Source organism: Dipteris shenzhenensis, chromosome 15 (assembly GCF_047967505.1).
Source record: "Dipteris shenzhenensis isolate YYH24624 ecotype China chromosome 15, Dip_SZ_1.0, whole genome shotgun sequence".
Classification (NCBI taxonomy): Eukaryota; Viridiplantae; Streptophyta; class Polypodiopsida; order Gleicheniales; family Dipteridaceae; genus Dipteris; species Dipteris shenzhenensis.
The window spans coordinates 29,711,843-29,783,931 of NC_141610.1; the positions used below are offsets into that span (position 1 = coordinate 29,711,843).

General features: G+C 42.6%; 1 protein-coding gene and 1 pseudogene across 1 annotated transcript; both read right to left on the bottom strand.

Annotated features, from left to right (window-relative positions):
* Window positions 1-5,950: 5,950 nt before the first annotated feature.
* LOC147893658 (mitogen-activated protein kinase kinase kinase YODA-like) lies at window positions 5,951-50,650 on the bottom strand. Its single transcript, XM_087385536.1, has 12 exons — window positions 50,028-50,650; window positions 48,958-49,873; window positions 42,822-43,385; window positions 42,652-42,739; window positions 41,488-41,550; window positions 40,510-40,670; window positions 33,910-33,985; window positions 24,562-24,621; window positions 24,228-24,338; window positions 8,409-8,615; window positions 8,101-8,183; window positions 5,951-7,841 (listed from the first exon to the last, which is right to left on the bottom strand). The coding sequence occupies exons 2-12, from the start codon at window positions 49,545-49,547 to the stop codon at window positions 7,268-7,270; spliced, it is 2,577 nt and encodes an 858-aa protein (XP_087241662.1). The 5' UTR covers window positions 49,548-49,873; window positions 50,028-50,650; the 3' UTR covers window positions 5,951-7,267.
* LOC147893659 (uncharacterized) lies at window positions 34,234-35,103 on the bottom strand (annotated as a pseudogene).
* Window positions 50,651-72,089: the final 21,439 nt, after the last annotated feature.

The window sequence follows — 72,089 nt, forward strand, 5'->3', positions numbered from 1 at the left end:
TAACTCACACTAACCATGGTTAGGTTTAGGGTCAAGATTGGTTAATATGCCACATCACTTACAGTGCCACCTAAGCACAAAGGCCCTTGTGAAGCACAGTTTGAATTTGCATGTGAATCCTTGTGCCACATCATCAAAGGTCCTCTTCTTCACAAAAACTTCAACAAGCAGTAACTTGCAATCCAAGAGGAATTTGCACACGCTCCAAAAAGAAAAAGTCATCGTCTTTTTGAGCTCTATGCGCGTGTTAGATCAAAATCATTATTAGCAATTAGACACTACCAATATTGAAAGAAATCAATTGGTAAGACCTTTGCAATAAATGGAAAAGCAAAGCATGAATGCACAGATTGGTGTAATAAGCATGCCAAAAGCACAAGTGCATGAGATGACCATAGAACAGGACATGGCATCCACACATAAAGCATTAAGGCACATGGAAGAACAAAGTGTCATGCATCAAGTTACATCAAACAAAGAAGACAACGACATCGTCAACATGTATTAAGAGGCAAAAACCTTACCACTTTCATCCCATATGTTTGTAATCAAGCCTGACCACCTAAGAGTAGCTATGAAAGCACCCAGGGGAGGTATTAACATGTAGAATGTAAAACTAGTCAAATTGGATACAAATGCCCAAGTTGTCCATGGAGCAGAGAAACCGATATGGAAATCCAACCAACCCACCTCGAGAGAGTAAGTCTACTTCTATTTTCTTCAATGAGGATATGCATAACAATTTTCCTTAGCTTAGAACACATACACTCATTAGCTTCCTTTTAATCCCATGGCATTTGATTGCTCAAGGGGTTGACTATGTGTAAATCCTCTATATCACATGTGTTCAAGGCCTAATGTAAAAGTCCCTTATCTATGAATTTTCCATGAATAAAACACACCCTTTATACAAATAGCACCCTTTGGTAGATTTTTTGTTTAAGTGTAATGAAAATATTTTTTTAATCCCTTCTGTTAAACCCATGTGCTATGCTTACACATTTGTGAGTGAACCCCCCCCCCCCCCCTCCCTAGAGCTTGATTGCTCTCATTGAAACCTAGGTAACAAACTTTTTGATTAGCAACAACGGAGGTAATGTGAGAAATGTTAGGTCTCTAAGAAAGGTGCACTATGTTTTCTTGTTTGCAAGAGTTGATATGGCAAGACGAAGGTCCTTCACCAAGGCCTATGAACTCTAAGGAATCAACCTCTCTAAGAAAGGGGCACTATGTTTTCTTGATTGCAAGAGCTGATATGGCAACATGAAGGTCCTTCACCAAGTCCTATGAACTCTAAGGAATTAGCCTCTCTATTTAGAGAGTTGGTATTCCAACTTCACTCTTGAGAGGTTGATGTCCACACTTGTCCTAGTCGAGGTAGAGCTTCTTGATCCTCCTTTGTCATTTTAATTTAGGATGCAAAGCTACCTAAAGAACCAGATGTGATGTTAGAAGTTGAAAAAGAATAATTTATAAATCAAGAGAAACCCACAAGCATGTATTCAACTTGCTCTTGCTGAGGATCTTCCAAGTTTTTTAGTAATTGTTTCTAGAAATATTAGGTTTAGAAATAGCAACATTTGATTTACAAAAAAAATTCTAATTCTTTGTGGCATCTCTAGTGACACAATTAAACATTTTCCCTCATGGAAAATATTAGGCATCTAAAACAACCCAGCCCTCTAAGAAGATATGGGTTCTCTATTCCCCTATTGTCCATCCATACTAGAAAGAGGTTGAAGAGAAAGTTGGTGGTAATCAGCCTCCCCAAATAACTCTTTCTCCAACTTTAGGTGAGGGATAAGAAGAGGTAGTGAGAGCCACTAATATCTTTCATTATTCAACCACATCAATCATGATAATGATGTAATTTTGCTATATCTAAAGAAATATTTTATGGAGGAGCGTGGGTATGATACAATATTGCTTAGAAGTGGTTCAAAGAGTTTGGGGATGACATGATGATATGATTAGATATTGCATTAAGGAGGAATCTAAAGAAATGATGTAAGTTTGATATTTATGAAGAAAGATTTTATGGTGCAGCGTGGGTATGATGCAATATTGCCTATAAGTGGTCCAAAGTGTTTGAGGATGAAATGAATGAAGAGGATCTGATAGATTGTATTAAGGAGGAATATAAAGAAGCCCAACCCATCTTAGATCCAAGCTCTAGAGGTAGTCAAAGATTTTGTTGTCATTCCAAAAGCACAAGGCACTATGTAGAACAAAAGAAAGATTTCTAAGTTTGGGATTCCAATGCAATTGAAGAACCCTCAGGCTGGCAAAACAATAACAAGAAAGGTAAACAAGCCTATCTCTTATTTGAATTTAAATGTTAATAGGCCCTAAAACAAGGCTAGAAATATCTAGGTGGTTAACAGCTAATGTTTTGTCTCCTATCTCCCTAGCCCTGGTCATAGTTGTTGATGATGTTTTAATGTAGAGACTCACCTTGGTACCAACTCTCTACTTTGCTATTAGAGCAGGCTGCACCTTCCTCTCCCACACCTTGCTCTCTTGGGTGACCAGTAGGTATATGCACAACCAAAAGGCCATTCACTAGTATAGCCAGTAAAACAAACTTTTAGATATTTGCAACCCGAGCATGCCTCCTATAGTTAGTTAGTAGCAGGCGCCCAACCTAAACTGCTAGAATATTATTGCTATCAAAATTTGCCAACCAATCTTTGGAGACATCTTTCCTCATGGTGGGCAATAGGTTAGGAAACCATCTAGGATTGTTTTATGTTGAGCAAGGGGCAAGATCTCAATTCCTTGCAGTTGATGATAAAATGGGTTGGTGACAATGATGGTAGATAGTCCACCAATAGAAAATGTTTCTTTCCTAGCAGCTCATGAAGATATTTGTTGAGCAAGAATAACAAACTATGGCCACCTCTTCATGTGAGGCTAAGAACAAAGCAATCTTGAGAACTATAGTTGACTATGTATGGCTCGAGAGACTAATGCCAGATCTTCATGGGGTTTAAAAGCCACCCACTCGTATTCTCACTAAGAGTCAAAGTGGAATTACAGTAACACAAAATCCTATGTTTCATGCTCACTTGAAACACATTGAGGTACATTATCCTTATGTTTTCGACAGACATTGCATGTAGAAGAGATTAGTTTGATCTATTGTCCTACATACCAGAATGTGGTAGATCTTTTCACAAAAAGCTTTCGGTAAAGCTTTAGCCTTATTTTCATTTGGTGATTGATTTCACAACTTGCACATCATGACACAATCACTACAAGGGGATGTTGAAAGTATTAAAATATTAAGGTAGTGTCAACAATTGGAATGTTAGGGGCATCCTTTCCCTTATCTATGGATTTTCTCCTAACCATAATTAGTAGTTGAGTCAATAAGTGTGTGCATGTGTGCTCTAATGCTAGTTGGGTGTAAATTAGGGGGACATACCTTCTATTAACTTCTTCTTCATTCTAAATATGATGAGTTTCTAGTCTATCTCCTCGCATTCTTGCATAATCGCCTCCATTTGCCTATAGTTTAAGCTTGTGAATAGCTTCTAAATCAAAAAATCCTTAAAATGAATACCAACACCATCATCTACTAGCACATGTACGTTCACATAGGAGGAGAGTACCTTGATTATGTAAAAGTAATCAGATTGAGATGAAAGAGCTTGGTTGGCAATTAATCTCATCAAGTTTTATGGCAAGGATATTGTGATACCCATTATCAGAGATAAGAAGTTAATTATAGATGCTAGAAAAGAACTAGAGAATTGCATGTACATTACCGAATTAACGTCTTTCCATCATCGCTCTTAGATGTATATATTTTGTTTTATTGTGACACACACTCAACCTCTCGAAGTATTGTGACACACTCTACCTCTCCCAAAATTTCTAGGAACTTACCATGTGTTGCTAATTTGTACTTTCAAATAAATCGACTCCATAAATAGTTCTCTTTTTGTAATTGGAAAACTTAAAATGATAAGACCTTGGAAATCTTGGAAAGTTTTGAAGGACTTGTATGCAATAAGGAATACTCCAACGATTTAGCTTTTGAAAAATAACTTACCTTAACAAAGAGACATATGATTATGGAACCACCTAGATCATGGGGCTTCTAAATATTATAGAAAGAAGGCTGATATAGACGTAGGTACTTCTGCAACCAAAGGCTGAGGCAAAGGTAGAGGCAGAGGAAGAGAAAGAAATGCACCTACTGGTAGAATAGTTTTAAGCCAAACGTTATGCAAATGAAGAAACGCAACCACACTCATAGCACATCTTTTGCTCTATGTACTTGACCTTTAAAAAATGTGCTTTCCATAACAACATGGTTGGCATACTTTTTTTACTTTCTCAATCACATGAGGCAAGTCCCTACACCATGAGTTCCTTGTGTAACTTGGCTAAACTCTCCAAGTCTATATGCCTAAATCTCTTATGACATAGCCAAATCTTTTCGTCATTCTCAAAGTCACTTGCACTTGTTGTCATAATGCAAGTGTACAATCTGCACAAGTAGCCTTGTCTCACATCTTTTGCACTTACCTTCATATTCTATAGCTCGTTCAAGATTACACATTCATCACTACCAAAATCCACCTTAATTTGTTGTTCTGAAATCTGGGTAACAAACAACAAATATGCGCATGAACCTTTTAACATAATTCACATTATGTATATATCAAGGGTTGCCATTAGGCAAACTAATGGGAATTTCACCAATTCCTTTAATTACCTTTTGATCGTTCCCATGTCAGTTTTCGATCGTCAATATGAACATTTGTATGAATATCCATATGGAGATTTGTATTCAAATATGTGAACCAATCCTTTCTGGGTGACACATTGCATGAGGCTCTTGATTCCACCAACTAAGAGCCAAGACTAGAAAAGAATTTTTATTTTAAAAGAGCGTTCAGTATGATTATAACATCTCTAAGTTAAACTCTATGCAACAAGTAATTGCATCCCATATTCCAAATCATTTGTATTCCTTCATCTCCTCCTTCCCGCTCTATCTGAACATCTCTCGAAAGAGAGAGAGAGAGAGAGAGAGAGAGAGAAAGAGAGAGAGAGAGAGAGAGAGTGCATACCTAAATTATGGGACCTTTGGACGTCAAGTCTTTGGGCGACACACATTACTTCATCACTTTCACAGATGATTTCCCTAGGCCAACTTGGGTATACAAGATGGAACAAAGTGAGATGCTTTGTATTTCTTTCAAATGTTCGAGGACGAACTTGGGTATACAAGATGGAACAAAGTGAGATGCTTTGTATCTCTCTCAAATGTTCAATATTCTAGTGGGAAATCGAACTAGAAGAAATATGAAAATTCTCACGTCTAACTTTGGTGGAATGTACAAATCTTCAAAAGAGGTCGAAGTTTCACTTCATAAAGGAAAAACTTGCATGATCTTATCTTTGACACGACAAATCAACAAGATACTGACATTTTTACAAAGCCATTGGGTGGCATGACATTTCAATGATGCAAAGACATGCTTGGGATCCAAGATATCAATTTAAACAAGAACAAAGAGTTTGAGGCTAATGCTCATTTTAGCAGGGGGGAAACCTAAAAACATAACCAGATAAAGTATTTGTGTCTTGTTCTTGTGAGCAATTCTAACATGCATATGTCGTCCCTCTTCAATCGTGTGGGTTCAATCAATAGAACCCAACCATATTTGAATTTCCACTTGCCCCTTAACTCAACAATGAATTTAAAAGCGTATGAAAACAAAAGAAATATGCATTAAAATCTACACTAATATAATTCCCTTGCAAGAACAAGCCATCTATTTCTCCTTTATCCTCAACACAAATTTCACTAAGTTGTTGCATAACTGAGACTGCTCTCATCAATAAGAAGTCCACAAATAAAAGCTGAACTAATCAAAATGGTTGTTCTCGCTGAATAATTGTCCTTTATAAAGCAATCTTCATGCCTCTCCGCAGTGCATGAGCAAGTTTTTTAAAAGCAGAGCATGAGCATTGAAAGAATCACTACTTAGGATACTTTTGTTGATCCTCTGGAGCAACATCTCTCTCTCTCTCTCTCTCAAATACATGGATGTACATGCATCCATGTATGTGCAAGACATCCATCCCCCCACACATGCTCGGCCTGGGCACACAGTATCTCTTTTCACCCGAGCTTTCCCAAAAGGAGACATTCTACATCTACTATCTGTACCGATGGCTAGACTCTTGCCGCAGGAAGTACCTTACTAGAATGTAAATAACATGGCAACTACTTTGAGTGCTTCAATGCAATACAAGCCATCATTCAGCTGCATTAGGATACAATGGTATCATCCCTTCTCTTCAAGATGGTTCAAAAATGACGCAAGATGAGAGAAATCAGGAAGGAATGACGAGTTCAACAACTCTACCTATAAGACTTCAGAAAACGTACGATATGCCAGCTAGCTGCAACATGGACTTGCATCTCAAGGAAATCTGTGTGCCATCAAATATGGCACAATGTGAAGTCAATAAAGAGTACAGTTATTTCTCAAAAGGTACCATCAAAATGTACATAGGCATTGGATCCCAAGGTATATTAGACTTGAAGGCAATACAAACTTTCTCCATGTCCCATAAATGTCCTACTATTGGGATTGGTTGTCAGTGATGTGACTTTGTATTGTGTCCAAGGTACATGCAGTCTGTGGGCATGTCATACAATATAGTTGGCCACCATTGGAAAGGTTCATAAAGCCAACACCTGTCAGATTCACCATTTACAAAGATAAACCTTGCATGAGGAGTTTTCCCTAGTTAACCCTCAAAAACATGCCCATTAGCCATGCCAACGCCAGGATAGGCAATATATGGGGAAAAAGTTAACCGAAATGTTAGATTGGAACTGCAAGAGCAACTAAAATACAGATGAGACAGATGGTACCAAAAGCTGTCCTTGTACCGCAGAATCATTCAACCCAAAACTTCAAGTAAGTAGGTATGTCACCTTTCACCATTCCTTCAATGGATTGAGCCAGGGTTTAAATCTGATGCTCCCAATCAATCTCTATCAGAAAGAGATATGGCATACTAAAAAGCATTTTGCAGTTTTCATCCAGCAAGCTCTATAGAGGCAACTTCAATCACTTGCCAAAATATGCTTCATCAACAATGGCATGCTTCCTTCTGCAAGCCATTCCTATCAACCACCGTTCTATGTATGTAATGCCAACCGCATCAGTTTGCCTCACTGCAGTGTTGCTCTGGTGGAGATATTCACGACCTCAGAAATTGACGTCAAGCCACTTCATAAGTTCAATTCATGGCTGCCAGAACGACTAATTATTGTCGATCCACTTGGTGACCCACGCCCATATTTTGGGCTCTGAGGTGGTCTTTTTAGAAGCTGCTGAGTCACTTGCTCATCCAGTTTCCGTGAAGGCCCATTTTGTTGCCTTGAATAGTCCAGTTCCACCTCTCTGGGTCGTCTGCCATATCCAGAATTAGCAAAACCGTTGTTTTTGTGTGCGTAGTTCTGTGGCATTTGCCTCTTCTCAGAAACCATACCCCATTGAGAATCATTCCCCAGATTTCCATTAACCATGACATGCAGAGAAGTTGGGAGTGCATGTCTCACGTTTGATGACCGTCCTGACCTTTTGGGGGGCCCATTTGGCTGACTCCCATAAGTTCTATACAAGTCCAGTCCTGTGGCAGGCAAGCCTCCAGGACCTCCTGTTGGTGGTGTGGAGAATCCAGGTAGCAGACCTGCTGATCGTGTAGGAGACAACCCGCTGAGTGCTTGATGTGATGAGCGTGGTGAGACAGGCGCACTTAGGGATGGATATATTCCAGGTCGAGCTGGAACATGGAAGGATTCACTGCACAGATACCAATGTAAATTGAATATCCAGAGTATTCCCATAAATGCAGTGAATTACACTAGAGCAACCATGATAAGTCACACTGCTGCATGCACTCTGGACTAGTAGCAATTTAAAGCCATGGATTAAACCTGGGTGGCTTGCCAAGGGTTGAGTCTAGCAGTCAACTGTAAGTACTTGGCACTCAATAGCCCATGGACTAGTAGCTTACCGATCCTACAAGCCAACAAACAACTGGCAGCTTACTGATCCTCACCTAATATTTGATGTCTGTGGTGCAGTTCTTCTATGGGATACTCTGCCCTCATTATCTTGACGCATGCTCCTTTCTCCAATATCCTGAGACCAATCGAGTGAGTCAGTGAAAGAATTTCTCAAAACAGCACAAACAAATTTCATTCTAGTGCTAGATTTTTCAAATCGTTATAAGTGTGTTTGTTTGTGAAACTTCCCATCGACACAGAATTTTTTAGAGCTAGAAGTACAGCACTTGTCAGAGTAGTAGACCAGTGGAGAACACAGAATCCTGGCCACTGGACCTGTACAAAGAACTGAAACACTTACCAAGGCATCCAGAAAGTGGAGGTGCACCATGGGATCAGGACAATCAGTTGGAATCTGCACAAATGGATGTTCCAGGAGAAATGCTGCAGAAGGACGATCAGCTGGATTTCTTTGCAGACAAAGCCTGACAAATGCTCGTCCATCAGAGGACAGAGTTTCTGGGATTGGAGGAACTTCTGCTCTGGTAACTTTAAACATCGCTGCTACCTGAATAATACATGACACAAATGTTAAGCCACAAAATTACCCCTGATGTCATGTTTGTGATGCATGTGATGCAGTAATTGTAAGGAATTTGAGAGGTATTGTTATTACGCTCTCGAATTCAAACTAGTTCAAAATCCAGGCTATAGCAAAAACCTACATCCCACGCCTGCTACACTAATATGAAGCAAATACAGCCAGAAGCATCTGAACGCAGTTAAAAGATATACAGATACTTGAAGATGACATTCTGGATAACAAACAAATCTCATTTTCTGGTAATGGACGAGACAAGCTGCATGCATAAACGATATTAACATGATTTAGAACATGAACACGTTTTTTTGGAAAGGGGGAGGACCCGTGGGGGAAGGTGTTTGGTCATCATAGATTTAAATAGGCAGGAAGACACCACAAAGTAGGAGGTACAGACTAATGAAGCCAGGTGTGTCTGTATGCTGAACTATTCCAAAAAGAGCCTAACTCATGCTTTTGGAACTTCTATATAGACCTTCATAAGACTGGCATATATCCAATCATACAAATTAATTTTTGTATATAACAAGCGGGAGAACAAAGGAAAGAAGAGAGTTTGTAAGCAACTTTAAACAAAATTATGAGTTAATGAGAATTTTAAAATTGAAAAGAAAAACTTCAAAAGCAAAGCTACTCCTATGTTCCTCATCAGTACCCAAGCATAAGATGCCATCTGGAGTTGGAGTTCAGCATCTCCTGATGTATCATGTGTACAGTGGGATAAGGGCCTGTGTTGTGGGTGTGCCTGCCCCTTGTGAGGATAGTGTAGGGGAGGGTTGGATGCATACCTGGGCATGTTGCCTGCCAGGGTCTTGTGCTGGAGCCAGCCACCTCTGGGGCAGATCTGGCTGTCTGGAAGGGAGCAGATCTGTGCGGACCAGTACGGCACAGTTGAGACAATGGCTCGAGGCCCTGTGGGCATGTTAGCAGGCCACCTTGGAGTTGCACTAGCTGCAGGTGTTTCCAGGAGGGGTATGGGTCGGATCCGGGCTGTTCAGGGCTCGTATGGGCCTGCTTGCTGCCGTTATAGCAGCCCTTTTGCTGTTCATTGTATGACCCAGTATGGGGGGGCTGTGTGACTACCCCCTGGACACCAGACCCGACCTGATTAGCCAGGTTTCCAGAGCTCAAAACCAAGGGCAGAGGCAGGGTGGACCAACTCTACTGGTAGGCCACCTTTGGTAGCATGGTCGTCCTCCTTGGGGAAGGCTGGTCGGCCCACAAGAGCAGGCCGACTGAAGGTGGTGAGGCAATATATAGCCCCCCCCCCCCCCCACGCCACCCGCCGATCCCTTCTCTCTCTCTCTCTCTCTCTCTCTCTCTCTCTCCAGTGTTGCAGTTTGGTTCCAGTGTGTGTGCTCTTTCCTTTTTGTTCAGTTTCTGCTGCATTCTCACAACTTCCCACATTCTGGCTTTGAAGAGGCAATGTTGCCCTAAAGAAATCTTTGTAGATCAAAATGAAAGCATTTTTTGAAACACATCACAGGAAAGTACGTGGCTCCAAGCATAGACATGAAAGATTTTGTCAGTTAGAGCTCGGGAATAAAATGCTTTCTTCCCAATTAAGTAATTTGTCTTTACCTCTGTCAATATTGTTACTGCAATGCAATATTTTCCCTAAACCCGTTTGCAGGCGGATTTTCTGCTGCTTCTTGTGGCCCCCCCAGTTCACGATTTCCACAGGGCCTTCGTCAGTAGTTCAAGCTCTTCTGAGCTGCAGTCGGTGTGTTCCAGCGGCCTGGAGGCAGCATTCGTACTACTCTTTAATCACCCGCCTGTCTTGGAGATCCTCCCAACTTTTGAGTGGCTCAAACGAGCTTCTTGCTGGCCGGCTTGAAGCCTCCTGCCAGGCTGCTCCTGCCCTGGACATATCCCATGGTTTGGACCGAGGGTTTGTGTTGAGCTCCTTGCACATTCAACTGTGCAGGGGTCTTTTGTTGCAGTTTCTTGGAGGCACCTTCAATGTTCTGAACTCGGAGCTGCCTTATGCACTGGTCTTTTCTAAAGTGCAGGGCTGAGTGGCCTTTTTGCCTTCCCTCCTTGAGGTGGTTTGAGGGAGACTGCAGTCATAGCCTTCCTTTTTCGTGCTCTTTCTTGGCAGCACTTCTCAGCTGCCTTTAGCTTTTTCTTTCCCCCTTTTCCTCCCCTTCCACCCTTTGAACTTTCTCTCCTCAGTTAGCAGAAGCAGTGCTTTGGTTTGTCCTTTTGGGGGTGCGCTTTCTAGGTGGTGACCGCTCTTTGGTTTGTCCAGAGGGCGTCTCGTAGCAGCTCCCTCTACTCTCACTTCCGCTCGCCCCAAAAGACAAACAGCAGTTGAAAACAGCATGATAGGGCCGTGGTGGGATGCATTGTTGGCCTTATGGCCACAAGAAGTCAGGTGCATGATTGAATTCAGGTGAGCTTAGTCCAGGAGCATGACCACATTCAAGAGGTCACAATCTATGGGAGAAGAGTTCTTCTTCAGCTGAGCTCCCCCACACTTCCCAAGCTTTGGTAGAGTAGTGTACCACCATGGGCCACACTTGGTTTATTTCATCCCTTGGTACCATTGATTTACAGTTGATGATATGGACTCGACACATCATGTGCCTCGCTTTCTGTTGATGGTCTGCTTCTTGGTGCTCCCAGAGGCGTATCAACCCATTCTCCCCTCCATTGGGGAATGTTTTAGCACGATGCTCGAGTCCCCTCCACCTTCAGCAACCTTAGTTGTAGCAAATGATGGGGTTGTGAGGGAAAAAGGGGGGTGGAACGGTAGGAGACAGTCGACACTAGGGAGTGTGGGTGTGTAAGAATGTGTTGAGCCACACCACAAACTCAAAGGTTTTATTAGGATTAGGTATTCACCCTATGACTGTCTTAAGACAGTCATAGCGGTCGTAACATTTTAAAGGGTGGCAATGTGCCTTTACCCCAACAACCTCCCACCTAAAGGCCAATGTGCCTAAAGGGGAGAAAAGAATAAAAATTACAACAATATACAGTCACTAAATACAAGACCATAAAATAAGAATGGTCTCAACCTAATCCCATGATGCGGCGACAATGTGCAAACCGCTCTGTAGGCAAGCTCTTAGTGAGCAAATCTGCAGGATTATCATTAGTATGCACCTTCACAAGCTCAAGCCGCTTGTCTTCCAGTACCTCCCTAATGAAATGGTATTTCACATCTATGTGCTTGGTCTTCTGATGAAAGACCGGATTCTTTGCCAACATGATAGCACTCTGACTATCACAATGCAAAACTGGCATATCTCTTGTAATGCCCAAATCTCCCACCAGCCGAGTAAGCCATATTGCTTCCTTGCAAGCCTCAGTGGCTGCAATATATTCAGCTTCAGTGGTTGACAGTGCAATGCATTTCTGCAACCGAGACACCCATGAATAGGACCTCCTGCAAATGTGAAAATATAACCGGTAGTAGACTTCCGGTTATCTGCATTCCCTGCATAGTCTGAATCTGTAAAACCATGCACCAATGCATCCTGCCTACCATAGCATATGCACAAGTCTTTGGTACCCTTGAGATACCTCAAGACGCCTTTCACTGCTTCCCAGTGCCGCTTGCCTGGATTTACCATATACCTGCTGATGACTCCCACCGCAAAAGCACTATCCGAACGAGTGGCAACCATGGCATACATCAAAGAACCAACTGCAGATGCATACGGAACCTTGGCCATCTCAGCCTTATCATCATCTGATCTGGGGCTGTCCTTACTGCTGAGTTTTAAATGAGGAGGCAACGGGGTACTAATAGACTTCCCCCCCTCCATTTTAAACCTCTGCAGTACCTTGCCAATGTACTCTTCCTGTGAAAGAAACAAAAGTCCCTTAGACCTATCACGAGTAATCCGCATACCTAGTATGTGATTTGCATCACCCAAGTCTTTCATGTCAAAAGACTTATGTAGTTGCTTCTTCAAAGCAATAATCTCCTGCTGAGATTTGCTGGCAATCAGCATGTCATGCACATATAGAATGAGTAGCATCAAACTGCCATCCTTTTCCCGTTTGGTGTACAAGCAGTGATCGGTCTCACACCTATGATACCCTTGGGACTGCATGAAGGCATCAAACTTCTTGTACCATTCTCTTGACGCCTGCTTGAGTCCATACAAGCTCCTCTTGAGCTTACACACAAGCTGCTCTTTCCCTTTAACAGCATATCCCTCTGGCTGACTCATGTAGATCTCATCATGGAGATCTCCGTGAAGAAAAGCAGTCTTCACATCCATCTGACATAAATCCATGTCCTCATGAGCAACAAGAGCTAACATGGCTCTCAAAGTAGTCATCTTGACTACAGGGGAAAAGATCTCATCAAAGTCAATAACCTTCTCCTGCTTAAATCCCTTGGCAACCAATCTGGCCTTATACCTCGGTAAAGCGTTTGAATCCACTTTGACTTTGTAAACCCACTTGCATGGCAAAACCTTTCTGCCTGCAGGTAGCTGCACCAAATCCCATGTATCATTATGAAGTAAGGAGTCCATTTCTGACTGCATGGCTTTCTCCCACTTCCTTTTCTCTGTTCTTCGCATAGCTTCCCTGAAGCTGGAAGGCTCACCACAATCTGTCACCATGATAAAATCAGCCACATTATTGGCTCCTGGAACAAACCTGTCAGGAGGCCGTTGTACACGATTGCTCCTCCTTCCAATTTCTTTATGTTCAGCATTGAGGATTCACTTCCCCCTGATGCCATATTAGACAAGGAAAGTGCCTGACTCCCTGTAAGTCAAAAAATGACTAAATAAAATTCTGATTTCTCAGAAAACCTGCTCTATCAAGAGCCAGGAGCACTCACAATAGTGCTGTTTTTTACTGTCAAAAACCTGCAGCAAAACAGAAAATTTTCCCTCCAGTCACTGTACCTTCTGACACACTGTACCGTGCTCAAATAGGCATAAAACAGTAACTACAGAATGCTGCAGCTGTTCCACAAGTGTTTTATCAGTGCATCATCATCTGACGAAGCACAAAACACTGCTGTCCTGGACACTTCTCCCACCTCAGATGAGGTATTGCACTGGTTTTATATGCATAAACCACTCGGCATACACTGTTTTGTCCACTAAAAAAAGCTCCAAACACCTCAGCTTGTCACAAACCTGCAACAAAGCATGGGACAAATCCCAACCAATCACCCTTCTGCCAAGGGGATAAAAGGCATCTGAAGTTCTCAAACAATAACTCAAGTGCTCACAAGCAAAATCTGGGCAAAAGCCCCTTGATTTGACACCTGTACCAAGTGAAAAACACCCTCAACAATGAGGTAGCATACAAAATTCAGCGCTCTCCTGGCACTTTTACCTGACAATGTAATGCATAAACTGCCTGTGTGCACAGTAACAACACAGATCCCAACGTACAAACACCGAAAAGAAAATCTTTTGAGCACTGTCAACGATGGACAGTTAGGGACCGAGTAAACTCGATGCGCCCTGGCCAAGCGTGGCTCAACTGAGATTTTCTAAGTGCCGTACACAAAATGTGACCTGCAAAGAAATGTCACTGCATACACTTCCAGGCAAAAGCCCTTTGTAATAGTCACCCGAAAACTGAGATTTGCACTCAGTGTAAGCATAAAAGCCCTCTGCAAATCAAGGCATCTGACCTTCCCGAAAAATAACTGTGCAACCACCACACACTGTGGCACTAGTCACCTCAAGCACGAGGGACACGAGTGTACTTGCTGTACCTCAAACACACAGTTTTAAAACTGAAAAAATTCCGAGAATACATCAAGGAAAAAAAACTCGTTGTACTTCTGTACCTACGTGTACTTGCAAGTACCACGCAAAAGAGCAGAGTGCTCTCACTTTTTCCTTCTTCCCCAAACAAAGTCTGTTTGTGCCTGTGCAGCTGTACCTTCTGTACCTGCGAGGGCACGGATCCCCAAAAAAAATGTCGAAATTCTCAAAAAAAAATTTGCACTCGAACCTTGGCTGAGGGTACAGCCGGTACGGCTGTACCTGTACGTGCATGCGTCCCGAGGACGCTGCTGAACAGGAGATCTGTGCGTGGCCGGTTTGTGCACGGCTGTTCACAGCCCGCTGATGGAGGTCGGCTGCCTGTGTGCAGCCGGCTGCTGCTGGTCACACGACCCGGCAGCTAACAGCTGCACGGCCGGCTGCCTGTCGCAGCTGGTCGCGGTCGCGACCAGCTGCCTGTGCAGCCTGGCTGCGCGCGGCCGATGCTGCGCGCTGCGCGCGCTGGCTGCGCCCGCCTTGGAGCTGGCGATAGGCGAGCTGAAGAGCTCGCTGCTGCCCTTGAAGAACCGCGTGCTGCCTGCTGACAGAGGGCACGAGGCCCGAGGGGAGAGGGAGGGGTAGACCGGAGTGAGAGAGGGAGGAGGTAGGCTCTCATACCACTTGTGAGGGAAAGAGGGGGGTGGAACGGTAGGAGACAGTCGACACTAGGGAGTGTGGGTGTGTAAGAATGTGTTGAGCCACACCACAAACTCAAAGGTTTTATTAGGATTAGGTATTCACCCTATGACTGTCTTAAGACAGTCATAGCGGTCGTAACATTTTAAAGGGTGGCAATGTGCCTTTACCCCAACAGGGGTCCCTCGACTCTAGGTGATCATTGAGTGCTCGGAGATGGAGAGGAGACCTTATATGTTTCCGATCTACTACTGCAGTTACTCTCACCCCCCCCCCCTCCTCCCCACCACTGCAGGAGCCCTTCCATTTCCAAATCCCTCCCCCCCCTTGCGCAGTCCCACCCTCCTCCAGTGCCCAAGCTCTTGAGCAAGGGCAAGGCTGGGACCTCTCCCTCACCGTCTCATGACTCGGTCCTCTACATTCCAGCCCGGCCCTCTTTCAACGTAGGACACTGCTCCTCCACAACAGCCTAAGGCAAATGGCCCCTTTTCACAACTTCTGTGTTTGAGACCATGTCCAAGGCGGTCCCTTCCATGGAGTCTCAGACTGTGGAACTACCTCGACATCGCAGATGATTACCCCCTTGCTGTAAGGTGGGACGTAATCTCCAAAACCAAATGTTTTATTTAAAGCTATTTAAGTCCTATTAATTCTATTTCTTTAAACTATTTATGTTGGGATAGTTCTTTACTTTTTTCCGCTACATACATTAATCAAATCAAAAAATTGTTTTTAGCTTTTGACTGCTTTCTTAGCTTTCCTACTACTTTCTTTGCAAAGAAAGGAACCTTCTATTAATGCTTGAAAGACTTCATACAAAACAGCAGCCCCAAATGTGCTGAGTAGGGAAAAAACTGGAAAAGGCGGAAAGAAGAAAATCGGCCTGTTCCAGAGAAACCCAGCTCACCGCCTAGGGGATCTCTGGTATTGGGGCTAACAGCCAAGTGAGGGGACTATACAACCAACGAATCCCTCGCGGAGTGAATATGTAAAAAACTCTTGCAGACCAAGCCTTGCAGAAGCGAGCGTGCCTCACGATAGTCGCACTAGAGCTTCGGGTCCCACGCTCCCAGGTGGAGCGGAGGGTGTGGATGATGTCCTGCCAGATGGCGACCAAGATAGTCGAGGGTGGAACCATATGCTCACCATCACCAGACTGCATCGAGCAACCCAAATGTTCCACGCCATGATACTGGCTACTACCTCCCATACGTTGTCCTCCCGAGGAGAATGAGGAGCGAGGCTATCAAGAGGGCCGCCTCATGGGGCTCTATCCTTTGAATGCTCTCACCCTGTATCCGGTAAGCTGGAGAGACCTCCTCACTCTAGAACGAGTATCCTCCCTCAGTCTCACAGGCTCTGGGGAGACACAAGAGATTCGATAGTGGGGGAGCGACTTCGGCTTCCGCTAGATATCGCGGGGCCAAATAGCGAGATACATTGGATGCCAGGTGGGTACTAATATTACAGCAGAGCAGCAAATCGCCTGGTCCTCAAGAGTGTTCGGCGCAAGCTTCTCTAGTTAGAGCTCGGCCAAACTCTCCCTAGCGGGTCGTGCCTCAGTGGCAAACCAAGTCCTTCTTGTCACGGCCTGGTATATCACCTCTTGCTAGTGTTTTCACACAGGGTGCATTGGGCAGCTCCGACGGATGGTTCGAAACTTCCTTTGGGCAAGATCGGACGGCACGAGCAATACTAGAGCCCGGGTTGCTTGGCAGATGGTGATCAAGCCGCAGGCACCCAAGGCCTCATAGTAGATAGCCAAGGCTCCCCTGACTCTCTCCAAACTCGCAGTGGTGCCCTCTACGTACAAGGCCGTGTCATCCGCAAACACAAAGTCTAGCAGCTCCTCCTCTTGTCTAATTGGGAGCCTCAACCCTGTGAGGCCCGCCACCATCGATCTCAAGTAGTAGCCCAGAGCCTCCACCACAAATAAGAAGAGTAAGGGAGCGAGGGGACAGACTTGGCGGACCGAGCGAGAGAGAGAGAGGAAAGGCCTCTCCCATGTGTCCACTGATAAGCATCTGACAAGATGCTCCACGATAAAGCGCAAAAACTCCTCTAATCCATCTATCTGAGAAACCCAATCTCCACATGATACCCTCCACGAAAGACAACTCCACCCTATCATAAGCCTTCTCAAACTCCAAGAGAAGGACAGCCAAAGTCTGTGACTTCTCCCTGGACCAATCCACTACCTCTTAGAACGTGAAGATGTTGTCAAGGATGCTGAGCCCTTGAACCCGATCAGAGTGTCGTGGATGACGTCAATAAGATGGGACCGTAATCGCAACTTAGCGAGGATCTTGTATGCAATATCAAGGTGATCGATCTCCACTGCCAAATGTCTGACCTATCTCCACGTTTCGGGCTAAAACAAATCCCCCCCTTGCTCAAGGACTGAGGAAGGGAGCCCGTGTTGAATATCTCCTAGCAGGCTAGGTGAAAACGGGTGGAGATCATCTCCCAGAAGTTTTGAAAGAAGGCCAGAGTCAAGCCGTCCTCGCCAGGATACTCCTAGGTCGAGAGAGCCTTAAGGGCTTCCCAAAGCTCCTCATGCGTGAAAGGCTCTTGCATAAATCATGCGAGACTACCGTCGGAACGTGGTCCCAAACTAACTCACGGGCCCACAAGACAAGCTGAAGTCATCCTCTTCGTCTGAAAGAGCTGGTTGTAAAATCATGTAATCAAGTCTACAATCTCATCTGGATCAATGTGCATGATGCACTGCAGATCCCGTAGACGCTGCAACTACATGCCAACCGATCGTGGCCCAATGATCAAGGACTGCTTCGTCATCTTGTCCCCCTGCTGTACCCACCTGGTCCGAGAGGAGTGATAGGAGAACTCAGCCCGCCCAATCTTCATGTCCTGAAGCTCAAGGTGTGCGCTCTCAAACCTCTTTGGGATCCTAGGTCTTGCTCCCTGAGCCTCTCTATGGAGGTGAGGTCTCTCCGCAGTGCTCAATTGCGCCCCTGAAGAGCCCTCCTCCGTCTAAGGGCATGAGCTTGCAACTCCTCACTGCTCCTCTAGATCGCATCAGCCAACCATGCAGCCCAATCCTCGCAAGGTGCCGTCTATGATTGTTGCCAAATCTCTACCATGACCTGCTGAATCTCCCCATCCTACAGGAGGTCCTCTGGAATGCGGACCCTCTTCTTGAGCAAACCTCGGTGGGGCTGCTCTAAGTGGAGTACTACGAGAGAGTGGTCTAACATCGTGGTGCCTGCCAGAATTTCTCGTAGAGCCGCCTCTGTACAGTGTCCAACCCCCAACGTAGAAGCGGTCTAGCCTCTCAAGCTGTACATCATGTCTCCTCTCTTCGAAAGAGAAGAGGAGGCTACCAGGTATCCTATTGAACTCCGGCTCTCGCCACGGGTCTCTACAACTGATCATGAAGCTGAGCTGCTCCAAGGTGCTCTGCTCTATTGCTGGCATCTCAAAGAAAGAGGCACCGCCCTGCTTGTCCTCCCCAAACTTCAGGTTGTTGAAGTCTCCTCCAACAATCCAGGAGTCTACAACCGAAAGACACTCTGTCAGCCTCCTCCAAAAGGCCGAACGATGTTGTCTGCATGCTAAGGCATATACATTCAAGATCCCAATCCTAGACTCTACCATCCTAACTCCCATCCAAACTACCCATCTTGGGATAAGCTCGCCTTGATCATAAACCTCTAGAGCCACTATCTCTGAGACTGAGATGCAGACCCCTCCCCTCTATCCTACTATAGGGGACCACACCTCCGAGCCTCTCCTCGGAAGGAGGTGGTGTCGTCGTCTAATGACCGATGCTAAGAACATGTGCTCCTAAATCAAAAGGAAGTCCACTGCCCGCTCTACCACTGCCCTCTGCAGCTCTTGCCGAAGGATCAGCTACTGCGGTTGACTATGAGCACGATCATAGAGCCCGTGCACGTTCCAACTCACTATGGTCCAGCTCATGAGAAAGGGGATGCAGAAAAAAAGCCTCCTGCCTCTTCCAAAAAGACTGCCTTATGTGACTTTGCCGGGGGTTTGGAGAGCGAGTAGTCTGTGTCTGTACATCGGCGTACTAGGGTGGACACCAACTCAATGCCAATCTTCCGTGTCACTTCATCATTAAGGAGAATTCCATCCCAAACAACTCCGCACACTTCTAGAGTGGCTAGTAGTATGCCTGATCAACCTTTGCCTCAAGTGGCAATTTGATAACTCCTACCGCCAAACCACACATCGGCTTCTCCCGCGTGAAGAACAACTGAAAATTCACCGTAGGACCATGGGCGTGCCAAAGGTCCAATCCCTATGGGCCCATCCACTCATCCATCATGCGTGAAATCTGATCTCCCAACATAGAGCATCGAACACCATTGAGAACCACTTCTCCAACCCTGTGGAGGCGAACTGGAATCTCCAAACTAAGTGTGTCTGGGAGCCCACTACGCTGATCAAACCCTCTTTCCGGGGCTGCAAGATCACAAGCGTTACCTCCAAGAGGGTAAGAGTATGGAATCTCGAGATGATTTCAGAGGCCCAATCTCCAGAAGTCCCGCGGTAAGGAATGCCCAAGCTGAAATTTGGGAGCTGCTAAGCGAGAGGACGAGCCCCTTTCCTTTGGCCCCCCCTCCCAAATGGAGAGAGGGGATGGGATGCTGCGATGAGGAAGCGGAAGGGAGCGATGTCTTACCCTTGCCCACTTGCACGGGAGTTGAGGCAAGGGAGGCTGAAAAACTTGCTAAGGAGGGAGAAGGGAGACGGAGGGAGGGGGAAGGAGGAGGACAGGTGCTGAGGATGACATAGTACGAGGGGTGAGGGGAACCCAAGAGAAGAGGGAAGGGGGGGGGGAGAGGGAGAGGGAGAGGGAGAGGAGGGAGGGGGAGTAGGGGTGACCATAGGCCCCTCTACTGGGGCTCTAAATCCGCTCCTCCTCAACCGCTGCCGGGCCAACATCCACAGCTCCCGCCATCGCAGCATCAGGATGATACAAGGGTGAATGCGAACGTTGGACCTCCATCCCGCAAGGATCACCTGGCTGAGCGGTGGCCCTTGCCGCTAAGGGGGATGAGTCTCCACATGTGGCCTCCTGCTCTGCTACTCCTCCTCAGGTGCCTCTCAAAATACTCTCTCTCTCTCTCTCTCTCTCTCTCTCTCTCTCTCTCTCTCTCTCTCTCTCTGTGCGTCTAGCCCTCTACCTGCAGCGCTTTCGAGCCTGATTGCTTGGTTTCTTTTCCTTTTTAACCTCGGTCCAGTCCCCTTCTGAAGGGATCACCCAAGGGATCTGAGACTCTTGTTGCTCCTATCAAGGGGGGTGCTAGGCTCTGGCCTGCTAACTCTGCCTGCTCTATGGGGGTTGGGGGGGAGGGGGGGCTCGGCCTTGGCCACGGGGGCAATCTCTAGCTAGGTGACGCATCTGTCTGCAATGAAGACACTGGCTTGGTAACCCAAAAATCTCCACTCGTTGGCGAAGTGTACCCCCTTCAAGGGTCTCTAGGAGGGACTCTGGATTCCCAACCACTAGTCTAATCATGGGGACCCAGTCATCTCCTATCCCTAATGCCGCCAAATCTGACGGAGACTCCAATACAGTGCCAAATGCTCGACCAATGGAGGTGAGGATGGTTCTATATTCCTTTGGGAGCCTCAGGAAGCGGAGCGTAATCGAAAAACGGAAAACGTGGTGTGTCGTGTCCATGTCCTCCACTGTAAAGCCATGGTACCAAGGGAAGAGGTACACCAAATGCAAGCCAAGACGGATGGGGCTCTGCTCCACAAGTGTGGAGGCAGTATTGAGGAAGCTCAACTGGATGAGGAAGACGCCTCTTACATAGATGGTGATCTTCCATAGATGTTGACAACCTAAATGTGGTCACCCTCTGGTGCCAAGCTCGCTTGGATCCACTCTCGCATCTGTCTCCTTGTGGGTGTGAGGCCCACAATTCTGCCCACGATCGCCTTGTCCTGGAGGGACTGAACTGCTTGTTATACCTATTGCATGTCGACTTCGGAAAGAAGGACCTTAACGGTTGTGGGATTTAAGGGTGCTGCCATAGAGCCCCTCTAGCCAGACCAAGGGTCACCACCAAGATTTTCTTTCTCTGAACAAGCACAAACGCTCCCGCTGCAGAGAGGAAAAAGATAAAAGGCAGGGTGAGGCGGAGAGATGTTAGAGGAGGAGCCGGAGAAGAGGCGAGGAGGGGGAGCGGAAGAGGGCAGGCTGTAAGAAGAAGGGAGAAGGCGGGGAAGGAGGCAGGAAAGGGACGGAGAAGGATGGGACTCTGCTCCACAAGTGTCGAGGCAGTATCAAGGGAGCGTCCTCCCTTCACTTCTAGTTATCATCCCACTGTTCATCTCACCTTCCACGTGCCTATTTCTTACTCCACTCCAGAGCCTACTATCCCATCCTCTTTGATTGTGTTTTGGCACAAACCAAGAATGATCCCACTATTCATGATGCAGTCATTGAAGAAAGAGCTGTCGCTAGACAGCAAAGGCAAGTTCCCAGATGGCTTCTTGATACATTGAGGGACAGCAAACAAGATCAGCCTTTTGCTGCCTGGACAAGATCAGGGAATAGACAGCATGGTCACTTTCTTGAGTTTGCACTCCTTGCTACAGCTTGCAATGAAGAGCCTCTGTGCCATAAAGATGCTTTTGACAGCAAAGAGTGGATGGATGCAGTGAGGGCTGAGTTACATTTCATTGCTAAAAATGACACATGGGAATTAGTAGATCTCCCTCTCGGCAAGCATGCCATTGGAACCCGGTGGGTATACAAATTAAGAAGGAAATCTGATGGCAGCATAGATCGATACAAAGCCCGTCTTGTTGCAAAAGGGTATGCCCAACAACAAGGCATTGACTTTGAGGAGACATTTGCTCCCACATCCAGGATTACTACCATTAGATGTGACATTGCCATTGCAGCCCATCATCATTGGCAAGTGCACCAACTTGACATCAAGGCTGCTTTTCTTCATGGGGATCTGCAAGAAGAAGTATATGTCACACAACCTCCTGGCTTTGAGGTTGTTAATTCTGAAAATAAGGTATGCTGGCTTAGAAAAGCCCTTTATGGTTTGAAGTAGGCACCCAGGGCATGGTATGCCAAAATTCATGCACACTTACTATCCCTTGGTTTTCAGAATAGCCCCACAGAACCCACTCTTTATGTCCGCGGGAGTGGATCTGATTTTTTAGTGCTGATTTTATATGTGGATGATATGATCATCACAGGCCCAATTACTCAGCAAATTGCAGCTTTCAAGGCTGATTTGCAGTAGGTTTTTGAAATGTCAGACATGGGACAGCTCCACTATTATTTGGGCATTCAGTTTGCTCATGTCGAGGGGGGTATCATGATGTCTCAGTCCAAGTATATTGGACAGCTCCTTGGTCGTTTTCAGTTTGAGGATTGCAAGCCAATCTCTACTCCAATGGACCCTGGCTTCAAATTCTCAGCTCATGATGGGAGCCCACCATGTGATATCATTCTTTATCAACAAGCCGTTGGATGCCTTATTTATTTATGTCACACCAGACCTGACTTACAATATGCAGTATCTCAGCTCAGCAAATTCATGCACATGCCCAATTCACAGCATTGGCAAGCAGTGAAGAGAGTCTTCAGATATCTCAAAGGCACTCAGGATTTAGCCCTCTTCTATGGTGATCAGGGTTCACTTACCATGCATGCTTACACGGATAGTGACTAGGCAGGATGTTCCGACACCAGAGTGTCACATACTGGCAATTGTTTTTTGCTTGGCAATTCATGTATCTCTTGGCTCAGCAAGAAGCAACCAACAGTTCTGAGTTGCCACATCTAGATGTGAGGCTGAGTACAGGGCAGCTTTCACCGCTACAGTAGAGTGTGTTTGGCTTCGACAGTTACTTACAGATCTTGGTATTCGCCAGACATCCTCCACTATTGTCTACACTGACAACCAGAGTGCTTTGGCCATTGTGCGTAACCTAGTGTTTCATGCGCGTACCAAGCATATTGAAGTTCACTATCATTTTGTTCGGGAGCGGTTGTCAACAGGAGACATAGAGTTGTCCTATCTTCCCACAGAGGACAACATAGCAGATATGTTTACAAAGGCACTTCCTCGTCCCAAGTTCGAAGTCTTCCGACAGACTTTACACTTGGTTCCCTTTGTTACATGATCTGACATCCCTTGTACATTCATAGGCGGCTATATCCTTTTGGATGAACATGTGCCACCATGACCAGAAAAAACCAGGTGTTCTGAGACGTTTCCAGAGTACTTCAGCCCATCCCATGGAGGGGGGTTTGTAGGCCATCTCCTGGTGGTTCTAGAGATGCCCTATAGGCCATGGTATGTGCCTTGTAGGCATAAATATAGGCACTTGTAGTGTTAGTGCCTTTTAGGCCACATAGGACACTTAGTCCTAGGTCTAGGTACTTGTACCTTGTACTCCTTTTTTTTTTCATTATCCTAGTTGACGTGACGGCTGATTATCATCGACTCCTTTGCAATCTGCACTCTCTTTTTCAATCGATCCTACACTCATGTGCTATGCCCCATCCTATTTCTTCTCTTTCATCACCCATTGTTACCTTCTTGACTTTGTGTTGTATAAGTCGAAACTGTCTTTTGTTCAGCAAGTGCACCTGTTCTGTTGAGTAAGTCGGAACTGTCTTCTGTTCAGCAAGTGCTCCTGTTCTCCCAGCGTTCTGTGGAACACTCTAGCACAAAGCACTTTCTTTCAATTACCTATGCCTTCACTGTGGAAGTAGCCATGGCTTTTTGTTCCAAATCTTTGGACAACACATGGCTCATAGCTGCTCAATTTGATCTTACAGCAAAATTTTTGGTCAAGGTACTGCCATCTAATAGCTGGCCTGAGCAACTCTTTCTTACACATAACATGGATGATCATGTGCTATTTTAAAAGAGTTTGAACGACTATTTCTCACTTTGATTGTTGTGTGCACTGGAATTGGAATGACTAGCAGGGACTAACTTGTTATGGTTAACATGCAGCAAACAGAAAAATCTAGTTCCTCTAGGCTCTAGCCAAGTTAGCAGACAGGTATAGGAAGAGTGTTATTAACACAAGGATCTCGATTCAATCCCAACGGGAAGATAGATGCACACAGCTCATCTGGGCAGAAACTCAAATCCAGGTTCAGATTCACTTGGCAACCCTTAACCTAGACATGAGGTGAAGATATCACACTTACCCCTTCATACTCACTCCATGGGGGTTTTCCAGTAACCATCTCTATGACAGTGCATCCAAGACTCCAAATGTCCACTGCACACTCGTAGCCAGTGTACCTTTGCATAATGACCTACAAGTTTAGCAAAGGAATCATGCTCTCAACAATTCTGTGAAGATGTTTACAACTACAGCTAGTCCAATCTTATTATGTACAGCAACATCTCAATTTCAAACATCCAAAAATCAAGTATTGTTTTCAAGCAATACACTTTTGGAAGTTGACAATTCTATCGCCAATGTGGTTAGCTTGATGGGTAACAGCATGGCAAAGATGCACAGGATCTGCGATGTACCTCTGGAGCCATCCAATACGGGCTGCCCTTGAAAGACAAAGCGACGCCCTTCTCTTTGATCTGCACGACAAAACATGCTTTAAAATCAACCCCTGTTTCTTAAGGACATTAGAAAAATTCCATGGAATGCCAGTAATGGTTCTAAGCAGACATCTACATTACAGACATTAGTTTAGTGCAAAGAGATATTCTACATTCCCATAGAAGCATTCTGTTGTTTCTTTTCCTTTAAATGTTTTGGAGGGGCGAAGAGATCTTTTTCAACCACATGTGGATCCTTTCCTTGATGCTGTTCTTTAACATGCTTTTGTAAGAATCAGAATATGCATGAGTTATTATCACTCACACTAGCATTCATTATGCTCTAAATAAATCAATGACTCTGTCCCTCTATGATAAAACAGTTTCCTTGGGAGCAATCACCCTCACAACAGGACATTGTACTCTTCAAAAAATGTCCCACCTCTGCACACACATCCTAGTTCTTTTCCTCTCTCCTTTCTCATGTCCATGTGGTGCTATCTCATACACCCTTCTCCTTTCTCATGTTCATGTGTATCACCCCTGTACATCCATCTTCGACCCACTAATCCTATTTTAAAGTGCTGAGCTATTTTTACTTTAGCTTGGAAGCCATTAGCTCTGTCAAAATTTGATACTTTTCGGCAACTGCTTCATTTTCCCATTCCATTTCACTCCTTCCCATTTCCATTGAGCAGGTATGGAAGTATCTTGGGCTGCTTCTTAAATTCTATCCTTGTTAAAATTCTTGAAATCACAGGTGTTGATTGCATCCCTGACCACCTTTTTCTTTGAGGCTGTTCATACCATCTCCTACTATGTTGTTGCAAGCCATTCCATGACTGCAGAAATAAGAAAAGAAAACCCCTTTCGCCCAAAGCACCAACTAGCAGATAATTGTCTGCTTTTTTCCTGACACACCATCTGGCCAGATTTCCTTCTTGGTTTCCCTGCCCTTGATTGTTTGTGTGTTATAGGCTGCAGCTCCTGCAGGTTACGTCAGAAGGTAACTCCCTACCTGGATTCTGTACTAGCCATGTATGTAGAGTACTGTTTGTCTAGCTTTATGATCCCTTGAGGTCTGTACATTGCAGGCCTAATGGGATGAGGTGCAAGTTTACACACCTGGAAACAGGTTTAAGCAGGCCAATTGTTAAACTAGCTGCAAGTCCTATGCTGATGTGTGAAGCTTCAAGGGCAGCTCAGATCTTCATCATCACTGTCCTGCACAGGGTCCAGGACAAAAGGCCGATTTGTGAACTGTCTCGAACGCTTCTTCCAGACATGTTTCCTAAACACACCCTGGCTGCAACCTTACACCTATTTCGTGACCTGGTCCACATGTCGAGACATTGAATCAGCCCAAACATCACACTTGCATATTTCGTGCCTTCTTTATCTGTCGACGTTGGCACTCTATACACCACCTATCATGACTCTGTCATTTTCTGCAAAGGCCCTCTAAGATCTGTTTCATGCCATTAGTCATGCAATTTTGACACTGTGCTTAACAAAAGGGCACATCTGAAAAGCACGCACATGAAGTTCCACTAAAGTTCAGCTTGAATATAAGAAGAAATGAATGCAAAAAATCTGCAATGTAGGAAAGAGGGAGAGGGGCAGTCAGTCTACAAGGGGGCAGCTGATAAGTTCCGATAACCTCAATTATGTATGATCCCACTTTCTTCACTGGCTGCTTAGAGGAACTTTGCAGAGTTCCCGAGATTGCTTGCTACTCCCCCCCCTTCCTCTTTTCCCCCGTCCCCCTCCCCAAAATGAAAAAAAGGTGTTTTTTCCAATTTGAAACATTTCCAAACATCATACAAGGCACTAACAAATTATCTAAACTTAATGTTCTGATTTGCTTTTTAATATTTTTAGGGGAATGATGACCTACATGTTTATCGCAAGTATTTTGTGAATCAAGTATTATATTGATATGAAGGTGTGACTTTAGGTTTAGTTCCCCTGCACTTCCAAGCAAAAGGCTACAAACTGCTGCAAAATTTTGCAAGATCTAATCCTCTTTATATCACGTCTAGAATGTTTTGCATGTTCACTTTTTCCCTTGGGACTTCCCTCCATCCTTCTACTGCCAATTCAAAGTCACTATAGCTAGGTCTCGTCTTGCATATATGTGCATATTTGTCAGTTTTGAGAAAGAAGGGGCTTCCAGGGCAATCATGTTTCTTATAGATCAGCATAGGGTGAAGCTGTGAGAGCTAGTGCTCGTCTTGCATATATGTGCATATTTAACCCTTTTGAACAGAGATGTCCTTCCACAGCAATCATCTTTCCCATAGAGCATACAGTCCATCTCTGTCTAAAATGTCATTATATCTTTAGGCTAACACCATAGCTTATGTATTAAAGCCATTTTCTATCAAAAGAGGTTAGAGGTACCTAAGCACCCCCACCCCCAAATAAACTAAACATTCAGCCCGACTTTGAAGTTTGTACCATCTCTATCGAGTGGCTTCCATTTCTCCATGCCATATTCCTTCATATACACTTTGGCTATGTATTGAGGTAGTAGATGGCATGGCAAGGTGTTTCCCCATCCAAGGGTAGCGTTGGGGTAGAAGGTGTATACTTTCATTTCAAGTTCTTCTATGAATATGATTGGAAGTAAGAGAGCAAACCATATGCCCATGACGCATGCATGCCACATGGTAAAATCTGGACGGATCTGGCCCCACACAAGGGCTACCATGTGGGATGGCAAGTAGGCGGACACATGGGCAGGCATGTGGGTATGATGTAGCAGCAAGGTGGCGATTGATGCAATGGAACACATTGGAGCCCAGCCAAGGGCCCAGAAAAAGTAAAAGTGAAGGGGCATAAATGCCCCCTGTTCCAGATCGGTAAGAAGGCTGCTGACCGGCCATCTATAGACTGCTGGCAGCAGTCTTTCAGTCTGCGGAATCTGGGCACAAGATCCACAGGGAAGACTGATAGACCTGCAGACAGAGACAGGGATCTGATGGAGAAGATCAGCCCCTATGGACTGTGGATGTAGGCCGGCAGCAGTGGCAATGGAGGGGCCAAGGCTGGAACACATTGGAGCCCAGCCAAGGGCCCAGAAAAAGTAAAAGTGAAGGGGCATAAATGCCCCCTGTTCCAGATCAGTAAGAAGGCTGCTGACCGGCCATCTATAGACTGCTGGCAGCAGTCTTTCAGTCTGCGGAATCTGGGCTCATTGGATCAGATCTGGCTGTGAATTGTTTCAAAATTGCTCACCAAGGAGTCAAGTGAGTCTTGGAGAGCTTGTAGCATCCATGAAAAGATATAAAGTGAGAATGGCGACGACAAGTCCTTTTTTGCTTCAGGAACAGACTGATGCAAATCCTCAGAGGAGGCAGGGAACTCTTCAGAGGATGGAGGCAAGCAAAAAAATGAATGCTTCTTCTCTGATAAGTCTGGACAAATTGCACGCAACTACAAATAGAAGGCGGCGGATCAAAAGAAGAAGGATGACCAACCTCAAAAGAAAGAACCAGAGTCAAATATGCCACAATTGGTGACTTTTCTTGGTGGTTACTAGAGGAATCCCCAAGACACTGTGAGATGAATGTGCTAATGTCAAATAGTGCAAAGATTCACATTCGTTTATGAGGGTTGAGGACAGCACAGTTGGATGATATTCAACTACATGAGAGGAGACTCTATATCCTAGAGAAATTCCACTTTCAACTTCCGAGTCCCTAGGTGGATGGATCTTGGGCACTCGGATGAGGATTTATTGGAACTAGGCAGACTGGAAACAAGGTGAAAGGGACACAAACGAGTAGGGAAAGAGGAGTTATCAAGGACATTCTTGTGTATACATATATCTGGATGAACCCACGAACATGCCCAAACTCATCCTCCTTTAAAAACACAACAAATAGTGCAGTTTCAATCTCATGATAGTCATTCATAAGGTTGAAACCATGAACTCCATCACGCATAGTAGGGACTAGCTACTATGACATCCCCACTGACGTCATCAGCGCCCAACAGTGGGTGTAGACCATAGTATAAACATATGCTCTCACATATACAAATCCACACGCCCACACAACTTGAGCATCCATTTATACAAAGGTCTTCGTAATGAGTTTCTGTCGGCACTCCAGAGGTGAAGGGAAGACTCAGCCGTGACAGAGGCTAGCACTAAAGGATAATCTTGTGTATACATATTCTTTGAAGTTGGATCTACATGTGTGTTCTTTCTTCTGCTCATTCTCCATTCTGCTGCTGTGTGAGGTGTCTAGACTCAGACTCTATAGCTATCCATGCATCTTTTCTGGGTCCTCTGGAATAACAAGCAAAGAGCATGCGGTCTGTATGCTTGTTGAACTTTGTACAGGTTTGCTGGGGGAAATTACTTCTTAAATTGGCCTGGCAATACAATCAGTGCCAAGTAGAATTCTCTTGGTTTCCTCGGTATGACCTAGCTCACTAGACTCCCTAGGAGATCTACGCTGTCTAACAATCTTCGCCCACTGAATTGAGCATTAGAAACCCATAACTATAATTAGCCAACCCTTCCATTAGACTGCAATATACCCTGTCCTTGGCTCTTTGAATATACCCCTTAGCAAAGACCCACCTCTCTCTCCACTTTGCCTTGCCCAAGTTAAGTACAAGCTAGCCAGAGTTAAGTTGGGATATATCTCAGAATAAGCTTGATCCAGATCTAGAGGTATGTAGTTACAAGAAATCTAATCTAAAAAATTTGTTTCTCTTGTACCAAGGTAGGCGCAAGGCTAGGGACTCCAAAATATACTAAAAGAGCAGTAGCTGGCTCTAGGGGTGGGATCTGCATGCTGCTCCCTCCTGCATACACATGTACTCTGCTACAGTCTTTAGATGTGTACACCGTGAAGCCCAATACTGGCTGAGAGCTGCTGCCAAACTGAACTAAGGAGCACACCCTAAATGGAACCTTTTACGGGATAACTTCTCTAGATCTGGCCGACCTGCATCCTGCAGACTGCCCCAAATCAGTCAACTGTAACAGTGCCATCCGACCTCTAAGCCAACCCAGTCTGTGCCCATCTGCTGCTCTATGGCCTACCAGACACCAATAGACCTGCTGCCAGTCTATTGCAGGCCCTGCAGACATCCAACCTAGTTTGGAGCCTGCTTTCCTGCCCCCACCTGCTGACCTAGTAACTGCCTGTCTGCTGCCGACCTACACTGCTGCCTATCAGTCTGCTCCAGGCTCTGTCAATCAGTACCAGGGCCTATAAATTGCCAGCATATTCACAGCTACAATGAGGACCGTAGGACAACCAGCGCTGTATGGCTGCCCCAAGAAGACATCTGATAGCTGCCTACGTGGCAGACTGTCTGCTGCTCATGTGGCAGCCTCTCTCAATCCCCCTTCATGTGCCCATGTGGCACAATCTACACCCAACATCTAGTAGGTGTCTACAATCTACACCCAACATCTTGTAGGTGTCAAGCCCGTTCTCTCCTCTTTGAGGGCTCACAGATGTGGCATTGACCCTAGATCGAACAGACCATAGTATAAACGTATGCTCACACATATACATATCCACACACCCACGCATACTTGAGCTTGATTTATACAAAGGGGTTCATACAGAGTTTCGGTCAGCACTCCGAAGGAGAAGGGCAGACTCAACCATGACAGACGCTAGCACCAAAGGAGAAGGCTAATCAAAAAGTAGTCTACATTCTCTTCATTCATATATACCTTCATAAGACTCGAATAGATTCAATATTACAAATTAAAATGGTTTATAGAACAAGTAAAAGAACAAATTAAAGAAGGGAGTTTTTGAGCAGCTTTAGAAAAAATTGAGAGTAAATGAGAAAAACAAAAAATAATGATAACTTGGTAAGCAAAGCAAGGCTTATGTTCTCTTCATTCAAGCTACAACTGCTTGTGAAGACCATTTGTCTCTTCCAAACGAGCATTTCAATGCAAAAAATACCCAATCTTTTAGTTGATACAATAGACAAATCAACCTAAGCTCAAACCATAGGCGAGGAGCACAAGCCATAGGCAAGGGGCATTAGCCATTAGCATTGGGGATAAATTTTAAGTAGTATACCCTCATCTCCATTTGTTTGATTTTGTATTTGAAAAAGCTTTTATGAATTCCTTGAGTGATATCTCAACCTCTCCATCTACTTCTACTTTAACCATAATAATACATGAAAGCTTAAGTAGTTTACAAACATTAGTAAAGTGGTGAGTGAGACATTTTCCATCTACAACATGACAAAAAGTAGCAATCATATACCAAATAAGCATATGCTTGCTAATGGACAGCTTTAGCAAGCACAATGAGCAATCATTCTCATCGAGTACTATTTAGATAGCCCTTATGGAATTCAAAGTTTGAATCTACGAATACTCCACTTCTTCAATAAACGAAATAGGAATCCTTGAATGCCCACTCTCTATGACGATAAAAGTAGGAATGATATTGACTCCTTGTGCTCATCTTATATATTGTACTTGTCCTCCTCACGAGGGAGGTCCCATTATGAGTAGTGTTAGGCCTGCCCTAACGAATTTATGACAATGGAGAAACTGGGGGAAAACCTTGGAACAAACAGGCTGCTCGAGAGCTCAACCGGACAGCTCAACAACCACACTGATTGGGAGCGCAAGGGAGTGGATGAGCTGCTCCGCTACCCTGCCCTAGAGCTGCTCAACAGGGTTAGCTGTACTGCTCCACAAGGCAGTGAACTGAACTAAGAAATGAGGGGAGGGGGGAGGCATATATATAGCCCAGCCTCCCCTAGTCGGCCAGCTTCCTAGGGCACCGACCAGCTCATGAAAGGGGGCAAACCCAATGCAGTCGTTGGGCTGACCAGGCCAGGTGGGCCAACCCACCTATAGGGCTGCCTACTGCCCGATAAACAGCGCTCAAGCCCTCAGCCCATGGAGGGCTAAAGCCAGCAAGTTGGCCAACTACCTAAAACTGTTTCTCCCAAGCCATTGGTGCTAGGTACACGCCTCTGGACTAGTACAGGTACACTAGGTCACCTGGTACAACAATCCTACTATATGTCCCCAATAGAAGGTACTTGAACAATAATCCAACTGATACTGCCACCGGTGCAAGGTCTACTTCCCTCCATGGGCACCTATATCATAGAGCTAGATAGCCCCCTCTCAAGTCCAAACTGGTACACTATCGCCAGATCGCTGAACTTCAAAGCTCCAAGGACAATGAGCATATAGCAGCTCACAAGGATCAATCAACTGTGTCTCGGTTCCCACACTAGCAATCCACAGACCCATCCAGATCTCCAACAGCATCAGACAATAGCTGCAGCAGAACACGAGGAGACCCCCTCTCGATTTGCCAAGTCATAACGTCCAAACATAATACAAACTAGTAGTTGCCACCCAAGTCAGTGGGAACAGTTCCTCGTGGCTCGAGGTCCTGCCTAAAAGCCTGCCTCGATAAATGACTCCCTGCTTGGTGCACCTGATCGGTAGGTCCTGCTGCCACAAACAAGCAAGCAATCCTCCATCTTGATCCGGAAAGCCTGCTGGCAGCGCCTGCGTCATGCTACTAGAAGGCTGGAGTATACGTGGCCGCAGCAGTAACACTATTGGCCAATTGGTTACTGGACCCCTCAACGTTCCTTTGGGGACACTGGCACCAATAATGACCTTTCTGACCACATTGGATACACGTACGAGATGCCTTGAGAGCTTCTCGTTACTCATCCTCTAAAATTACAACACATAGTGAAGTTTCAATCTCACGATAGTCACTCATAAGATTGAAAACCATAAACTCCATCAAGCATAGCAGCTCCACCACGCAATGTATCCAGAAATGGTTGCAGCTCCAGATTTGTAAATAACTGTGTTTTCTGCAACCACCTAATGGCACTTGGGGTCACTTCCGTTGTGTTGATGAGACTCCATTGCCTAAGACAAGGAGAAAAGAACAGAGCTGAACAGGGATGGATAGTAAAAACACAAAAGAGACAAAATATGGAAAGGAAAGGAGCAAAGTCGAAGAGAAGATTAGGCGAGGATAATAACTGAAAAGGGAGGGCTGAACAGGATGGGAAAAAGAATGGAAATTAGAGAGCTTAGAAGTAGGAAAAGAAGGGTTATGGGACAGGCAGGAAACAAGGAGTGAAGCAAAATCTATGAACAGTGAAGTGAACCAGCAGCAGGAAATGGCAAATTGATTACACACAGTCAAGCTGATGGAAACCCCACAAAACCCACACACCTTGTGGGGAAGCACACCTAGGAGACCTGCGGAGCACAAAGGTGCCTAAGGGTGAGTCACACAGAAGACACAAGCAGGAGATGAAGGGCCAGCAGCAGCCGCGACAAATGGGAGGATCCGGACGGAGGCTTGAAAGAGCCGAAAGCCCCCAGGGAGGGGCTGGCTACCGACCAGCACACAGGAAGGCGAAGAGGGAGCACTAACCCGCTCTCCTCTCTCTATACACACCAACACAACACACACTTTTTTTTTCTTTTTTTCTTTTTTCTCTTTTTTTTTTTTTTTGGGGGGGGGGGGGGGGGGTTGTGAAATCCATGTATTTTTCTATTTCAAGAGGCTGTCCCCAAAGTGGAGACCAGTAAATACAAGATCAGAAAATGTCATTGTAAGACAAGTAGACAGTGTAATCTATCTAACGAGCATACAAGCAATCATAGAAGGATTGCCTGAGCGACATCCGAAAATAGTAGTACATGGAAGAAGTAGGCTCTCTAAAGACTCGGTGGTTCCTGTCTTTCCACAGCGTCCACGCACACACACACAAAATAAATATACACTCTCACACATACATATCCACATGCCCCAGCCATACTTGAGCATCCATTTATACAAAGGTCTTCATACTGAGTTTCTGTCAGCACTTCTTGTCTCCCTTTTGTCATGGGACTCAAAAGCAGATATCCATGCAAAGGACAATGCATCAATAGCACCATACAAAAGGATATGGTAAAAATGCATGAATAACAAACTGCTAATGGTGAGGTTCTGCAATGCACCTTGTAAAAGTTCACTCACAAAAAAAAAAAAGAACACAAGCTATCACAATCCATTTTTAACATCTAGCATATCTCTGAGCTGATTTAAAGTGCGATATGAGTCGATTGAGAGATAAGATCTTGATTTTGTTTTTTGTTTTTATATGAGACATTGGATACATTTCATTTCATTTTTCATTTTTGAAATACTTCTACAATCATGAATCATCAATAGGTGGATCGATAGAATCACAAGAACTAGTTTTCTAATCTGTGAAATAAAACATGAACATTCATTAGTAAAATATTTACTAAATGATAGATTCTCTGTTGAAAGGTACACTTACATGTTTTGCCATGCCAAAATCAGCCAGCTTTACTGTTCCGTCTTGGTCCACAAGGATGTTTGCACCTTTAATATCCCTGGACAACATCCTATAATATCAGAAGCTTCGTGGTAACATACAAAATATGGAACGTCTTGAACCACTACTAATGCAAAATATGTCTCTACATCGCTGACAACATATATATTAATAGTACAGGAATAATTGTCAATTCTAAAAGGCATGGCTATTCTAAAAGGTTTCTAAAGACCCGCAAAGTCTCTTGGGCAAACCCAATGCTTACTAGAATATGTCAATTAAACAAAAGGCAAAGTGATCAAATTACTACATTGAGTTAGTTGTGCAAAGGTGGGAAAATCTATGGAATTGGGAAGAAATGACTCCATATTTTGCCAATGTGAGGCATTTCTATAATGTGTAACCACTATATTCAGGTTGTTGATGTCTATCATATATATCAACCTCTAATCCTACGGCAGATTGAAAGAGTCTAAGATCTTAGAAAACACAAGAATCGCCTCTTGAAGTACAGTTAAGTTCACAAGAGTCAAGAGTATAGATTCCTTCTCCAAAAGCACAATCATCTTTGTACATAAAGTCTTGAAAGTTAGGAACATTTGGTACAAATAAATCATCTCTAAAACGCCTAACTTGGCTAATCTTATGTAATATGATAGGGCAGGTATTGATAGAAATAAGACATTGCATAAACTCGAATTCATAAGTGAAGGGATAAAGGTTTGCTAGAAAGACAGCACAATTAGTGCCCATAGGCATTCCCATAATTTGTTGAAAACAAGAATGATGTAAAGATTATCTTAAAGAAATCTATCCAAGAGCAAACATCTCCAACACTTATGTGTATCTTTTCATTGTAGAATCAATGTCATGATGTTTATTATTTAGCCACAAAAAGTCAAAACAGAAAGCTATTTTCTCAACTTTTAGCACTTTGCATCTATCTTTGTCAAATCTCAGCTTTAAAACTTCAGCCATTAGCTTTGTATAACGCGTAGTAAATTCGTAGGTTTGAAGGAGAATGGGAGACTCTTTTTCTTTAATGCTTCGAAAGGAATTTAAAAAACTTACAACAGGAATCACTCCTACGGAGTCATTTAAAATCCAGCTTAATTGTGAAGGGACATCTACCTCCTTTAATAAGTCCCTCCAAAATTCATGGACACTAGGCAACATGGCTTTGAAGCAGTAGCTTAGCCATTTAGAGACATCTGTCAAAGAAGTCTTACAAGCAGCTGCAACAAATCTCGGCTTTTTTGGAATTTTGTAAAACTTCCAAGCAACAAAAGGAAAAGGGATACTTGGATTGCAAACAAATACTGAAGCCTTACAAAAACTTTGGTGTTTTGAGATCAGATCCTTCTAAGAAACTAAGTCAAGGGCTTCAATGTTACCTGCATGACTACTCGCACGTTTATCCGTCTTTGTAGCAAGTAGAATACTCCCCAATTCCCTGGAAGGCTCCCTTCTATTCCTAGTAGATCCTAACTGTTGGGATATCTCAAGGTGTATGCCTCAGGCACACCTTATGTTTCTATGTGTGAGTGCTAGAGGCACAGTTAGGTGCCCACAAGCACAGTTAGGTGGTGGAAAAGCCACATAGGATGATTGAGTGAATCTAGGAGCAGATTGAGGAGATGATTGAGGAGCTTTGAGGTCATCAGTGATGTCAGTGACCTTGTATGAGGTGCCTACTTAAGGACCTCTTTCTTCTTCATTCTATATGCAAGTATTCTGATTTTGTGTCAACTCTACTCTTTCCTTTCAGTATTCCAACATGGTATCAGAGCCATTTCATCCCCCTTGAGCCCATTTCTGCCACATCATCATCTTCCTCTTCTTCTTCTTCTTCACCATCTCTCCCTCTTCTCCAAAAATTTTGCTTGAGCTTGTTCTCCTTCAATCCTCAACCATTTCCCACACCCTTTCTGCTGTAGATCCCTCTTGTTAGGGCGAACTTCGGGCTGGAAGGAATTGACAAAATACCCGCGCTGCTGGTCGCCATTGTACGAAAGTCGTCGAAGTTCTCTGCTGCAAGTTCTCTGCGCCTGCTTCGACTTTCTCTAATTCCTTTCAGGGGGAGTTAGTCCATACCTAGAGCTACCTTGTGCTGAAATCTGAGCAGCAATGGCTGCATATTGAAGGAGAAAACAGAGAAAAACCAGTCGACTTTGTTCATGAAGGTGAAGGCAACCTGACGCATATTTTCGCCTCTTCTTCCCAGAGGATCTACTGTGGTATACCCGCTCTCTTTTGCCTCAGAAAGCCCCCTTTCTTTTGCTTTGAAGAGTGTGCTATGAGCCCTCCAAGTTCAGCTCTCTAGTTTTGACAGTTTTTACATGCTTTTGAAAATGATGCTACATAAAATGCTACTCTAGCATTTCTGGTCTTTTGAAGTTTTTAATAACTTCACTACAAGTGTTGCTTCAGTTTTGTTTTGACTTGCTAGACCTGGTTGTGATTGGAAAGTGGTTATTTCATCCACTTCTATGAAGCATAGAAAAAGTAGCATCATTGTTTGAAAACTAGTAACTACTATTTGCTACAACAAGTGGCTATACTTTGGAAGTATTGCAGTTCTTTTTGCCTTGTAAGAGAGATAGACACTGCCCAATATCTGGGTTAGACCCTCTCATGGCTACTTTATATAATCTTGAGAAGTTCAATGGAAAGGGGTTCCATACATGGCAAATGAAGGTAAAATTTGCATTAATGCGGGAGAACTTATGGGGACTTGTCAAACCTTCTCCTACCGCTTCTTCTACGGCCTCAAATGCTGGGGAATCTTCAGCTCCGACACGACCGGCAAGGGATCCAGCAAGAGAAGAAAAAGCATATGGTATAATTGCTTTAGCTTTGGGTGATGATTACATACATCATATATCTGACTTGGAGTCTCCATCGGAAGCATGGCAGAAGCTAGATTTGATTTTTGGTGCAAGCTCTCATATTTCTAAACTATCACTTAAAATCTCTTTCTTTGAATTAAAAATGGCAAGTGATACTACTTTAGCTGCCCATGTCAACTATATGCGGAGTCTTATGACTCAGTTAGCTTCTATCAACTCTCCTATCACCCCTGATGATGCTATGGCAGTACTACTTAAGAGTATGCCTGAAAGCTTTGATCACATTGTAAGCACTTTGAAGAATCTTCCAAATCCAAACCTTGAAGGCATTATCTCAGCTCTCCAAGAAGAAGAAAGACACATGGAGTTAAGGAAAGGCAATGACACTGCTTATGTTATGAAATTCCAGAAGGACAAGTACTCTCCTTGCAATCACTGTGGAAAGACAAATCACCTTTCAAAGGACTGCTTCAAAGTTAATCCATGTAAGCACTGTGGCAAAAACAATCATAGTGAGAAGTTCTGCAGAGACAAAGCAAAGACAGAAAATGCAAATCTACTTACAGTGAATTTGCCTCCACAAGATGAGGCATCCCATGAAGATTATGCATTTTAAACTCATCTCTATGTATGCTCCAGATCTCTCTTTTTATGTCAAGGTACTCAGCCTGGATAGTCCTCCAAAATGAATGAAAATAAATTATTGTGTTGTGTGTGTTTGTAAACACCTCTGGTCACCTTATGATGTAGGCCATGTGTATGTTTTGTTCCATGGTACCTCTTGCAGACATTGTGTGCATGTACATGCAAGGGAGATAACCATTGGAAGGTCTGTTTGTATCCCTTTCTGTTTACCTTACACCCAAGGGAACCCTTGCTAGCATGAGAACCTAGCCATAGATTAATCCTTGACCACCATGAGATGGCATGAGAAACTATGAGACTAGATGTATCCTTGACATAGCCTGAGGCATCTCCTTGAGGGGGGGTTTGTTGGGATATCTCAAGGTGTATGCCTCAGGCACACCTTATGTTTCTATGTGTGAGTGCTAGAGGCACAGTTAGGTGCCCACAAGCACAGTTAGGTGGTGGAAAAGCCACATAGGATGATTGAGTGAATCTAGGAGCAGATTGAGGAGATGATTGAGGAGCTTTGAGGTCATCAGTGATGTCAGTGACCTTGTATGAGGTGCCTACTTAAGGACCTCTTTCTTCTTCATTCTATATGCAAGTATTCTGATTTTGTGTCAACTCTACTCTTTCCTTTCAGTATTCCAACACTAACCCATCTCCCCGAACTTCTTAAACTTTAGTGCCTTTTGGTACTTTCAATAATTTATTAACCGCATCTTGTCCCTGGGAAAAGACTCCTAGGTGCATGTCTAACAAATAAACCAACATTAATGCACATGGAAGTTTCTAGAGCTTCCTAATCATCTCGGACACCATCATCAAAGACCTTGACAAGTAAATCCTTGACCGCACCTATTTAACACAACACAACAAAGAACTATTTACATTTTTACACATTACCATCGCTACATTCTTGCATAATAATTAATGCATCTCGTCTCTATGTTGAGGTATCTTTCTAGTACCCTCTCGAATGTCTAAAGCCTTGACGCCATGTGCGCCCTTCAATTTGTACAACTGAGACAGACAAAAAACATTGCCTGCAAAGGAACAACCAAGCAAGTACCTCCTACTATACAAAGCCCCCAATTCAGTTATATGTTCCTTGATTTCTTGCTTAAAAGACAGTGCAAGAAAACGTGGAAGCGAAATGTGAAGGGGGCCATTGGAGAGAGGGCAATTGAGGGATGCACCATATATGGAGGTGCGACAGACAACACCGTCATGCCCATCATCCCTAACAATTATATGTACAATTTGCAAGGAACTTTCCAACAACCAACCTTCAGCTCTAATACCAAATCGCTATGAACAAGTTTCCTAGCATATGCAAAATTAAAATCAACTCTCCTCACAACCAACACATCAATTGCTTGAATTACACCCCCCCCAATGCATTTATTAAACTTTAGCCCCTATTGGTTCTTCCACTAATTTATTAACCAAATATTGCCCGAAAGTACCTTAACCAACATTAATGCACATGGAGGTTTCCAAACCCTCCTAGTCGTCTCAGACCCATCATCAAAGACCTTGACCGCTACATCCTTGACTGAATCGTTTTAACACAACACAAAAAACAACTATTTACATTTTTATACATTACCATCGGTTTCTCTAAGGACTTTCTATCACCGATGTCATATTTGCTTAGGATGAAGAGGCCACGCGAATGAATTGAGAGAGAGATGCTAGGGATGCCACGTAGGAAGATTATCATCTGCCACATGAGCATTCTTTCAAGCCACCACAGCAGCAAGACGACTCTGCAGCAAACGACCAGAGCAAAGACAGATACTGGCACATGGTACACCATGTACAACAGTGCAGCAGAACTGAACAGAAATGGAAAGAGAGAGAGAGAGAGAGAGAGAGCAAACCACACACAAATTGAACTGGAAAGGAGAGAAAGACACAAGAGAGATTGCAAGCGATCTCAGGACAAAACCCATCAATTGTTGGTAAAAACCTTTGCTGATATAGGCTAAACTGGTGCTCCAAGAGATAAACAAACAAGTGAAAATAAGTGGGGGGGCTATATATAGGCAGCCATCCCCTCCTAGTCGGTTGTACAGGTGGGCCGAACCACATTCCTAGGTGGGCTGACTCTTGCCCCAGGTGGGCCAAGCCCTCCTATCACATATGCCACACAGCCCTATAAAGGGTTGTAGCCTTGCCTCTAGGGCCAACTGCCCTGCTGCAAGGGGCCGACCCCCTCCTACTCTATACAAGGGCTGTTGCACAACCAAATAGGGGCTGATCCCCCCTGCCTAGAGGCCAACCAGCAGGTCGACCCACCTCTGCCTACAAGAGGCCTCCAAGGGACAGATCTCCAACTCGAGTGGCCACGCACGCCCCCACACCTAGCCAGCATAATACAACTCAAGAGGGGCTGCCCTGTGGTAACCAACAAGCCCAGATGGACCCCCAGGTGGGGCCACCACAATGGACAAATCTGCCCTCATCCCTATTCTACTCTGAGGAGTCGTCAGAGACCTTTGTGAAGGTGAAGGACAACATACAGTGCTTGGAATCTTCCAATTGTGTGGCTGTTGATACTGACACGAGGGAGAGTGCCCTAGGGTTTCAGGTTCAAATGGTTGCTGTAATTCAGAAGGGGGCAATACAGGAATACACAAGTCATTGGTATGTGCCTCCATGAGGTGCATGGTTTGCTTTCAGAGCAAGCACACAGGCAGTACGACGTTCTGGTATGTACTTGATGTTATTGCTGCACACCCAAATAGGGGCTGACCCCCCCTGCCTAGAGGCCAACCAGCAGGCCTAGGTGGCCAACCAGCAGGTCAGCCACATCAGCAGCCTAAAATACATAACGATGCACCCATCCTATAGACAGAATGCCTACCTCTATGAGAAAGAAATTTGTATAAATAAGGCCAAAGAAAAACATAAATGGCTCGCCACTTACTGCTACAACTTGTTTCATCCCATAAAAACTATGGCAGGCATCTATAAGAAGAACAAATAAAAGACCTGTTTCACAAAAGCCTTCAGGCTGCACATCAGCACTTACAGAATTACGAGCTGTTGAATTAGGAACCACTCACACGACTATAATGTATCAAAAAGACCCTTGTACCTGTGGACTGTATTCATGTTGTGCAAAAAGTGCAATCCTTGAAGAATCTGTCTTGTGTAACGTCGGATGACAGGCTCTTCAAATTTCTTAAATTCTTGATATAGTTTATATATCGAACCTCCAGATACAAGCTCCAAGTATATGTACAAATAGTCACCCACCTGACCAGAGATAAAACTAAAATGACATTAATCCACTACCTAATACTTCTAAAAGCAGCAGCAAGAGCTCTCAATTCTAGATCATGACAAATAGCAAAAAGGGTAGTAGCTCATGATAAACAAATCCATAGAACAGGGTCTACTTTTTTCCCTTTTTTGGGCAAAAACACCCATCTTTCCTTGTCATTGATATGCATTTATGTTTCAATGATATAAGGGAGTAAATGTTAAATATCGTCCAGCAAGAGAGCCATTTACTTCAAGTCATAATAGAATAGGGACTATAATGGAGAGATTGAACTGGAAAGAATGTACTTTGTCGACTGCCTGTGGTCATGCTATGTAGGACTCCCTAGCACATTTCACAAGATACAGATTAGTAAGGACTGGCAATCTTAGCTCAGAAAAGGTCACAACAAGCAGGATCTCCTTGAAGGCTTTGGACAAAAAGACTGAAGAATTTTCAAGTGAGAGCATCCTCGGACAAGCACATGGACACAGGCATCAATGCCAACAGTAGGATCCCGCTTCCTTGCCACTACGATGGATAGTGCCTTTCCTATTGGCTAAAGGTGGCATCAGATGGGGGGGACCCTTTGACCTCGTAAGAGCTCTTGCCCAAGGTCTGCAGGGCTACACCATGTTATCAATTGCTATAGCAGCGATCGTCAAAAGATCGGGGCCTGCTCTTTGCCCTTTGATCCTTACAGTGTACTTAACACCTTCCACTAAACAAACATATACCCGGACAACTAAGAAGCCAGAACAGGCAGAATCTATAAGTAGCAAAAGACAAAAATACAGAAAATATTATTACCATTTCACTGCCTTTATAATGGACAATGTTGGGATGTCGCAGGTTGCTCAATAAAGATATTTCCTGTAAATGACATCAGCTGTCGTCAAACTCTCACAGAACTAAATAAAGCAAGCTGAAAGGACATTCAACTCATTATAACCTTCAGACATATTAACAATAAAATAGAACAAAAGCAAACCATCGAATCTCCTATTCCATGACCAACCGCAAATGTAACACAACTAATCAAAAAGAAAACTTGCAGAAAATTATAGATTTTAAACTTTAAGCTGAAATTCACATACAAACAACACTCGATCCATTTATCGGATAATTTCAAGACAAGGCACACTTGCATGAGATGAACAACCTATGCTTTAGAAAAGTAAGCTGTGAAACAGTCACATGGATTGAAATTACAACAGCAGCAGGATGACCCTCCAGCAAGAGGGCAAACGCATGAGAAACATGACAAGCTAATAATGCCAATTCTATTTAGGGTGTACACTAGAAAGGTTCTCCCATTTGGTCAAGACAAATCCAGCGAATGTCCACAGCTAGCCCACAGTTACCCTACCAAAGTCCACACGTCCTACTTGTGCATTTGTTCTCCACAACTTTATGATGTTACAATTTCATATTCCTCTGGGTGCTTCTGCATGATGATACAGTGAAGAATGAAATCACATTGGCACTAGGTTTATGCATCCCTTCCCCTTTCATTCCCATGCAAAGCTCTAAGTTTGGAACCAACTCTACAGAACCAGTGGAGAGAGGTATGCCACAGGAGAAGCAAGAAAATGGCATGCACTAATATACAAACCATCTTTCTTCACCAAAAAAAGAAGGAAAAAAGAAAAAGAAAAAGAGAGTAGCATGCAGATACAGAATCTGTTAATGGCTGTCAGTATTCCCACGATAGGAGGCAATGATAAAGCAACTCATTGCAGCTCAATAAATACAATCCACTGTCCACACAGCAAAGCCTTTTCAAAGTTTTTTTCTCCACAAATTCTACAGCACAGAACACCACTCTGTGGTTAGCCCCCAATATCATGTACCTGAAACTCATTAAGACACACACTCGGGAGTAAGCAAGAAGAAAAGCATGGCAGGAGGGGTGCAGGAAGGTGTTCGGATTGGCTTGTATATTGTTGGGGGACAGGAAGGAGAGGGGAGGACCTGTGCGAGTTGCTTGGCAGATTCCTTTGACTTAGGATCATCACGAACAAGCTCAACCTCTTTGATAGCACAAAATTCCCCTGTTTCACTGTGAGAAAATGCAACATTAGACTAAACCTTTTAATTAAAAATATTTCCATGTAATCAATTCCGGAAAGCAAAATGCATACCTGTGTATTCCTTTATAGACTTTACCAAAAGACCCACTTCCCAATAAGCGCCCTTTCTGCCACTTTCCAATTGAATTCCCTGACTCTGCTGGTCCAGGGCTTCGCGGAGGACGAGGTGAGAGAGGAGCAGCGGGTGAAGAAGTAGATGCGGCTGCTGACGGAGGAAGGGGCAATGGATGTACGTCTGTCCAAGATGATGAATCATAACCAGTTCCACTGCATAACGGATGATGTGGAGATACAGCCCTGCTTTGTGCCCTCGGACTCAATTCCGGACTTGCCCTCATCTGCTGCAGTGGAAAGTCGGTTGTCATCGAATTGTGTACGGAATTATGACCTGATGTGGGACTTGAGGCCTGTACTAGGTGGCCAGAACTGGAATTCCAAAGCCAAGGGGGCTCTTGAGGACCCAATGCACGTGGACTTGGCACTGGACTGGAAAGCGTGCTATTTGACGCACTACCCTGAACACCATTGACGTGTATATGAATGTGAAGTTCCTGTGCCCCATCCGTTCTTGAGGTACCTTGAGGCGGAAAACGTGCAGGGGATTTTGGCATTTCTCTGAGAAATCAGATAGCATCCATCAACAAAAATACAGCAACCAAGGACAGACTTCGCTACAGCAGATATAAACAAAGGATTTTACAAGCGAATTACTCATGAAGTTAAAACAAAGGCCTAATTTTTAACACCGAGGACCACCAGACATCAATCTTTCTGGTTAAAGATTGCTTCTCTTCAACTGTACTCAGGTCAACCCCCCTTTGCATTGTCCATTGAGGAGATGTAGCAGATACAAAGGCAAATAGTAGTAGCCCTATAACACTAGTCTGGTGACAGCCATTCTATCACCTCTTGATGTAGCTCTAATACATTGAGACTCATTCATCCCCTTCACTTGCGAGAGTATTGGAGATTAGTGAAAATGACTGTGAAGAACCTCTCATGAAACTAAACGTTTTTGTATGTAAACTGTTATTCAGCTAACATGATACTGAAAATATTATAGGCAACGGTAAAGTAGAAGATTGGATGAAGTCCAAAGACATGAAAAGCTTAAAGTAGATGAACAATTTATAGATTATTTTCAAGAAGGTGTAACCAAGGAGACGGCAGTCTGCCCACCTTTAGAACTTGCTGACCAGGCTCTCACATGGGGTGACTTGTAGTGGATTCTGGATCAAGCAGGGACTGACCCCTACCCATATATACCAGACCAGGTACTCTAGGGGGCTGACTTGAACTGGCCGATCCCATCCCTCCATATTCCCAACCTGTAGGTGGACATTGTCTCTGGCCCTTAGCAGGCCTTTTGAACGCCTCTAAATGCCTCTGTTTACCAGGACTTCCAGCCCCTTGGCGGGGCCTAATCCTGCCCGAATGGCAGTCCAATCACAGCCATATGGCAATCCCATGTGGAATCGATGCCCATCTATGTGGCCTGCACGTAATGCTCACATGGCATGTGCAGCAGTCCCCAACAGAAACCCTAAGAAGGATCCTCTAAATCAAGCCCTGTTGCTCTGCTCATTTAGGGGCTCAAGCAGCTAGGGAATTGACCCATGTGTTCATCGTGCACTGAATGGTCAACCAAGTTGTTTTGCCCAATTAGATAAACAGTTAAAAGGACTTAGCAAAGCACATACTCATGTCCCAGTCAAGTGCCGCATCTACGTGTCACTGGTTACATCATCTATTATATATATCCAGATGAATCCAGGATAGCCACCTGGTCAGAGCATCCAAGTTGTACTGAAATGGGAGTGATTTGCCATCTGTAGACCCATCCTCATTACCGAGCACTGAAGCTCTAGTCTCACAAGCGAGGTGTGATCTAGATAGGTCTACAGTGGGTCTATTGAAGACAGCTTGGCTTCCCCACATGGGGAAGTGAAACTGTGAAAACATGATCCCCGTACATACATATGAAGTCATTATCTCCAATAGGTCTCCACAACTATAAATGAAGGTCTTACTAGCTAGCCTTTAGCTGTTAAGATCACAACATTCAAGTTTACCAAGGTTGACCTTCAAAATCCCTTTTATTACAAACTCTTGTAAGATGAGCAAATATTGTCTAACCTGAATGAATGGAACACCATTATCATGTAAAGCACAATCGATACCACTAGCTATGCCAAGAGTGACCTTTGTCCTCCAAGAGTGTCAATAACCGCACAGATCATCAATGTAGAAGCCAAACGAGATTGGAAAAAGAGGACAACTTTGATGAACTCCTATAGTGTTGATGATCTCCTCCATCCACTCTCTTGTTGTACAGATACAGTTTGAGACTCTTCCATAGAGTGCCAAGGCATCTATAGTTCTTGGTCAAGGGAGTAAGACATAATGTCAAATGCCTTCCTAAAATCCACACACAGATGCATGCATTTCTGTACACACGAGCACAAGGGTAAGTAATACATGTAAAGGTGTCATGTGCATGGTAGGCTTACTAGCACCTTCAAGACATCAAAGCCAGTAGCTTCAAGCGACTTCAGGATATCAAAAGCCAGTAGCTTTACTTGTGGGACTTGGAAATGGGCCTAAAACACTGCACCCCAGTCTTGTAAGGCATGTACCCCTCTCTAAGTTTAGCAGGGGCAAGCATGGAGAAGGCAAATCCTAAAATCCAAGTATAAGTAACACCTGTTTAGCTCTACACCGTAAATTAAGGTGTCTTGATGCATAGTGGAAGCTCATGACTTTGGTATTACCAAGGTTAACCTTCATATACCTTCATAACTAGAATATATCCAATCTTACAAATTAATTTTTTGTATAGAACAAGCAAGAGAAAATTAGTAAATGAGGAAAATAAAAAAGAAGAAAAAAAACTTAGTAAGCAAAGCTACACTTATGTTCTCAACAGAACCCAAGCATAAGCTGCCAGCTGGGTTTCGAAAGATTACCAAGGTTAACCTTCATATCTCTATCATCACAAAAGTCATGGAGGGCCTGAAATGCTGCTCAGGGGTAGAACCACATCATCTGCATATAGCACAAAGAGAACTAATGACTGAGCGAGAGGTGACTATCCACCCAGCAGCAAGTATGGTAGAAGAAAACCACCACTGCCAAATGGCTTGTCCTGGGATCTCTGCCTCCTGCTCAAATGAGCACTTGGTACCTATCAATACCTTACAAAAGTCTACAAAACAACAATATACTGTATGGAATTTGTGCTTTCTGCTCAATGACCGCACAAGATTGTGAATACCTGGTAGGCCATGTAACAGGGGCTAGAACAGCAAGCTCTAGCTAACCCTCGCAGCAGGATATTGTACCAAAGAGATCTCACAACTCTCTCGATCTCACTCACCATATCCACACAAGGGAATACACGCAGCAACACTCAGGTCTGGAAATATACTGAGCTATAGACAATCAAAATTTCATACTAAGGCTCCACGAAAGAGATGCTCGTACAGGCAGCCAAGTGCTGCACTACCTAAAACCAAGGTGGCTGCAAACCTGAGAAGTAGAACTGTCTATCCTTGCTAGTGTATCTCTACTTCTGTGTGCCTAGACTAGAGGCTTATATGGAAGATAAGATAGACTGGACCAAGGGTCCTTTCCATAGGTGATGTGGGCTGGCTACCCTCCTACCCACACGGCTGACCTGCCTGTAAACTGGCTGAGTGAGCCATTTAGATGACCGACTTTTAGGGTCTGACCCAGGCTCAGTTTGTCAGATCTGGGGCAGATCTGCAGTTACTAGGTGCCCCCATGTGTGTCTACAGAAGGCCATACAATGGCCAGTCCTTCCAGCCCAATGTGGGTTTGAAACAGTCCCGATGTATCTGGTCTTCCATGAAGGGTGGCATGTCCAGCCCCTCAGTGCCCAACACGGGCCTGGTGTATCAGCCCTCTGAACAATCCCACTTGGACTGAAGAAGACAGCCCTAAACTAAGGCATTAAGCCACCCCAGCCCATCTAAGGGTAGATCTACACAGCCCAATGAGTGCATGAGCAGCCACCACCAAAATCCTAATCTGTCCATGCCTACGCTCCTGATGTCTCCGACATATGGAGGGGCATTGCCTACCTTCATGTGTGGTCCTAGCCCAAATCATGTCTTCTTGCAATATATGAGAAGGTATGATAAGCAGCTCAAAAAATTGACCCCTAAAAGGAGAACTCCACCCTGCTGCAAAAACTATGTTGTGTCAGGAGAAAGATGAAGGCATGGCGAGAGTTAGATATGAGAACTTGTTTGGGTAAAGCCCCCTCCTATTCCATAGTGTTCTGAATGGCATATGACAATGTCTCAGGGGAGGAATTGGCCATTCGCTACCTCAAGGCTCCATCAAGGTGTTGATCAACTGTGAGCTTAAACACATCTATTTAGCAAATTCATCTGGCTTGAGCTCTCTGAGAAACCTGCTGAAGCGTGATCCAAGCCACACCAACTATTTCTTTTCTGCAAGCTGACTCCCACCTATATCAATGGACGATTAGCAAACCCTCCCTGAGTTTTGTTGTGACAAAACTTGGATCTAGAAATTCATGATCTCCTTGAAAGTCATTGCTGTTGATCCCAAAGTGCCATTGCAGATCCAAAAAGCCATGTGAAGAATATTGTTGGCCTCACAGACCCCATGACTCTATTTATCATTTGTAGATCTTTAAATAGTTGAATTAAGTGTGATCCGAGCCACACCAACTAGTTTCTTGTCTGCACGCTGATTCCCACCTATATCCATGGACTCTTGGCAAACCCTCCCTGAGCTTTGTTGTGACAAAAATGGGATCTCGAAAATTCGTGGTCTCTTCCAAAGTCCTCGCTGTTGATCCCAAAGTGCCATTGCAGATCCAAAAATCCAAGAGGAGAACCTGAAGGCTTGCCTTCCAAGCGTAGGGAATGCAGAAGTGTGGTCAGCCCGGCCAACCCTTCCCCACAAACATGAAGACACTTTCTCTGAGTCCATTCCTGCAGCAACATCCCACACTGCCTTTTCACACTGCTGTAGAGTAGCAAACAGCGGGACATGCAGACAAACTCCTTTGGAAACGGTTCCAGAAAGTGCATAATGTACATGGCTTCTCCACTGTTCCTGTTTGTCTACAGAACTGTACAAACAGGAAAGGGGGCACTTGGACCCAATACCTTGCGCTCTCTTTACTCCCTCTGTGTTTGAAGCCTGAAACAGTACATAAGACAATAACACCCTTATCCATTTTACCAACGTCCCTTCCTTACAAGTCTGGCATCCCATCGACAATATCTGCGCCCAACAATGGGTGTAGACCATTGTATAAACATAGGCTCACACATAACACACCCACACACATGAGCATACATTTATATAAACGTCTTTGTACTGAGCTTCTGTCAGCAATCGGGATGTGAAGGGCAGAGTAAGCCGTGGCAAAGTCTTGCAAATAAGTGTAATCAAAAAGTGGTCCACATTCTGTTCATCCAAGTGGTCCACATTGTCTTCATCCAAGTAACAACTGTATGTCTCACAAACAAGCATTGTGAGCAGAAAAGCTTAGAAAAGATGGCTGATAGGGCAACACCCCACTAATAGTCCCTTTCATACAATGCGTGCTTTTGTTCATTAAAAGAGGCCTTTGAAATCTCTCATCTATAATCCTTTCTACGCCAGGAAGATTATAGATAAAGCCCTGAGCAATCTGTAAAATTTATGGGAAATTTGCATCTTGTGGTCTGCTTCCAGGAAAGGAAAGTTTTATGCAAATCATCCATGACACTGCAACCACTCACCCAACCGGACCCATTACATCACCTTAAATATCGGTCTCTTTCTATCTTTCATAGTACGCGTGTCCACACACAAGAGAGTTGTCATGTAGCTCCCAGGACATCTTGTAATTGTTATGTTGAGCCTGTCTTTGTTGTATCCTGAATGCTATTTAAACTACCTTCTGCAGTCAATCCTAAGACGGAAGGAAATTTTTAACATTTTGCTGAATGCTTTCCTAAGTGCCTCATGCTGTTGGCCACACTTAACTCTGAAAAGTTGCGGACGTTAATATTCATGGATTTCACTAAAACAAAAAAAGTTTGTGTGTGTGAGAGAGAACGAGAGTTAAAATGTGCGCGCGCGCGCGTGTGTGTGTGTGTGAGAGAGAGAGAGAGAGGTAGGCAACGAAACATTCACATACTCGGGGTGTTGTGACCTGAAAGTGTCCCCTTCAGAGTGCCTTCTAAAAGTAGAAAACATATCTCCCAAGTCCCTTGCTTCGCCATTTTCCGACGAGCTTTCGCTGGAACCTAGGTCTGTAGAATATCCTGAAGTTACGTCTTCTCGTCTTTCCCCTGGAAGCGGGCGTGGAGAAGGAAGTGGCTGCGGAGCGGCCAGACGCACTGGAGACCTGTTGAACCCGGGAGGAGGAGGAAGTGGTAGATATTTCTCCAAATTACTGGGGCATCGAGAAACAGGGTTTGAAGGAGATGGAGAACGGGATCCCCACGTCGATCCAGGACCAACCTCAGAAGACTGATCAATGCTATATTGCGGACTTCTCGATATATCAACACTGTCATCTTCTTCAGACCGTCGTATATTTCGGGGAATGTTTGTAGACCGCTGTAATTTTGACGACTTTTGAGATGATCGATCGCTGTCTGTCTTACGGCTCGATCTTTCACGATCGCTGTGAGATCCATCCTTAGAACCGTCGCTGCTGCCTTTCTTCTTCCCATCCTTCGTCAGCTTAGAAAGCCAGGGAAACATCTGCCTTTGCAATGGCATGCCGTGCTTGTGTGCACATGTGCAGAGAGTACAGAGAACTGGTAAACTGCACGAGAGAAGACGTTACAGGACTGCCAAAATTGCTTTCGATGAAGCAAAGCCCTAAGGAGCCACTGCGAAAGATCCTTGGTGCTAGAGTGGAAAACGTTTAACGTGCTTCATCCGGCCGCTTGTCTGCATATCCCTCATACCTCGGCAGATGATTGGCGCCCTGTTTTCTGCCGATCCAGTACACCTTCGAACTCTCTTCGCAAATCGGCCTAGGTTGTCTCCCCTGTGTTTAGCCTGCTTGGTCGGAAGCTATCGAGATCCACAAAACGTCCTTCCTATTCCACTCATCCACAAATGCGCCCGGCTGCCTTTCAGCGTTCGTTTCACTAATAAATGCCTTTCATCTAATGCAATTTTTGCAGTGGTCGGAAAAGCGATTCAAAGGCACTGTTTTAACCCGTTGCTCACCAGAAAGCTGAAAGCTTTTACCTAAGATGTCGCAATGGGGGAGTCATGGCTCTCCAACGGCGAGCCCAGCCAATGTGGGCAGGTGAAAAATTTGCAGAGAAGGGCGGGAGCTTTCAAGGCAATGGGAAGGGCAACCGCAGGGAGGCAAATGAGATTCAAGAGGCTAAAGGAAAGAGGGCAGAAAACTGCAATGGCAGGGCCAAAGAAGAGGGAAAAGACGCAGGGAAGCTGTTACTATTGCTGCTATGAGCCGGAAGATGCAAAATTGGTACTTGAAGAGAGGAGGGGAGAAGGGCGGTGGCAGAAAGGAAGAACCCAAATGCCCAAAAAATGGGTTGTCACACAGAGTGTCTCTCTCTCTCTTTCTCAAAGACAGTATACAGGATAGACTAGCAAAGCTAGACCACAGGCCCAAATGCGGGTGCTGCAGGAACAGTCCCCAATGTCTAAGAAGAGGAGAGGCAGGCCAACAGAAGCAGAGACCAAAACGGCAGAAAAGGAAAGGGGGAAAAGTAGAGTGTGGAGGAGGACCCCAACACCCAAATGAGAAAAAGAAAAGCACCAAAAAGGATAGAAAAACACAGAGTGGAGGCGAGGGAGGTTACCAGGAAAGTTTCCCAAGGGAAGGGATATAGCAGAGGTGATCCAAATACAGAAGTCAGATGAGAAGCAGAGTGATAGAGAGAGCTCACAGCACTATAGCAGTGATAGTGGTGTGAAAGGGAAGCAAAGAGTGGAGATAGAAGGGGTATAGGTGAAGATAGGGGAGGGTGCAGAAGTTAGAGAGTGAGGGAAACAGTGCTACTTATAGTAGTGCTGATAATGGCAGGGATGAAGGAAAGCAAAGAAGGGGATATAGCAGAAGGGGCGCTATAATAATAGTTGTAGGGTGGTGAGAGGCAAAGAAAGGGACCTAAATGCAGAGAGTGCTACCTACCTATAGGAGTGATATATGGTAGGAGCAAACAGGGGGGAAAAGCAGAGATAATAGTGATAATGGAAAGGGTGAAGGAAAGCAAACAGGCGAGAGGCAAAGAAAGGGACCCAAATGCAGAAGTTAGCTGAGAAACAGAGAGTGATGGAGATGGGCAGCTGGGCAGCTGAGAAGGATGAGAGTACTGGTCTCTGGAGGAGTAGTGGTGGTGGAGATGGTGATGGTGTGGTGTTGTTACCCAAAAGCTTAACTTAGATGGAGATTGGGCAGCTGATAGGGCCACCGAGTGGAGTACTACTAGTCGTTATTAGTGGTGTTATGTGATACTAGTAGTTGGAACACAAGCCCAAGCCCAAGTACCTAAGCTTGTCTCGGGAAAGACCGACATTAGTTAGAATTGGAGGTAACAGGGCTCCTTTTTGTGGCCCCTTCCTTTTATATGGTCCCAACCCTCACTCACGCAAACAATCCCTCCTCATCTCCATCCCTTACCAGAGCTTCCTTCCTCACCTTTCCCCCCTTTCACATCCCCGTCCCCGCCCACCCCTTCACCCGCACAACTTTTCAAATCTCTCGCATAGGTTGCTTCACTCCACACTTGGACCTTTCTAACAACGACACCATTGATCATTCCATGTGTTTGATGTTGCATCTTTGCACTGAGGGTTGCCTAGCGTTTGACATATGTAGCTGCCACACAATCTTGAGGCTCCCAACTCGAGAAAACATCCATGCCATAGTCAACCCTCGTGTGTACAAGCTATTAACCTCGTCATGATGCTTTTAATACTTGGGTGGAAACTCTCCAGATCAATATATGGGGGCGACAGGCTGGCAAGTGAAACTTCCAATCAATCCAAGATATCTTATTTCGGGGGGGAGGGGTGCACATCCACTCTAGCTATTCTTTCAAACGTCCAACTAATCCAAGATAGCTTCGTGGAGATGATCGGGCTGCTGCAAAAATGTCTGGAGTTGCTCGCACTACTACTATGTGTTCTCTCTCTCTCTCTACGTGCCAATGGTGCACCCACAAGCATTTCAATGGGCATACCGGTATGGTTGCACGTGTGCATGAGACATGAAATCATTTTCTTAATTTTCAAGCATTGGCCCTTCAAATGGCCAATCACGCACCTACTAGGAGAAACCATCATTTATGGTGCTTTTGCTCATTGTGGTTCAAAAGATCAACAAAAACTAAAATAGCGACAAAATGTACAAATAAAGGGGTGTGAGATATGACATAAAAAGAGAGAGAGAACAATCTCCTCAAATCTCATGGATACATACTAACTTTATTGCACTCAACATAAACTTGTAAATGTGAACATATATCATTCAATTGAAGGTCACATTCACTTTTTCATACGTGGGTGAAAAATCAAATTGCCTCCTTGCTCTTTCACCTTCCTAACTAGCCTTCTAGGGCATGATTCAAAGTATCCAACTTCAAACTTCTTCTTCCCTCCCAATGTCTTTTTCTGTCTTTTTCTCTCTTTTTGCACATAATGAAGTTTATATCAAAGCCCAGATTGCTCCTTGGCAACTTGTTCTAAAGTTCATAGTGCTGACTCTTGTACATTCAGTTGACAAAAAGAAAGTCATGGGAAAATATGCGCCACAATAATGTTACATGAAAGTTCACATTTAATCATCAAAGACTTTGTCTCATAGTGCTACCCGTAGTACATTTTATTTGAGAACTTAAGAGACATGATGAGTTCCTTTGCATTAACCTTTATCTTTAACTTATTTAAATTTTATTGCCATGTTTTGTCAATCATCATTCCCATGTCTCAGATTCTATCTTGCATTGCAAAATGGAAAAAAACATACTATGCTTGTTATGGTCCAAACACTAATCTCTTGGTAAAAACTACTCTCATTCACAATCAATTTATTAATACAATGTTTACATTTAAAAAGAGCATCAAGTATTCCCAAATGGGTCCACAAACACTCTAAAGTCTTAAAAGAATCAAGCATTAGCAAATATAAAAATGATAAACCTTAAGAATTCATCCAAAGATACAAAAGGTCCCTAGGCATATGATAGCATTAAGAAGAGGAGAACCATCAAATGAGCTCAATGAGAATTGAGGAGGAAAAGAAATCGACCCTTGCATGTATATATATTTACATTATTTTTGCATGTCCATTTGCACTCATGCGTGTACTCTTCTCCCTTTGGCTTTGTTGTGTTTATGGAGTTTCACTTCATTTGTGAAATGGAATTTGTAAGGGGTGTTGACATTTCTAAAAGCATGATTTTATGTACAACTTTTATATGGACTACAAGAGGGTTTTTTATTGAGGAAAGTCGTAGACAAGGGTTGAAACACAGCCATGACAAGTTATGGTCAAAGTGAATCCCTCCATGTATGTGAGGAGCACATATCTATGTTCGTTTTCAATTCCAAATTTTTTTAGTTAATAAATAAGTGTAGTAATATATTCCTAACGTAATTATGTGGAACTATTACTCCAAAATGTTAGGCAAGGATGGACATGCACATTTAAGAAAAATGCTAATGAAAAATTATGGGAAATATGTCAAACTCAAAATGCATCTTTAAAGCGAGGTTACCACTCACTTGACAAAGAATTTGGTGGAAATGGCCTTTTAAGGTTCAAGGTGAAATATAATATTTTTATTATAGCTTTTTTTAAGCAAATGTTTTTATTATAGTTGTAGGAGCGTTAAGATTTACTTGCACTTATTCAAACAAACTATGAAATTGGACCGAAATTCACAAATAAGGACAATTCATTCATAAATTAAGAACTATGATATTTGCGCATACAAGATACCGTAATTCATATGGAAATCAAATTAATTCATGATGTGGTACGGTGCCATGTTAGTAAGCTCTACCCTCCTTCATATAAGTGGTCTACATTTCACAAATCACTTGAACCTTGTATCAAGAAGGTATAAAGAATGATTCAACTTGGCATGTGAGGACCTTGTTAAGGCTAGTTGTAGCTTCTTTGAACACCAATAAATGTTCATTTTATGTAGGTGCTAAACTTCAGCCTCCCCCCTTGCCCTCTCTCTCTCTCTCTCTCTACACACACACACACAGACTTCCACATCTGTCATGGGGAAGCAAGTTTGAAGTTACAAAAGACTAAGCAGAGTAAGATTCTAGTGTCTAGTTGGATGGAAGACACAAAGCAACGGTTCAAACAATAGGGTGCCAATGCATTAGTAGTGTCTTTGAGAGAAGACAAAGAATGTAGAGGCCTTCTTGAGGAGACATTTGTTACCAAGAGGGCAACATACTCGGCTGTACCATTTGGAGCCAATTTTGAGATTTGCAATGCGTGCAATTGTTTCCATATGGATAGGCTTACATCATCTACGATGTGGAACAGGTAGATAGCATGCTACATACCTCACACCTACTCCTCGTTCAAAGAGTCTATGCACACTCTGCCATGAGGGCACAATAGAGTTTGAGTGGCATCCTTGTTGGATGTGATGCCTACTCAAGCATCAAAGAGTATTTCAAGACCATCATCTCATGGAATTTGAGCAATGTGGGTTTCCTCTCCAACGTGGCCATTAGCTCTGGGAGCATACATCACAAAGGTTATGGAGACAAGACATCATTTGTTGGATCACTAAACATGTAGCATGTTTTTCCACCATATGTAATCGGTTATATGACCTATCATACAAGTAATGGCTTTTGTTAGCACTACCCTGCAAGTAGTGCTCTCCTTACACTTTTCTTAAAAAGTGTCCCTTGAGTTATTTTAGGCCACGTTAACACTTTCTATTATGAGTGACATCTCTCTCTCTCTCTCTCTCTCTCTCACACACACACACACACACACGCATGCGTGCACGCACACATACACATGTTCACATTCACATGGGTGCATGGGCACACATATACACACTCGCACACATACACATATATACACGTTGAAGTTCTTGAGATTATAATGCTTAAACTAGAAGATCCATGTTCACATTAATGGTTGAAATATAACGAAATATGATTCTAACATCCACCTTGTGTGAAGGTTGAATAAGCTAAGCAATTATGTGAGTTTCCATTAAGCATGCATGTAACATTACATATGCTTCTTGAAACCATTGAAACGTAAAATCTAAGAATTATTAGTAATAGAGAGTTAAGAGGATTTCAAGCAAAATCGGTTTGCATGTACTTATTTGAAATAACAAGTAGGGCGTGTACTAGCATGTTAGACCCTAGAAGTAATAAAGATTAAAGAGCACTTCATGCAACATTGGTATGTAGATAACTATTTGAAATAAATGATAGGACTTGCACTAGCAAATCAGACCTAAAAGTACTAATGTCCTTTACAAGCACATATGTTTTAGTAGGCAATTGATGTTTAAAAACATGCTTTCATATATTTCTCAAGTTTTAAAACACACTACAATTTAATCTTGAGCACTCATACACATATCACTTGCCATTCTAAGCATGGCATCCAAGTCGAATGTAGAGCCACGGCTATCCTAACAGTCGTGAAGACCTACTTGAGAGACTTCGAGAACATGCTAGGTATTGTGGACCCAGTTGTTAGCCACACCATCATCTCGGTAGAGGCGAGCTTTAGAGTAGGGTAGTTCGCTTTCTTCTGGAGCGTAGGCCCCAGGTCTCCAACCTCTAGCTAGCCAAATTTTGTTTGGGTCTCTCAAGGGACTAACCCCCCCTGATTTTTGTTAACTCTCTCTTTTTTGAGTACTTAATAAAAGCTGGCCTTTTATTTTATTTTTAAAAAATGCTCTTAATAAGTTAATGTGAATATTGTACATGTGTAAAAGATTGTGTGAAATGACTCCTACCTTCCACATCCTGAGCAATCACATCTATTTATGTTTGATATGGAATTTAAGGACAACACATGTTGCAAATATGATAGGCTCATTCAATGTTTGCAAATCCATGCATGGAACGAAGTAAATAGAATGTACCACATGAGCTGAATTTCTCTCATCAATGTTACTTATAAAAAGGAGAGGGGTAGTACTTCACTTTAAACTCATTGGAACAACTACCTCTCTTGGTAAAATTCAAGTTTAACTAGAATTAGCATAGTTTCCCTTTTGTAATATATATTTTCAACATCGTTTGTCACATGTTCTTAATTGTTGTCATGGTTTATGAATGCCCTTTCAATTTATCACATCGACATTTGTGAAAAATAATGAGATGGACACCTTCACATGTTTAAAAAAAATTATTTGTTTTAATGATTTATCTTACAAATACATGTTGAAAGGGAAAAAATCACCACAAAAGGATCTCACATTCCGATGGTGTACTTCTATGTTTTAGTGGGCCAATTTTGTGCTAGATGTTTAGCAACTTCCAACTTCTTTGAACAAATGCTTATGGATCTATAAAACTAGTAGTCATGCCTAAGGCTATTCGTTCAAACCACAACAATAATTAGGCTATAATAGGTTTGGTTTTTGAGTTAGGGATATATATTTTCATTTAAGGCAGTGAGCTTGAATATATTCACACACGCACGCACACACACACATGCACACATATGCACACATGTCACCCCACACACGCACATGCATATGCACGCATGTGCACATGCGTGCACACACACATGCACTTGCAAATGCATGCGCATGTATGCAAGCACATGCACATGCATGTGCATGTGTGCAAGAACATGCACATGCACACACGCATGGATGTGCAAGTTTGGAAGTGTGCACACATGCAAGCACCATGCGCACACACATGCACATGGTAGGCTAAACACTTGAATGTCATGGAACAATAGCTTATCTTAGTGTAAAAAACAACTTAACTTTTTAGATTTTGATTAACAATTAATACCATACTCTAGATTTTGGCTTGTAGGACTTACCATGTATGTTGACCTTATAGGGATTTTTTATATACATGTGTTTTTCTTTTACATTAAACAACCACTCCAACAATTCCTTCCACTATCTTATAAAGAGGCCTAACCATATGTATTATTACATTGTCTCCCTTCTAATACTAGACATGGGGCCTTTATAAGCTAGGGTTTGGGGCTAGGTATTCAACTAATAACCAGAAAGACAAAGGCAAAAGGGTATTGCCTTTACAAGTCATGGCTTGGGGCTTGAGTATCTAACCAATAAAGAGAAACACAAAACATATCAAACTAACTTAGATTATCATGTTAACGGATCGTTGAATGGAATTCTATATAAAAATTCTTTAAAGTGTGCAATCCATAATAAGCTTGGAGTGAAGCTTTTAGATAATAATTAGGTTGGGTAAACATTATATACATTAATAATTTGAAATAAAAATTTAGGAGTTGCCAAAATTTATAGATAAATAGGAGTAAATAACAAAGCCATAAAATTATTTTGAAAATAAAATAATAAAATAAAGCAAGAGTATGTATGACCAAGGTAGAGAAGTGTGTGCATGTGTATGTGTGTGTGTGTGCGTGCATGTGTGTGCATGTGCATGTGCGTGCGTGCATTCACACGCATGCACGTGTGTGTGTGTGTGTGTGTGCGTGTGCGTGCGTGTCTGGTTGTTATGGCATAAATACACACATATATGCACAATTGTTATTGCATGTGCCCATTGGGGTATACACACACATACATACACACAGTTATTGTGTGCCTATTGGGCTATAAAAACATGTATCATATATACAAAATTGTTCTTATGGTGCTATTGGAGTATACACATATACATAAATGTTCTTGTTCTGCTTGCATGTCACATTTATTGTGATTTAATGATTTCTTTTTGCACACATACAATAAGAAGATGTATCTCCAAAAGAGGACACAAATTTACACAACATGCTACATGTGCATGCACCTTTTAATATGATATAGATGCTAGTATTACTATCACAATAGATGTTAGTTACCATGTCTTATACTAATGGGTTATACCATCAACAACAATTCCAATATTATATTATTTGAGATCCATTAAACCAACAATGGAAAGAGGGATTAAGTTAGGGGGGCATAATTAGCACTTTTTTGGATAACATTAGTGCATAAGCAATCAAGGAGAGAACATCATAGGCTTACACTGTTAGATATGCTCAATGCCCCACCCTCCAGGTAACCTCCAGTGGTCTAAGGTGCTCAAGTTGTAAGGCCCCCATATGTTGAGAAGACATGTGTGAGCTCGGGACATTGGATGGATCCTGACTTGCATGTGAGATGAGGTCCAATGAGACCGTTGATGGTAGAAAGGTGATTGTGTGGAAACCCCTTACTCTTGTGGGGGTTCGGGGGCGAGAGCCCCTGAGGCGACAGCATAGGGAATATTCCCTGAATTTTCCATGGACGATTAATTGCTTCCACCGACTAGGTTGACTGGTCGGCTCCATTGACTAGGTTGACTGGTCGACTCCACTGACTACGTTGATCTGACTACCACCCTCATAGCTATAAAGAGGCGACCTCCCAGTCCATTGTATCAAATCAGTTCAGATCAGATCAGATCTTCTAGCTAGTAGCTCTTCACCTAGTATATGTCTAGATCGCCATCTAAGCTCCACTGTGGGAGTGCACGGGTGGATGGAGCCATCATTTGTACTACATCAGTATTGAAGGAAAAGTTTGTTCGTCTCTAGTTTGCTGTGTACTTGCTATTCTTTGTTCAATTTTTGTTCCACTGCGCCGTGTAATTTAACATACACTACCCAAAAGAAAATACATTGAAGCCCCTGTATTAGGGAAAATTTAAGGAAAAGCAACAAGCTCATTGGAGTCCTTAAGATGATTATTACCGAAAAGTATGGGATTTATCTCACATTGTAACAATCAAGTAATTGAGCAATAATAGACATTAGTAGTAGTAACTTTGAGGCCAAAAAATTTGCCACATTGAATAATGACGAATTTCTATGCACATTATGTCATATTTTGGATTTAGGCAACTTGCATCATGGCGGCCTACTTTTAGATAAATTATTTAAAGATTGAAATCCAAATTTGCCTTTTATACTATATCACAAATTCAAGGGTTGTGTTGGTATGTGTTCACAAACTTAGACATACTATGTGAACTTGAATAATGGTATTGTTATACACATCTTATATTCTAGTCTTTGAATTAAAACTTATTGGCATTCCATCCCATGCCATGTCAATTTACTATATGAAATCTAGTGAGCATTGCATGGAACACTCAAAACTATACCCATTAATACCATCTCAATAAGTTGTAAACCATCATGGATAGGTTGAATAATGGTTCCTTTAAGTGTTTACTATCTCCTTTTTATAATACGCACATAGAATATGAGACTTTCGTGTGATGGATACATAAAATTTCTAAAGGCATGTAATGGAGAGAATATTTTCCCCCTATGCACATACTTTTGATTCTTGTAATAGCAATATTTAATGTAAAATGTATACATCATGCCTTGCATTTCTAGTGGAGCAATCTTTAACATGTTCATGATTCCCATATGTTACCTAGGTTCTACGAAAAACATATTTTCTCATGATCCTATAAAACCTTCGAGTCAAGCGTGTCACTATGTTGCATTTTACTTTTATTTGTAGTTGTACCTTCTCATTATGGCACTTGTCTTTATTACATGATTTCATCAATGATGACTTGTATGGACTCTCTTGATTGAAATGGAGGTAGGTTTCATGTATTAGCTACACTAAAATACCTTGATTACTTGAGATACATGAATAAGACTTCCATTGCTACCATTGTTATTTATATGAGTGAGTCCTTCCATGAGTGCAGGGAAAATAGTTTGAATTTCCTCATGGAAGCACATCATAAGTGATAAGAGCACCAATCTATAATAAGAGAAATCTTATTCATCATGTTGTCTAATTTTAACCTTATCATGTCTTTCTATTCACAATAAGCATATCTAGTGTGCTATGATGTTAACACTATCATAAGAGTCAATAAAACAACCAACAACTTTTAATGATGACAAAATATTTTGTTTTGTGATATTCTCTAATCACTATTGGGAAGATCACAAAATTTGCATATTTTTTGAATTAAAATATATAAATTTGATGTAATACTCATAGAATGAATCATGATATTTGTATTCCATTTTTACTTGAATTAAAGTTTCTCTTATCTTTACTAATGCTATAAGATATTTATTGTTGGAAAATCCAAGTACCTTGATAGGGCCAAAAAAATATTGGTTCCCTCTCTTTCTTGCATTGTGTACCCAACCTTGCTCACATTCCCCACATTTGACTCCACACTTAAAGAGATGAGGGCTATTGTGAGCTTGGTTCATTAAAAAATATTAAAATATCTAGAGCATTGTGATTGATAAACTTATATCTTTGATAGTAAGAAATTGCATGAAGAAAGCCATAATTGACTTGTGATCTATGAGCATTCTATTTGAATTATCGCATTGAGTCAAGCCCTTAACATGAGGCACTTCAAGCAATGAATCAACTATGATCCAATTCTCTTGAATGCATTATGACTTGCCATAATTCATCCAGCACTACTCAGTATTTATTCCATAGTGCTTAGAATTTAAAAATGAACTGATATTGCATCATTCAAAGATGCTCCATGCTATGATAACTTAGAAACAAAATTTAGAACCATAGTGTTCAAATTTATGCAAACAATGTACCATCCTCCCAAAAAAAAGAAAAAAAGAAGACAATGTCAACAAAATCATATAGAAATAGAATTGTAAAATTTCTCGTCGGTAAGCCCTTACCATGAGGCACAATTGATGGCAAGCCCTCAACATGAAGAGGCACTCTCATCTACATCAGCACAGTCTGATTCTAGTGATGTACAACCATGACATTCATGCATGGATTCGACTCCATCTATTTCCACCACAAATGATACAAATACACAGCAGGAGTTCAACAATGATCATGCAATTTTTCAGTAGGTAAGTCCTCAGTATGAGGCACTCACATCTTCTGTAGCATGTAAAGATACATGCCACACTGCATTTAACTCTTCAGGTGATTCCATTCTTGCATCCATCACTAATGCTTTCACCTCTGGTATGGAGCATATCACATCCTTGGACATAGCTTTCATAAGCATAGTACAAATAAGCATATCAGTGTTCAGGATACTCTAGCATCAACTCAGTCATACCACATTGTCCCACCCTTGGATCTAGTGATCCCCACCTCTTTCGATTAACAGATCATTCCTCAGCATGAGACATTTATGCATTAGTGTAGTCTTGACCCAATGTAGTGGATATCATCAGGTTCAGCCATAGCACAACTTGGGGAACCTCAGTGCTTCAACATGCACTTATGGCTATCATATACAATCCATACTTGATGCAGATTAGTGGTTGGATCTAGGACTTCAGAACAATCCCTACATCAACATTCAGCACCTTGTTCACCTCATGGACATCTTATGCATTTTCAATGATATTTCAAGCTTCTAGGCCTTTACTCTATCAGCTCCTTCTTGATGAGTCTTTGACAGATGCTACATCCCATGCCAATGGATATTTAGCCATGCACACATCAAATCACCTTTAGCTCATGACAGTTCATCATACAAGTTGGATAGGATCCTATTACCTTGTCATTTGTACAGGCCTTTCCTTTAGTAGAGCAAAGTATCATACTTGCATCTTTGGCCCCCGCTTTCATGCAGGTCCTTGGATCACTCTGTCCACACCCACTATGCATTCTTCTATGATCCTGCATCATATGACAGAGATTACTCTACTGCAACATACCTCCAACATTGCTATTGTCAGATCATTTGGGTTGGACGTAGTCACCATGCTCACACATACACATACTACTATGATTCTTTTTAGTTTTCTTTTCAGTTTTGGATGCTATCATATGCACCAAATGAAATCCAGAAAAAGGTCTTGTACATGCACCCCCTACTTACCCTATGCAATTTAAGAGGGGGTATTGAGGATGGTGTAAATTGCACCGTATATTAAGGGCATTAGAGGAAAACCCTAACCCTTACCCTAAGAATTTCTCATGTATATATTCATGATTATGTTCAATACAACATAGTGTACAGGTAGCTATATCATGTGCACTCCTCTCCCTCTCCCTCTCCCTCTCCCTCTCCCCCTCTCTCTCTCTCTCTCTCTCTCTCTCTCTCTCTCTCTCTCTCTCACTCTCTCTCCCCACTTTATCAGCGTTGAGCCTCTACAGCCCACAAGGACACTTGGATGTGGCCAAGGTGGAGCCAAATAGTGAGGTAAGCATGCCAAGATGTGATGGACAACTAGGCAGTGCTAGTGGTGCAAGGCATGAATGGGCAGTGCAGACTTCGGCAAGAAGATCAAGAAGACATGGTGGGCAATGGTAGTTGAAAAGATAAAGAAGCCACAAGTCCTTTTAAAAGGTAGGACCATGAGGAAGGAATGGCTGGAACTAGTGTCTTGAGCAAAAGCAAGAGAGTAGAGATTCATATAGCTGCTTATATTCTCACAGTCACTTGCATTGCATGCATCATGCTACGTATTGTATGCACAATGCATCACACAGTGTGGGCTATTTATAATTGGCATTGAATCCCCTTGTATAAAATAATCAGCATTCCCATAGCACTTGGTTCTATATTCTTGTTCATTCTATAGGTATTCATATGTTTATGGCCATGTTACAACAACCTTCTTGTCTTAGCAGCAACGCTTAGCCTCCCTTACAACTTGGAGCACCAATAATTGCATGATGTTAGACTAGCTACATATAATTGCAAGAAAGGGCATCTTAGTGACGAGTGTGCGGGCAACAAGCATATGAGTAGTGGTGAACCAAATAGCGAGGGAAGAATATTGGGGCAACAAATGGCAACTCTGAGAGGAAGATATGCCTCATTGGTGAATGTGCTCGTACCATGATCATTGTTGTGGCTCTTCCACTTCAATTGTAGTAATTGATGTGCATGTGCAAAATGTTGCCTTCTTGGCATGTAAAATTGTGGCCACCCCTTTTGAGATCTAGATGGGTACTTGACCTGACATTTCCCATCTTTGTGTCTTCGGTTCAACCACCTATGCGCACGTGTCACCCCCAAACTTGACCCCAAGTTCAAGGAACCACTTGCATGGTGTCAAGGTGTGGCACTTCTTTCGTAAGTCTCATTAGGTCGTTTTTCTCCTTGGATGCGATTTTCATCAAATAGTCCACTCTCAATAAGAAAATCGAGGATGTTCCCTTTTTCCTAGTCAGGACTATTCATTCCAAAGAAGATATTGATTTCCAATAAACTCCTCCAATGGCTCCATATGTCCCTCCCGTGTAGCCCCCATGACTCATTCTGCCCACTCTCGGGCCCACCACTCTCATAACAAATTCGTCGATCATTTGTATGAATCTTTTGATTTGACACTTGTGCCACTGGGACTCTAATAACCTGCTTGACATCAGATGCTTCTTGAGAATGTAAACGACTTTGAACCCTCACATGCATGCATGTCAATTCCTGAAGATTTCAGTGATGCCCTCTCTCACCACTTCTTGAGGACCCTAACCCCCTGCCTGCTTTCCTACCTCTAGGATCCTTCATCTCTATGTCTTTGTCATCTTGAATTAAAGCTCTCAAGGCTTTCAATTCTTGCTCAAGTGACTCCTCATAGAGCATCATGTAATCCATCCCCCTAGTTCTATCTCTAACCTTGTACTAAAGTCCTTTAAAGTTCAGTGCTTTCCCACTTTCATCCCTACTTACATCCTATTGCTTTGGCCACCCAAATCTTTACATTTTTGCATTCATTAGTGGTGAGGGTTGTGTTGCTATTAAATCATTGACTTGTATGGTTGTTTTTGGGACAAAATCTCTCCCTTTCTCCTTTATAGCTATTATGTGGCCTACAAATGGAACTTGGAAGCAACAATCCAATTTCAAGTTTTGCATCTACTATTGGATGTATTGTTGATACTTCACCAAAAGAAAAATAGACTCCACCTCATCTTTTTTTTTTCACATCGATGAAAGATACTCATTCTTTTGTTTTTTTAATGTAGCCTTGCCAAGATTCAATGCAAATCTGGAAGGCTTTTGTTGGGACATCCAATAGTCATGTCTGCCAATCTATATTTTTTCAAGTTCATCTTGCATAGTGAGGGTAGATTGTCTCAAACAAGCTACCCTAGATTGATCTCTACGATCTTAAGCAAGTGGTTCATGCTTATGCTTGTTGGTGTGACAATCACAAGCAGACACACTTAATAGCAATGAGCTTCATGAGCTATGACCAACTAAAGGACATGTTGTTCCTTGAAGGACTTGAGAAGCATATTTCCTTCTTGCTGAAATCTTGGCCAATTTAAGATACCTTGTCTCAGCAACTGGCAAAAGAGGTAACCATTGACATTATCTCCTTTGGATTTTCAATGCTTGCTTGTGGTCAAGGGCATGCACCTAGTTAGCTTCTTAGAATGCCAATTTACACAATTATAATAAAATACTTTTAAAACTAAATTATGTTCCCCCAATCTCATAGTGAAATTATAGATTTATGTGCATATTTCACATTAGCGTAACTACACAACGTTTGGGAAAATAGATGAAGCCCCTACTTGTATGCGGCTCTTACATTTTGTTCCTTTAAAAAAGATCGATCTTTTGAAAAACCTCTTTTATATGTATATTTTTTTGAATCTATTGGATTGAAAAACCCTTAAGTTGAGCCCAAATCATATGGTTATACTTATAGGTGCAACGTCGAGGCTTAATGCAATGATAAGTTTTGCTAGTATTGCTTCTTATTTTGTACAAAAGAAAGTATAAAATTTTGGTACACCAACACAAGTTGTAAATGAAAGTGTTAAGATTAAACAAACATATGTATTCTAAATATATATTTTCTTTTAATTTATGCTCCCATTAAACAAACATATGTATTCTAAATATATATTTTCTTTTAATTTATGCTCCCATTCATTTATCATGGCATCAAAAGAACCACGTTAGAGACTCAAGAATCGAATAATCTCCTATGAGATTTGGAACGTATCCTTTTACAAATTCCTATGTGAAGATGTAGATTAGACCAAAAAGCGAGTTATAGGGCCCATTTTCTTCTAACAAGGGACTCAAGATCTATAGGTTTTTCCTATAATGCAAGCATGAGGAAAGCTTTAATAAAAATGGTCATTATTTGTTTGGGTGTAGCCATTTTTAGTGAGGTTCAAGGAATTATCTGTGTATAGGTATCTTGCATAACCAATAACTTAAGCATTACGCAACGAAATTTGGAAAATTTTGTCTTCAAGTTGGAATAAGGATTTGGAACGAGACCCTTAAAGCATTACAAGTGCCATCTTGCATGTGACGCATGCATCCTGAAGACTATAGGATATAGCAATTTATTCAAAAAAATCAAAATTTTGTTCTGTACATACATGCAACCAAGTAATCATTCAAAAGTACACTACATGAGCTTCTCCACAACCCAAAGACACACCTAAATGAGAATAGTAGGCATGGATTAATGGCCCTCCAATCCTATGCTAAAGTGATACACACCCATTTGAGGGCACGCTCCATAACTTTTTTCTTATTTGTTGAAAACCAAAACTCTAAAACAAAGGAGAAATGACTTGGGTGTACAATGTCAAAGATGTTATCAATCAAAGAAAGAATAATGTGGCTCCAATAGCTGAATGTAGAGCAGGAGCAATGCATAATCATCGCGATCCGAGAAGTATGTAGGCTTCAACAAAACAAAAGAAAAGGAGAGACAACCTAAGCATTCTATAAGAGAAACCCCGTTATTATTATAGTTGTAGGGGTTACATACCCTTACTCATGGCAATGATTCAAAAGTGTTTGCCCAACAAAGGAAAAGGAGGAAAGAAAATGAGCTTCTACTATAACAAACACGTGATAAAAATGCTTTAAATCCAAAACCTAACAAGCAAATGCAACTTTTAGAGGGAAGTAACAAAATGGCTATCTAAAAACCTCAATAAACCAATTAGCCATAGAAAGAATAAGCACTCAATAGATAGCTCAATCAACTAAATTAGGTCTCATCCTCTCAAATCAAAACACTTATACCCCCCGAATGTTACTTGAAAATAGTCCCTATAAAAAAATGCTCACCCAAATCTAGAAAAAGGCTCAATGCTTTAGCTGAAGAATAACACCAAAACAACAATAAACAATATTTACTACAAAAGGCCACATAATACAAAGTGATGACTACATTCTTGAAGACCCACACAAACAATCATACCCACCATAGCAACACAACAAAACACCAAAGAAGAAAAAAGAATTATAGAGCTACTTCAGCACATAATGAGATGAAATACACAAATAGCACCAAAGAAGTTCCAGCCACCAGACACCACCACTAGAACAAAATCCAATAGTGAGAGGAAGGAATGCTCAAACCAACTAATAGCTAATCTCATCTACCAATCTTTGCAATGGATGCTTACTATCGACTCTACCACGAGTAGCCAGTACTCAAGGAACCAAGAGACATGACTCAAATACACACAAATGTAGTACACTAGTTGTAGAAATAACAAGCATCGTATGCACCCAATTTCCATCATCCTCCATAAACAAATCCCATAAGGAGACTATCCATGCCAATCTCTAGCCAACTAAAAGTCATTAATGCAATAGACTCCAACCATTTAACTTTGTCTACTGGACTACTCATCCAAAATATGCGAGCATTGATCATTAAAAAAGCTCAAATGAGGAACTCAATGGGCTATCAAAGGAAGCTCTACCACCAAATAAAACCGCTCCAAGCAAACCTATAGCAACGATGAAGATCTAATAAATACTAGATAATCACCATTCTAATAGCAAACCTATAGCAACAATGAAGATCTAATAAATACTAGACAATCACCATTCTAGAGAACTAAGTGAAAGTGCAAGCTACAAAATCTACTCAATGCCAGACCCATGAGCTACAGTTCCAATCTAACAAATTGTCACCAACATAGCAGCCTCCTAAAACTAGTCCTAACTAGCTAAGGTAACATTCGAGACCTCAGTACATCGTGCTCAATACCGTGACTAAATAGATGATCAATATCAAGGCTATTCTAAGTAAACTCTACCTGATCAATTTGTGGTATCGAAATCTTAGCCTTAGAGTCTTCATTCATAGATGCTTATCATGAACAAGATACAAAACATGGTGCTTGATTTGCTCACAATATATACAAAAGGTTAAATTGAACCACCCAATAAAAAGACATGGGCAAAAAGAAGAGGAAGCAAACCAACACTGAAAGGAAAAAAACCTATGAAAAGCAACCAAAAATGGGAGGAAAATGAATAACCAACAAAAACAGGCGAAGAGCTTTCATGAGAGCTCAATAAGGAGAGAGGACTTACTCACACTATACATAGAAAGTTAGAGTGAGATGCAAAATAAGAAGAAGCTTGCTAAAAAAATAGAAAACCAATACTTAAAAATAAACATGAGAAAATTAAAAGCCAATAGAAACATGTGAATTGGCTTCATGAGAGGTCACTAAAGGAAAATATGAGGCCATGCTGCCATGCTATTTGTAGCAATGACAATTAGTCAAAAATGTAATGGTTAATCCCTCGTCTTACTATGAATAATCTCCTTACTTTATATATTGGGAATGTGAGACTAAACTTCTTTCCATTTCGTCCATATCATGGAATTGTTGGTAATTAAATTCCATGTCATGTGGTGTTCAACGACTAGAGTAGACTTGCACACTATGCCGGTCGACAATACAACATTCAATACAATGGAAATATACAAGGTGTACAAACTGTAGAAAGGCTAGCACAGAATAAGCAACAAGGGCCTACAACAGGGCCTTAAATAGGCATAGATCAAGTTTGGCTAACTGGAGAAGGACAGACTAGGTTCTATGGCTGTTTGACAAATTGGTTGGCAAATCTACAATAGGGTTTGGGTGGGGTCGATCATTTTTGGGGAGGCATTCAGCTCCTATATAAAGGCCCCTTTGTGGGAGGTCTTAGTATTTCACAAAGCCACAGATCAGGATGAGAGCAATAGAGAGGCCAAGAAGTTAGTTCTTTCCATAATCAGAAGTCTCCATGATCTAAAGCACATCTAGGAGTATACCTACACCCTATAGGAGGTGCATAAGAGGGAGGTTTGTCTTCACTAAACCTTTGAGAAAAACTTTGCAAGAGTGCTCTATCTTTGAGTAGCTAATAATGCCTACATAAGGGCATGAGAGATCACTCTGCCAAGTGAATCACTATGTGATTAATTGCCTACCATTTCCAAATGTATATAGGTGGTATGTTAGATATATGAATGTACATCTATGACAAATCCAAGGGGATTAATGTTGGTGGAAACTTATCAAGTGTTTCAGGCAATGGATCACTTGGATTGGTGGACATTAATCTCCTATAAGGCTATGTCATTCCATAGCTAAACTACATGTGAATACATAAAATGTAGCAAGAGATTTTACCTTCGTTCACTTCATATGCTACTTTGAAGAGGCTAAAATCAATCCCAATGTGGTTCTGATGAGGACGCTTGATGATTTTGAACAATGGCAAAGTCAAAAATCAAATCTCATGTGACCACTATGTAGAGCATGATTTGTTCTTTTTATAACATTGCCAAATGCTTTAAGGGATCAAAAGTTATGGCCATTTGAGAATTCACCAAACGTTGTCCAAGGAAAGTGGATGTGGTGCTATGGGCATATGCTGCATGCAAAAGTGTCCCTTTGGAGTGCAATGTGCTTAGGTGGCTTGATGATTGTGCATGATGATGTGGCACTCACATCACTGACGTGATTGATGATGTGGCATCTTAACATGGTTGACGACATGGCATGCTAATGTGGCCTTATTGATTCGGCAGTTGATGCAATGATGTGGCATTACCATGTGTCATGATGACATGGTAGCTAACAAAGCAAGTGATTATGTGGCATTAGCACATGGTTATAATGATGTGGTATTGAGTAGGCTATGTTGATATGGCAGTGTGCCTTGCGGATCCTATCTCCAACCGTATCTGCCACATGGCATTTTACCACATGGCATGTGTGATGTAGAGATGAGGAGCAAGTTGTGGCTATGGAGGTGACCTGACACGCATCGACAACCGAGAGGAGATGCAGATAGAGATGAAATGGAGCTTGCATCATGGAGCTTGTCCGAGCTTTCATTCTCTATTTGTTGCTTGTTGTGGCATACATGTCTCGATGGTTTTGTTTTTCTAACATCTCGCCTCTCCAATTGTCTTCTTCGTTGTCTTGTTGTGTGTCTGAGTTGAGCTACATGTAGCTTTGGTGGTAGGTGAGTCCTTGTAGTAGTTTTGTTGGATGTTGCTAATGTTTGTTGTTGTATTGCTCATGTCGTTTGTGTGGAGTCACTATCGAGCTTGTTTGTTGTTGTATTGCTCATGTCGTCTGTGTGGAGTCACTATCGAGCTTGTTTGCCTTCTATTGTAGCTAGTCTTCTGTCCGTCTTTATGTATTGCTCATGTCGTCTGTGTGGAGTCACTATCGAGCTTGTTTGCCTTCTATTGTAGCTAGTCTTCTGTTCGTCTTTATGTTGTCCTTTGTGCGTTCATTTAGCTGGTTACTTTTGCTTTGCATTGATGCTATGTTCTTTGTTGCGTTGGGCTAAATTGTCCGTTTGTGCTACTCTGAGTCTGTCACATGTGTCGATTGCTTGTTACACTTGGTTGTGTTGCTTGAAGGTGGTGCCGAGTAGGTATAGTTTCAATCTATGATTTTGCTTTCATTTGCTGCCAGTGGTGGTCACTGTCGCGTTGTGCCTAAGTGTTTTGCAATCAATGTCATTGTTGCCTTCTTATTTCCTATAGCAAGCTATGCCTAGTGTAGATCTACTGCTTTACTTCGGGAGGCGATTGAGTGGAGTTGATAGTAGGCATGGCTTGCTAAGTTGAGCTTGTAGTAGTTGTAGTGCCTCTTGTCATGTCAGTTTGCTTGCATAAGGTGCCGTTCTGCTATGTAGAGTGCATTGAGTACATGCTTAGCTTGCTATAGGTAGCTTTAGGTCAAGCCTTTAAAAAAAGAAAGGGGTGTTGCTCTCATTGATGTCAAAAGCCATAGGACCAAAATGTCACAGAGGGAAGTTCTTCAAATTTGCAATACCAAGTCAACCCTCTATCTAAACCTTTCTGAATTTTCAAAAGCCTTACAAAAAATCTCAACATCCCTCAAAGGAGGATAACTACAGTCTATAGATTGGAAGCTAGAACTTTCTAAACCAAATCAAAGAGGGGAAGAAGCTCGACAAGATGAGCTCTTCTAGAAATGAAGATGCCTACTAAAGCGAGGTTGTGCCTTGACGAAGTAAGAGCTTGCACTCTCTCACAATGGATAGAGCATGAATGACTCTTATATCATGTTGCAGGACAAGGGGAGAGAGTGGAGTGCACAAGATAGCTAACTGTACACTATGTTGTATTGAACATAAAGATGAATAATACATGAATCCCAGAGGGGTTATAGTTTGACCCTATATGCCCTATATCTATAGTTTACAACATCCTTAAAAGTTGGCAACTACAACAAATGAAGTATGGAAAATCTTAAACGATCTCTATGAGACCAAGAATACACAAAGGATCATCATGGTCCAAAAATAGTTGTTTACCATAACAATGGGGGGAAGGAGAGTCAACGCGAGACTTCTTTGTTAAAGTGAAGATTCTCAAGGATTAAGTTGTGACAACTGGTCAAAAGGTAGGCAATATAACTAATTATTGGTTATGCTTTCAATAAGCTTCCAAGGAGCTTTAGAGGGTTTACAACGATGAGGCCAATCACTTTTGGTAAACTAGGCCCGTTGCTTCAAGAGGTGGCTCACATGAAGATGTAGTATGATGTGAGTAATAACAAGCAACTTTTCACGACCAAGAGTAAGTCTGGCAAAGGTAAGCTAACAAGGACTCAATAGAAAGTGATGCCAAGAAAAAGAAATAAACAAAATGCTTTAATTGTGACAAGCAAAGACACCTTGTTAAGCATTGTAGGAAGAAGACAGTAGAATCAAGGAAAAGAGGACCAATCAAAATCAAGGGAGCTAAATAACACAACAAATGTGGTAGTTGAGTGACCTCTCTTAGTGGTTGCTCCTTGAGGTGAGATTTCCAAACTCAAGGGTCACATTGTAGCATTTCATATTCCTCAAAGATTGAACCATCAAATTGAGGCAATATTGTAGCATGCATCAAATGCCTCCATAATGAGGACTCCTCTTTTATCCATATGGAAAGTTTTCACTTGCCAAGTAGAGACAATGACTCCAAAGCAATATGTTAAACTCTCTAATTAAATTATGTACCTTGGGAACATAGATTGTTGCTTACTAGTGATCAAGCTAAATGCCTCTCAAAAGTTTCATCCACCATTGTGCAATTGTGTAGTCTCAAACTATCCATGGTGACCTCGCTATGCTTACCTTTATCTTTGTCAATAGTATTCGCCTCGTCCTCAAGTGCTTTGACTGAGCAACATCTAACATCTTCCATCACAAAGTCGGTTTGAGGACCTTTCCACAATGTCTTCCATAAACACTAGCAACATCTTCCAACTTCCACCATAAAGTACAATTTGTGGACCATTTGCAATGTCCCACATGAACACTATGACCCCCAAGTTTGCAAATCTCACCTCAAGGAGCAACCACTAAGAGAGGTCAATCAACTACCACATAAAGTACAATTCATGGACAATGTCCCACATCAAAGCCATGCTCGAGAAGCTTCACCATGGTTACTCAATTGCATTATGCTAGAAGAAACCAATTGAAACCTTTCGAGGAGATTGGTGAAGAAGCATGCAAATACTTGTTGGAGATTAAGCGTTGATTTATGGATCATGTTTACGTATGGTATCAATTCATAGACAAGTTGATATAGACCTAGGAGACTTGACGCTTTGCAAGATTCACATTGTTTCTAGTTCATGAGGGGGATAAACCAGGTGGACTTTTTAGATCAATTGAAGAAGTTGACACATTCATGATCGAGATCTGCATTGCCAATGATTGTTGGTGCTACATGTATGAAACTTGCTTTTCTAGATGGTTCGTGCGCATGGAGCTGCACTTGATGGAGCAAGAGCTGCAGAGTCAAAGGATCCGAATTAAAAAAACATCTTCGAATTGTTCTAAAAAGCTTCTCCAAGGGAGCTACATGGAGCA

What these genes read in the sequence shown, in the direction of transcription:
- LOC147893658 (XM_087385536.1), bottom strand. Translation starts at nt 49,547, where the DNA reads ATGCCATTGCAAAGGCAGATGTTTCCCTGGCTTTCTAAGCTGACGAAG. An exon ending in TTCAGGTCACAACACCCCGA is followed by an intron (nt 43,386 to 48,957) that starts GTATGTGAATGT and finishes CTGATTTCTCAG; the next exon opens with AGAAATGCCAAAATCCCCTG. An exon ending in CCACAGACATCAAATATTAG is followed by an intron (nt 7,842 to 8,100) that starts GTGAGGATCAGT and finishes GTATCTGTGCAG; the next exon opens with TGAATCCTTCCATGTTCCAG.